At 32.8% G+C, this 60,948-nt stretch overlaps 6 long non-coding RNA genes across 9 annotated transcripts; 4 read left to right on the top strand and 2 right to left on the bottom strand.

Annotated features, from left to right (window-relative positions):
- The first annotated feature begins 1,028 nt into the window (after positions 1 to 1,028).
- LOC146897885 (uncharacterized) lies at positions 1,029 to 2,247 on the top strand. The gene is made up of 3 exons (XR_015022091.1): positions 1,029 to 1,143; positions 1,648 to 1,759; positions 2,108 to 2,247. It is a non-coding gene; the product is annotated as an uncharacterized LOC146897885 (long non-coding RNA).
- A 121-nt stretch (positions 2,248 to 2,368) lies between these two features.
- On the top strand, positions 2,369 to 3,055 carry LOC146897884 (uncharacterized). Its single transcript, XR_015022090.1, has 3 exons — positions 2,369 to 2,557; positions 2,640 to 2,746; positions 2,868 to 3,055. It is a non-coding gene; the product is annotated as an uncharacterized LOC146897884 (long non-coding RNA).
- A 10,646-nt stretch (positions 3,056 to 13,701) lies between these two features.
- On the bottom strand, positions 13,702 to 14,306 carry LOC146897883 (uncharacterized). The gene is made up of 2 exons (XR_015023615.1): positions 14,177 to 14,306; positions 13,702 to 14,064 (listed from the first exon to the last, which is right to left on the bottom strand). It is a non-coding gene; the product is annotated as an uncharacterized LOC146897883 (long non-coding RNA).
- A 2,953-nt stretch (positions 14,307 to 17,259) lies between these two features.
- Positions 17,260 to 19,598, bottom strand: LOC146897882 (uncharacterized). Of its 2 annotated transcripts, XR_015022089.1 has the most exons (4): positions 19,083 to 19,598; positions 18,671 to 18,909; positions 18,400 to 18,506; positions 17,260 to 17,947 (listed from the first exon to the last, which is right to left on the bottom strand). It is a non-coding gene; the product is annotated as an uncharacterized LOC146897882 (long non-coding RNA). The 2 variants fall into 2 exon arrangements; XR_015022088.1 differs by lacking the exon at positions 17,260 to 17,947 and having other exon boundaries at positions 18,292 to 18,506.
- Positions 19,599 to 27,831: 8,233 nt separating this feature from the next.
- LOC146897881 (uncharacterized) lies at positions 27,832 to 40,858 on the top strand. Of its 3 annotated transcripts, XR_015023749.1 has the most exons (5): positions 27,832 to 28,113; positions 28,299 to 28,354; positions 28,624 to 28,687; positions 31,195 to 31,333; positions 40,589 to 40,858. It is a non-coding gene; the product is annotated as an uncharacterized LOC146897881 (long non-coding RNA). The 3 variants fall into 3 exon arrangements; XR_015023751.1 differs by lacking the exon at positions 40,589 to 40,858 and having other exon boundaries at positions 31,195 to 31,401; XR_015023750.1 differs by lacking the exons at positions 27,832 to 28,113; positions 28,299 to 28,354 and having other exon boundaries at positions 28,528 to 28,687.
- A 14,487-nt stretch (positions 40,859 to 55,345) lies between these two features.
- LOC146897880 (uncharacterized) lies at positions 55,346 to 57,180 on the top strand. Its single transcript, XR_015022772.1, has 4 exons — positions 55,346 to 55,484; positions 55,590 to 55,801; positions 56,238 to 56,602; positions 56,822 to 57,180. It is a non-coding gene; the product is annotated as an uncharacterized LOC146897880 (long non-coding RNA).
- The last annotated feature ends 3,768 nt before the right edge of the window (positions 57,181 to 60,948 follow it).

Below are 60,948 nucleotides of genomic sequence, written 5' to 3'. Positions count from 1 at the left end.
TATAAGATATTGGACTTATTCGTTATTCAGTATATTTCAGAATCAAGGAATATAAATATTGATCTATACAAGGGTGACACTATCTATGCCTTGGGATCAATAAAGATATCGAGACAAAGGAGTAAGTGTACACATGAGTATTATCATGGAAATGTTTCGTTAGATCACTTGACATTCTTGTCACTTGGGTAGCAATGATGTGTTGCTAGATACCGCTCATTGTTTATAATATTAAATATTAGATTTAATATTATTGCCAACGTGACTAGAACCTATAGGGTCACACACAAAGAACAGTCAAAAGAGAAATATATAAGTATGACTTATATAAGGGGTGCGTTTAGTAAATAACGCTAATTAGTTAGCAAAATTACTAAACTCGTTGTTGGGCTTACTGAAGCCCAATAGTGACTTATGACTTGCAGAGCACACTAGAAGTTCTATAAATAGAAATCTGGTGCTGAAGTTTTTCGTTACACGTTTTGAAGCAACCCCTTTCTTCTCTGCACTTCCAATTCATTGGCTAGCACCGAGTTTTGGAGGAGCACTGTTCGTGTGGACTTGCTAGAGGTTTTGCTGCTTGCTGCTTGCTTGGCTGTGATCGAGATTCCAGTTTCCAGTTCCAGCTTTCAGATTCCACAGTTCAAGGTAACAATCAAATCACTGATTCATGTTTGAATTTCGTAATGATCCAAGGAATGAAAATCAAAAATTTTCCGCTGCTTCTACTCCATTCTTCTATTCAATTTTCCTTCAATTTATTCATTTGATTCTATGCTTATTTGGTACTTTACATTTTAACTGTTTGAGAAAAGGATCACTATAACTTAGTTGAGACAAGTCTCATTCTCATTTATTAAATTTAATTGAAATTCTAATTGTTGTTTTGTTTCATTGTTCTTGAGAATGTAATTTTCCCATTTTCACATTGGTTGTTGATTTGAAACTTTGATTGGAATCCATCTACACTATACGATACAACAAAGATTTCATTGTGACTTCAACTTTCATATTGCTATTCTAAGATATACAATAATGAATAGGTTTGGCCATTCACATAGGTTGAATGAGGAAGAGATAAAGGAGTTGTGGGTCCAAGCCGACATAGATGGAAATGGTGTTCTTGACTATAAAGAATTTCTGGTAAAGTATTTCACTCGAAATTATATAATCAACAATAAATCATACAAGAAAAGACTATGAATTTTGAATTATATTTTTCCTCAGATAAACTATATCTATGCAACCAATGACTAGAGGCTTAGTGTCAACCAATGACTATAAACTATATCTGTTATGTGTCTTAACTCCAATATTCATGGCTCTGAACTGTGTTGAGATGCTTAATTACTTAGTATCATTAAATTTACTTAGAAACTTTACCGAGGTAGCTTATTTCATGCCTGAAACATGTGCTTTGAAAAAAAATCATGAGAAGTTGGCTAATTCTAAATCCTACAAATTACTGAAATATGGAGTTAAGATTTATCTAAATAAACTCAGAAATCATGTATGAGATGTGATTCTAAAATGGACCGTGTTTCTTGTACAAAGGTTCTTACATTTTGCAACGAGTATATATGTTAATCCTACTTCTTTACGGGGTGTTCTTCATGTTTAATTAAGGGACTGTAATTTTTCCTGCAGGAAGGCATACGGAGGACAATCGAATCATATCCACATTTGAGGGCCGAAAATCAACTTAAGTTTTAAAGAGAAGGTCCCTCCAAAGCTTCTGTATATCTTGGAAGTGGAAGAGGTATGAATAATCGACTATACTCATCTAACTTCTTTGTTTGTGATATTTGGAATTTCCTTTTTGTTATTATTGTTTTGGTTTTGTTGTTGTAACATAAAGTTTAACTTCTAAAAGCCATTTAAAAGTTGGCGCATTCACATAATTGTAGCAGGACATATGAAAGACATATTCTGATATTCCAAAAAAAATAATACGTTGGTCAAAATTGCAAAGATAATGCAGGAAGTTGTAGTAATTTAGGATCCCAATTTGTTCATGTCATATCCTTTCTATTCCATATATCTCATCTTGATATGAAGCAATGCATTTTAAAATTTTAATATGCTTGTTTATTGTTGACATCCGCAGATTTTGATGTATGACCTTGCTGCAATGTGTTGAGTACAACTTCAACAAGCGTTGAAATACATTACCAAACATATCCCAACAACGGCTATGGAGATTTGTTGATAATTGGTTACATGCTTTAAGGCCGCCATCCTATATTGGTAAGTTATATCAATCATTGTCCTTTCAAATCTATGGCTGATAAATCTTCAGGTTCGTTACATACCTGCTACAACAATTAAAATCCTTTCCAACCATATATTATTTTGATTGTTGGCAAGTGTAGACTCATTACCTGTTACAACGTTGTTGAAGACAATTCCAACTATTAAAGCCACTATTAGCTGATTACAAATACTTTGAAGATGATTTCATGAGGTGGAAACAGAAGTAGGATATGATGCCCCTTCATGGTTGTGCATGTATATTGTTTTGTCATCTGTTAAGACTCACCTATATTGAGGTTCTATGGTTAGTCATTGTTGGCGTAGATTATTTATCTTTTTACAATGACCATTTTTATAACACCCAAACTGTTGGTTGGTGTGTCCAGGCATTTTGAATTTGATCCAGAAAACACTACATGTTAGGCGTATTTCAAAACCACTGCGTAAGAACTATGCTGCTGATACTGTTGGAAGGAATTTCAAGGAAATTGAGGTTATTGGTTTGTTAAGTTTTGGCAGGCACAATCCTTATTTAAAGATGCTAAATATTAGTTTAACATTATGCTATATGTACTGTAATGTCTCATGCTATTTATATTTTAATCGAAATGCAGGTCATATGGAAACTTATTAACAACATTTGGAGGCATTTGTTGTTACATGACAGATAAACATAGTATATGAACTACCTTTCTATTTTAGTGTGTGGAGAATGTATTATGATCGATTTAAGTGTGAATGTTGGATGCATTATTTGTCACTATGAGGTCCAGTTATCGTACTTTTAACAATATTTAGTTTATATCGTGTTGTCATAGATATTGCGTGAATTATTAATCTCTTCAAATACCGCTGTTAAATATATATGACCCGTGCGGTAGCACGGGTGGAAGATCTAGTTATAAAATAGTCTATGACTTTATTAATATTAGTTTATAGAAAAGAAATTAATTAAGTGTTAGTCATATGATAAAAACATAAAAATAATTATCTAATTGAATTTTTTTTGATTAAGATTGAAATTAGTTTGAAATATTGATGAAGATATGAATTAATTTGAAAATGACTTATAAAGACAAAGACTGACCAATTTGATACTCGTAATTTTTTATTTGTCTAGTGGCTAGAGCTCACACAATTAAATGTAGAGAAGTAGGGTATTCGGGGTTCGAACCCCAGCTCTGCATAAATTATCCAATATCCGTACCAACTAAGCTAAGCTCACGGGGACAACTTACCACTAATTTTAATTATTTTAATTTCACTTAACATTTTTTTTATATCTCAAAATAAATAGCACTTTTAAATATTAATACAATATTTATTATTTGAAAATTCCTTTAAAAATCAAGCTTCTTTTCTCCATGTCACCGGAGAGAATACCCCCCAAGCAATTGATTTAGTCACTTATAGACATTAATGTTACATTTGAAAATTGAAATTAAGATTTATTTTAGAACAATTTTCTCTCCAATTGTGTCCTTATTGTGAGATGGATGAATTATTAAGTTGGGGTAAACAAACACTTTGATTCATAAATGTGTGAGACGTCGTCGCAATAATTCTGAAACATATCAAAATCACAAAAAATATATTTAAATATGCCTGTTATTAGTTATTTTGGTCATTAAACATGTCTTTAATTGATTAATTTACTCCTAAGGTGTTTTTTTTTTGTTACAAAGCAAAATAGACAACAAAAAGAGACTAAGGCCTAGAGAAAAAGGTTCCTGACACGTCGATCTTAAGCTGGGAGAGGAGGTCGACTGGAGGAGAAGAGTGAATGATTAAATCAGCATCTGAAGTAACTACTAACTTTACCAAGAAATCAGCACACTGGTTACCTTCTCTAATAGTATGGTAGAGAGAAAAATTGTGGTTTGCCACAAGGTCCTTTATATCCTGAATAAGGACAACATATATGTGGAACTGCGGGGTGTCTCCCGAGATGAAATTGATGGAGAGGAGAGAGTCTGAATAGCATACCAGGTCAGCAATACCCTTGTCAATAGCCAATTGCAAACCCTGGCGAATTGTTGTGAGCTCGGCCAGAAGGATGTCATCTATGTTAGGGATGTAGTCTGCAAATTCTGAGAGATAAAAACATGCGTTGTTGAGAAGGACACCACCAATACTGGCACGGATAGGAGTTCCATGCAGCTCCCATCAACGTTCAGAAAAGAACATGAATGTTTGTGTTGTTCCATTTAACAAAAAGGTGTTTTTTTTTTGTCAATTTAGTCTATAAATTAGTAACAAAAAAGATATATGTAAATGTGTTTGCAATTTTGAATGAGTAGAAGTTAATGAAAGAATGTTATGACGCTGAGATTAACGAATGAATGTTAAGACACTTGGATTTGCTGTGTACACTAGTAGTTTGTTATGTGCAATTTTTTGTCAAGTAATATTGTAAGATATTCGAAGTTCGAACCCCGTCTTTTGCATATATTATGCAAAGTCCCAACGAGCTAAGCTCACAGTGTAATTTTATTTTATGCTCTCTGTAGTTGTTTGATCTTTGTCTTTTTACTAAAGTGTGCTTAAACTAAGTAATAATCAATATTATATTATATTATATCAGAAAATGAAGTTAGTGATAAGTGAAGGTTTTACGTTTTTTGAACCATCGCTTCCGCTAACAACACAAATATTGCAACTGAAAATTTCATCCAAACTACGCTAACAAGATCAATGTAGAAAGAAATTGGTTGTTCACATGAATAAATAATAATTCTTAAAAAGGTGACTTAAAAATTATTAATATTTTTCGAATGTTTAGTTAGAACACTAAATAGGGCCGAGAAACAAGCAGAAATGATTAAACTAAAGAACTCACATGATGTACTTGAGTCTTGAATGGTACCAATATCTGAAAATCGAAAAATAAAAGTATTTCAATGCTAAGGAGGAGATACCGACTAGTAGTGCATTGGATTAACAATTTTCCAAAAAATAGTATTTTGTTACAATTTAAGACTCTTGTATCATTGATTAGTTTCTATCAAATCCTTCACCATCAATTACAATAACATTATCACATATAACTTGAAGCTCAGTACATATTGAAAACTCGAATCAAGTGTTGTAAATGATAATCCATGTAAGGCTTAAATAATAGGCCTAATACAATTACTTGAAAAAATCTAGCAAGTCTAATTCTAGGTGGCATCTCAACCCAGATGCAAGAGAAAAAGACACAAATGTGAAACAATTAGAATAAGTGTTGCAGTTTATCTAGTCTAAAACCTTGTTCTCTCATAGGCTCTCGTTCACTTTTGACTTGTTGGATAGTGTTCGGGATAGAAGTAATAATCCTATTTGAATTCACATGATTAATCAAGGAAATTACACAGTCGAAAACAACAAGACGATATTATCCTTACAAAGACAATCTTGTCACCGTTTACGCAAAAGGCCAACAAAGTGACTATGATTGAAGCTGAACTAATGATGGCCGATGGCTTTAGTAACAACTGGAATTGGTGCTGAAAGGGACAGCGGATCGGTGCATATTGAAGTGAGTTTGATGGGTTTGCTGTTGAGGGATTGTGTGTGAAAATCCATGAGATTTGATATTGCTCCGGTTGACTTTAAGTCCCCACATGGTAGCAACAACGATAGTTGGACTTCCGATGATGTCAAGTATACATAAATTTTTAAACTCACAACATTAATCAGAGAAATCACACTCGATAGAATGAAAAGAATATCATCAGCGACGAATGGCGAAACAATGCACATCATAGTAGATGGTGAAGAAATATAAACCATCTTCAACTAGACCGCATCTAAGGTGTTCCCTGGTGGTGGAGATAGATTGAGCAAAGATTAGAAATATATAAAAAAATGAAATTAAATGTAATCAGGTCTAATATTGAAGAACGAAAGATGAATACATACCTGTGATTAAACAAAACCACTCATAGCAGCGGCGGTAGCTAGGGTTTTAGCAGGAACATTTCATCTGCTCACAAGCATCTCATGAAAAAAAAACATAATTTATAACGAAACGTAATTTATTATATTATTACTATTATTAAAAAAATTACATTTTTATACATAAAATAATGAAACATAATCTGAAAATTTAATTGAGTTTATCTAGAACTAAACTAAATTGAAATGCGGGGTTAGCTCCGGTGAGTGAATGTATTCAATTGAGATTTTATGGGATTTTAAAAGACTTTCGAAAAATAAAAAAGTCTTGTGGTATTAAATCAAGATTTTTATGGAATATAAATAAATCTTGTGGTATTCAATTAAGACAATCAAGATTGTTTTTAAAATGCAACGAAATCCGATGGTATTCAAATGAGATTTTCCCTAACTTATAAAATGTTTCTTGTTATTCAAAATTATGTAGATTTTAATAGATTCTTTTGTATAATGGATTTTGTGAAACTTTTTAGTTGAAAATACACATAATATGCTCAATCAACAATCTCATAGAAAACCTTGAGACTTTTTGAGACTTCCATAATTTTTTTTCCCACAATCATAACATTTCTTGTCTGATACCCCACACACTCATACCCTCTTCTTATTATCATTCATAAGGACCTCTTTGGCATTTTTTCCTTTTTATTTTTATTTTTACAAAAACCAGTGATATTATTCCTTGTTTTCTCGTTGTTGTTTTCCAACGGAAGTTGCTTCTCGACGTTGTTTTTCACGATCCAGTCAAAAATTATTGTTCCTGTAAAAAAAAAGTTTTTTTCAAGTCATTTTTTTCTTTTAATTTATTATCATGATTATTTGTTTTATTTTAGCATATCGTTTTGTTGTTATACGATTGTTGTGCTCTGTTGTGTTATTTCATTGTTGTTTTTTTTTGTTAAGTGACCATTATTTTTTTTAAGGCATCATTATTATTCATCATTTTGAATAAATTATTATAATTATTATTAATCAATTTCATATTATGAGTTTATAATCTTTTTCATAGACTGGTCAATTTGATTTGTTCTTAAAAATTATTATACAATCATTTCAAATCTTTAAAATCTCAATAAAATCTCATGAAGTCTGTTGAAATCTGTATTATGAATCCATTAAAATCTTGTGTTCAAAATCCTGATTGTAAAAAGTCATTAAAAAAAGTCTTTTAAAATACAACAAAATCAACATAATCTCACAAAATCTTTTAAAATCTTCAGGATTTTGTTTGCCAAAATAGTCTTTTAAAATCTCAATCCAATACACCCCCCTTACTTTTTATGTTGAATAATAATTAATAATCAACTTTTTTTTTTACAAAATTATTATTATTTTTTTATCAATAAATAAAATCTCCCTTTGCTTACATACCCTATAAGTAATCTCTTTACTCTTAATAATGTTTATTTTTGTAGTATTGTTTGTTTTTCCCTGCTTCTTATTCACCTTCTTACTCTCTCATTATGGTAATCATCTTCTTCTCTTCAGCTCTGTTATTGACGAAAAAATTTGAAAAAGGTCAAAATTTTGTGGAAGAAAAGAAGTATTTGAAACAGAGAACAAATCAAAAAAAAAATATTATCTACTATATACATTTTAATTTTGCTTGAAATATCTTTTATATTTCTCATGTGTTTCCTTTTTCATGTTTTTGAAGAGAGAAAGAAAGACCGACCATGTTATTATTTTCTTTAATATGTGATTTTCATCATAATGTTTCCATGAATTCCCGTCAAAAAATGAAAAGAACTTAGTAACTAAATAAAAAGTAGAACACGAAATACATATATCATTTCTTATCATATGTCTTTCTTCATACTATCATATTTCATTCTACAACAATCACAAAATTGAGGTTAACGGTACAAGCATATTTTCAAGTAATTCAAACTGAAATTAAAACATCATTTCAAACAATGTCGAAAGAACTTACAAAATCAGTCATCTTATAAGTCAAATAACACGAAACATAAAGCTTCGTTCAAGTCATTAGCAAAAGACTTGAGCTGATGCCTGATTGCATCATTAACCAAATATATCTATCTGCTCTAAGAAAATAATTCCGCTAATATACATTGCAGAATTTTACACTTATGTTTCCAGTAATTTTTTCCCTACATCCGTGCAATCTTAATCCCACTCACACAGCATTGAACATTCATCTTCAGGAACAGTTTCTAACATCACATAGACCAGCAAAAACATCCATAAAAGCTTCATCCCTAATCTGTTCTCCCTATAAATAAATAAAACATGCTAATAAAAATAATTAGTTGATATTACTACAAGTTAAAAAAAAATAAATAAATAATAAACCAAATTATGAATGTATTTAAGCTTCTTTTTTCTTTCAATATCATACATGCAAATTTTTGTCTTAGCAGATATGAAAATAGAGAGATAACTCAGGATCCTATCATGACACTAATACTTAGTTTTCTTTATTAAAAATGAACAATTAGAGGGAAATTTTGCCATCATATAAAGAACTGTGGTTTTTAGCAATGAAACTGCAGCTACCTAATTTACCCTACATTCTACTATGTATATTTCATAATCATCAAAAAAACCTAAATGAACCGTTGATGCAATAGAGATGGTTAATTTTCAATTTTATTTGAAAAAGGTCAATCGGGAATTTCATTTGAAATGGCATCCTCAACTTTTGTGAGTGATTATTGTGTTGGATTAGTATAGAAATAAGAAGAGTGTTGCACATTGAGGTTGATAAATCTATGGCTGATAAATCTCATTTTATCAGCCATAGATTTGAAAGAGTGATGCCAATAATCTACAAAAGGTTCAAATCTCATTTGATCCTCTTTTCACATAAGTTATAGACCAGCTTATCAAGATCATGGAACTCAATTCCATTACTTGATTAACACACTTGTATAGAAAACATTATTTGGATAATAGGACAACATTTGTCTTTTTATTCAACTACACAATCATTCTCTTGTCAATGGAAGATATATGATTTGATGCTTCTATTTTATATGGAATTTAATAACAATTATTTGGTTCCATATCAAGTTAAATTTAAGTCCAAGCATTAGCTCCTATGTCAATAAAACAATTTGTTTCATTCTAGACGTAAGTGGACTTCACTTATAGTTAATCTCCCGCTTCTTTAGAACTCTCTATATTTCAACAAATATGAGACTAATCATCAAATATCATATACTTATGATGCAGAAGTAGAAATTTAACTTTCTATAACTATATGGGTAGATAAGAAGTCTTACTTCTATTTTGACTCTTTCAAAACATTAACGGTTTTTCTCATTCTTAAGAATAATTCTTAATTTTGTACCAATTCAGAAACTCCTTTCTGAAGATTTTGTTCTTCATAAGAACATTTAACAGTATAATAAAATTATATATGCCGAAGAAATTCTAAATACAGAAAATAAAATAAAAATGTATCATGATATAAAAACATAATTAATTAGGTCTTTAATTAAATATGCTCCCACTATTTTACTCAAAACCAATGACCTTCAACATTTGAATCGGAAAATCTCATTGAAAGATTTTCTAGTGGGTTGAAATCCATATTTCTCCTTGCTTTAAGTCAACGGGGGCTGTACTCAAAACTCAGTTATTTAGGTAGGAACTCCTTCCAATTGTATCTCATACAACTTTCAAATCATTTGAGTGAATAACTCCTTACTCTAATCTATCATATAGATGTTCCCAAATATTGCTTCTAAATTTATTTTAATCTTATTAAAATTAATTTAGTTAAGCTAAACCCAAAAGAATAACACTTGGGTAAATTGGATTACCGCACAACAACTTACTAGTATAGAAAGTGCACCTCGCGGAGGCGAAACCTACACATTTCGATATTAGTCTTGAAGGGTGTTAAACTTTTGGAAAGCATTAAACTTAATATTTTGAATTGAAGGATTTTTATTAAGTTTGATCTCACCTCACCGCGGCTTATATATCATATATATTCGCACTCCAATCATAACATGCATAACGATTATACAATAATAAAAGTGACATGATTATGGCCATCCTAACGCTATGACTCTCTCAAGCCAATGAGAGAATCTAAACTAATCCTAGAAACGACCTTGCTTCTCCAAGCTTGACCTCCAGGACTATCCTAACGTCATGAGCCCTATTACTTCTTTGCATTCTATTTACATTACATATGAAAGAAACTCGTTTTACATACGAGGGAGTGGATGAGAAGAGAATGTACAATAGAGATATAAGAGAGAGGCACGACACGCAGACCGTATTTTAATATTCAAAAGAAATAAAATAAAAGGACTAAGGCCATAATCATTCACATGATAATAATAACAAACACACTTTTATTATTATTAATTATACCTTATAATTAAATAAATTAAATTAAAATTCCACATATGAATGATTCACTTTGAATTAGCACTGTATTTTGCATCAACACTTGACGCGTTTCTGGTTACCCTAACCGTTTTGGCAAACCCTAATTCTGTCATAACAATCTGATCTTATTAAACAAGTACTCTGATTGTTTATTCACATATCATGATCGAGTCTAGGATGCTTCACCAGAGTACACAGAATCGGTTACGAAGCTCCATACATCAGACCAATTAATATGAACAAATATCATCTGACTTATTTAAAATACAATCAAATCCAGTATATCACATATATCGTTGTTATACAGAATTTACCAATCATGCTTCTGTCGATATGTATAATCGAAAGGTTTGACGTTTCACCAGAAACGGTTTCTGAAACATCAAAGCAAATCGAAAAACCATGCACATAAACATGATTGATATTATTATTAACTGCGTTTTATGATTGATTACCATATAATAAATAATAATAACTATTTATTATTATTTTAAACAATTTTAGAATCAATCAAGATTTGGAAATAATATTCTTGACCGAGATATATGTCATATAAAATTGATTCATATATATATATATGTATATATTCCTTTTGAAACTAATTTCAAAATCAAACGGGTCATAAATAAAATTAAAATATGCAAATTTTAGGACCAAATCTAAAAGATCATATCTGATTTTGAAACCTTTTCAAAATCAAGATACTTTTAAATTAGAAACAAATTATATTAATATTATGCAAATCTTTTAAATAAATTCAAAATATCATATATGACATTGAAACTATTCCAAATCATGATCTTTTAAATTTACTATCAAATTTAGGATCGTTCATTACCTTTTCAAACAACTTTTGAAAAACAATCCAAAAGGTAGAATTTCCTTTTTTTTTATTTATTTACTTAATTATAGTAATATTGACACTCAATAATTATTATAATTAAATATGCATTATTTAGGCGATCAATTTGTTTCCAAAACAAATTATGGTGCTAAAATTTAGCAAATATTTTATTACCAAATTCAAAGAATCATATTTGATATTGAAACTCTTTCAAAATCATATATTTTAAATTTACTACCTTTCTCAAATTGAATAAATTAATTAAACATAAATATTTTCAAGGATTGTTTGTATAGCTTGAACAACTGGATCTTTGATGCTTCACCAGATTCGGATATCGAAACTCAATCTCACGAATTGTTCAAAGTCACAACAATCTTCTTGAAAGCAATTGATCAACCATAATAATACAACTTTTGTATAGTTAGGTACCCTAATACGACAATCAAACATCAATAGTTTTAACAATTGTTTGTTCAGTATGAACAACCGGATCTTTGATTCTTCACCAGAATCGGATATTTGGATATCGAAGCTCAATCTCACGAATTGACTACAAATTCACAATCAATTTCATAAAACCTATTGAACGATTGACATCATCAATATATCACATATAATGATGTTGTGGTAGAATCATATATCACATATATGATATCAAATTTAATTAATTCTTATTATTTAAATAATAAAATATTAACACTTAATATTGTTATCATTAAGATTTGCATTCCACGAATATGCTAGTTAAATGGATTTCTCTTATTTGAAAGAATAAAACCATATCCACTTAAATATTTGATGAATAAATCACGGTTTCTTATTTGTCCCACAAACATGACCTTTTGATTTGCTACAAATATTATTATTTTGATTTGAATCAAATTCAAACCATTCAAATATATGCATATGGCTACCCGTGATGTCAACACTTTGACAGCTACTAGATTTTGAATCAAATTCACACGCTAGTAACAAATTTTTGAATAAATCACAATTAATTTTAATTACATTCAATATGTTTAATCAAATTAAAACATAAAGCAGTAACAAAGCAATCTGATTCAAGGTTTCGTAATTGGCTCTGATACCACTGAAGGAAAATCGAATAGAAGAATGGAGTAGAAGCAGCGGAAAATTTTCGATTTTCATTCCTTGGATCATTACGAAATTCAAACATGAATCAGTGATTTGATTGTTACCTTGAACTGTGGAATCTGAAAGCTGGAACTGGAAACTGGAATCTCGATTACAACCAAGCAAGCAGCAAGCAACAAAGCCTCTAGCAAGTCCACACGAACAGTGCTCCTCCAAAACTCGGTGCTAGCCAATGAATTGGAAGTGCAGAGAAGAAAGGGGTTGCTTCAAAACGTGTAACCAAAAACTTCAGCACCAGAGTTCTATTTATAGAACTTCTAGTGTGCTCTGCAAGTCATAAGTCATTATTGGGCTTCAGTAAGCCCAACAACGAGTTTAGTAATTTTGCTAACTAATTAGCGTTATTTACTAAACGCACCCCTTATATAAGTCATACTTATATATTTCTCTTTTGACTGTTCTTTGTGTGTGACCCTATAGGTTCTAGTCACGTTGGCAATAATATTAAATCTAATATTTAATATTATAAACAATGAGCGGTATCTAGCAACACATCATTGCTACCCAAGTGACAAGAATGTCAAGTGATCTAACGAAACCTTTCCAAGATCATACTCATGTGTACACTTATTCCTTTGTCTCGATATCTTTATTGATCCCAAGGCATAGATATTGTCACCCTTGTATAGATCAATATTTATATTCCTTGATTCTGAAATATACTGAATAACGAATAAGTCCAATATCTTATATTGACTTAGTTCGGCATGGCCATGCAGTTTTACAGTCATATTTCATCAAGAGGCCTAAAGATATATCTCCCGTTTATGAGGAGGGACAAATCCCATCTAGGACACTCATGTCCCTCAGCATGCTTTATCAAGTACCCATCAACCAACGTTATGGTTATCCTTTTACAGACAACGTTAGAATGGCAACAAAGCACTGGAGTTCACATCTAGGGATCATAGTGGTTTCAGGTCTAAGAGCGATATACACTATTATCATTGTGAGTATATCTTATGACAATTGCATAACTTACTATGTAGTATTCTCACGGTGGGTCAATCCAATATAAATATTACTCCTAATATTTATATCTATGTGAAGACTTGATAACTCTTTTATCCATGATATGTGAGATGTGATCATCAGTCTACCCACATAATAGTCTCTATGCTTTAATGATATCCCACTTCTCAATAAAGTTCGACTACGGATACTTTAAGAATAGTTTCCTTATGTTTAACGGGGTCTCACAATTAAGTTATACTTAATGTTCCATCAAACGGACTAACTATTCTAGGGACTTTATTATTTTGAAACAAAAGAAAATCAATAAAGAAATGCCTTATTATTATATATTCACAATATATACTTATATCAATATCATGATACAAAGCCAAACCCAATCAACATAGATTGGCTATTAGGGCTTACTCCAACATAAATATTATTACATAATCAATTGAACAAAATTCTCCTCTTTCAAATGAATAAACAAAACTCACCGTGATCTTCACAACTCAATCTTCTACTATCTATCTACCATCGTTTTCCTGTATAAGATGTAACAGAAGCCAAATTACTACCTCAATAATAATAATTTAATAATCTTAAAAAGGGTAAGAAATTAATTAAGAAATTAGAAAGAGAATGGTTGGAACGTACTTGGGCTCTTGGGTTGTTAACAGATTAACGAAAAGCTTCACGAGAATCAGAACCATTACCGGAACCAGAAAACAGGTATTTAAGCGATTTCTTAATTTATTTTTTTAGAAAAGCCTTTTCTTAATTTCTTTGATTTCTTTCTTCAGATTTTAAATAATCGATGTATTTTTTTTAAAGAAAAATCAATGTATTTGTTTACATGATAATTTTGTCATTAATATAATATATATTTAATCTTATCACTATCAAGTGGTCCACCAAACACATAATATGATAAAATAATGTTATCATGTTTCTTATCTTGTGTGCCCCAAACACATGATAGCATAAGTGACTATCCTATCACTATCATATCATATCATTATCCAACTTCTTATCATATCATGTGTTTATCCTATCAGGTGCACCAAACGGACCCTTAACCTCCTACTGCTAATAGTTATATGCAGAAAATATATAGAAAATAGCCAAGCCACAAATACTACAAAATAATATATTCAAAATTGACCTCATGATCTTCTTAAAAAATTTGACCTCATGATGGCATTCAAAACTGTCACAACCTACAAATTGTCAAAACTAACAACAGTACTATAAAGTCATGACACAATAGAGATCACATTTACCTTAGATAGATGTTTAGTAGTCGTCTTCATAATGTGAGCTTATACAAAATGAAGAATTGATTACAAAATGCATAAAAACTCCAATGCCCTACAATTGAAAATTTCGCGGTAAGAAAACCTCTTATGCTTAACATTGTTATTAGTATTAGAGTTCATAAGAGCCTGTGTAGTCCTTGCCACAATCAATTGATACCAGAGACAGTACAATTTCCTACATAATATGATTTTATGAGAACTATCACATTCTTCATGTATACCATTAAATTGCTTATAGATAGGTCAAAATCTAGTAAAATAGACAATAGTTTTATAATTTGAAAAATCATATTCTAATTTAATGGTGTCCATAAAAAACATAGATTAGAGTCATTGAGTAATTACATTTGTAACACAATTTAGGTAATCAGAACTACAATTGGAGTTGTGACGATCTTACTAAAAGTTAAGTCAAAAAGTACCTACCGTTCTGAATTTTGCCAAAGTTGCAACAACAGATTCATAGTGCTCTTTTGCTTCTATTATATCCTCCATACATTTATTCAAAATTGCTTCATAAAATTCCTTCTTAGCCGCGGCAACTGCTTCATCAGCTGCTTGCTCCTGAAAGAAATATAAAGTTGAGTGAGATCAAGTGCACATTAACTCCAACAAATTACTAATAATGAAATAGCAATACTAATAATAATTAGAAAACCAGCGGAACATAAGTATCTAAAAGCACCCGGTTTAAGTTTCTGAACAATCATGATAGAATGTGGAATAACTAACAGACTACTTTATCCAACACTACTATCATTTAAAAGGAGAGATGTTTAAAGGTTTAAAGAAGATTCAAAAGAAAGGAGAGATGTTGAAACTTTGCGGCCTTTGTTGCAACATAACATCAGTTTCCTAAAATCACAACACAAATCACATTTCTCCCATAAAACAATTAAAAAAAACAATCTAATTTAATTAATCATCAGCATTTGGTTAATAGCAAAAAGGAAATTTTTATACGATGAATAAAAAACTGACATTAATTATTAAAGAGGGTAAAAAGAGATACCGGAGATAATTGATCAAAGAGATGCACCGGATAAGCAAAGCCCGCAAATCACACCACCGCCACTACCACAACCTCACTCACAGATTTGAACAACATTAACGTCGTCTATTACCATCTCATCTCACCGTCACCACCATCGTCGCCGCCGTCTTCACCTACTCCCGCCTCCGTATTTGTTCTCTCTGCCTCACACTCTTCTCCAAAACACAACATCAAAAACCTTTTTAAACAAAAACCCAAAACAACAATATTTTCACAGATGTCAGAATGATGCGACGGTGAAAATAGAGAAAGCGGCGAGGGAGAGAAGGCGGAGAGAAGAAAGAGCCAGCTGAAGCAAGTTAGAAGGCGAAAACAGAGAAGGCGGCGATGGAGAGAAGGAGAGAAGGCGGAAACTATTGATTGTGAGAAAAATGGCTTTGAAAGGAAACGATGCATACAACGTATTTTCTAGAGCCCATCGTTTACCTACTGCCCCATTCATTGGAAACTTGAATTAATTAAACGTGTGTATGTTACCAATGCAATTGTGATTTAAAATTGAAAGACAACTTTTATTGAAAACAGATGGATTGTGTGAAGATCAACACAGATGCATCTAACGGTCATAACAGTTTGGAGCCAAAACTATCAGGATTAGGGTTGGCACAATTTGTTAGCAACTAGATTGGTGACCCGTGCGTCGCACGGGTCTTTTTAGCTGAAATATATTTGGTAATAGTAAAATCAAATGAATACTCGAAGCAAAATACAAAAGAAATTTAACATCAATGTATAGTGATTTGAAGTAATGTATCATTTGTACAATTGGCCATGCAAAAATACAGGCGTTGGTAGCTAATTTAAAATGCTTATGTTTACAATGCAAAATGAAGGCAGTGGTAAAGACACGGTTGTATATTTGGGTATATTTAGCTGATTTTATTTAACTGTGGGTTATATCCAATTTAATTAGGGGCTAGAATTTGTATAGACATACAGTTAACAAAGTGAAACATGTTATTTTACTTTTATGAGACAATGAAAAACAAAACAAAACAATAGTTCCTGCTACATTAAGCAATTATTAAGAATATTATTTATATATAGATGAGCATACCATCACTTGTCCACATAAATCGTATTATTCTGAAGTAGAGTCTACGGTATCTAAATAAAATAATAACTAACACAAATATAATCTGAATCTTAGGCATATTTTGTTAAAATTCACCAAGTGAATGACTATTTTTAAAGCATATAAAGGACACCAAGTTATCAACAATACACTTGTTTTCTTAGTGCACTTATGAAAAGGGCAATTCCCAGCTATCATACCATTATTAATCCATGGTGGTCCTCATTAAAAAAATAAATAATAGTTGAAATATGTTAGTTTAAAATTCATGGGAAAAGATTGACGTGTAGTGTTTGATAACAGCAAAGCCATCTCTTAAATTTGAACCATCAAATTTTATACACAGCGAACGTGTTTTGCGCAAAACACAACTCGCGGGCAGTAGAAAACAATTACAAAGGGCACTGATAAACCAGAAACCCCCAAACAGCTAAGCCCCACAACCGGCCACCTAAAACAGAAAAAAAGCAGCAACATAACATAGGAGAAACTACAGGAGATAACAGGAACGAAGCCCAAAAACAGAAACAGCAGGAGCGCTGAACTGGACAACTGCAAAAACAGAAAAATGAGTCTGGCTTATACAGACTTTTGGAAACCATAACCACAAAACACTCCAAACACCGTTACCGCAAAAGACATTTTTTTGGGTTCCAAACACCATTCTTAAAAAAAGGCAACACCGACACCTTAAGCCGAGACAAAGTCCATCTCCATGACAGCACCTTTATGGCCTCCACAATCTCTTCGTCTCAGCGATTGTATTATTGAAAATGCGATCATTTCTCGCGTGCCAAATACTCCAGACAGCAGCATGCCAAATCATCCTGTAACCTTTACGCATCTTATTATTACTCGCGGCAACACTCCAACAGACACAGTGTCTGAACAGGTTCGGTTGAGGCAGAAAATTAAAGCCAAGCCATCTTAGCAGACCATCTCCATATTCCCTTCGCTCAAAACACAGTTTACTGGCTCTCCTGCGGTAGAATTTGCCTATTATTTTAGCTGGAATTCGGGTTGCACTGATCTTTTACTAAACCAATAAAATAGACTAATTTGATTGATTATGGTAGATTTTTAGAACCTCTATTACCTTTCTTAATAGCAATTATTTTCTTAAGTTCACGAAGATGTGTGGCGCAGAGTTTACATCTAACCGGTATATGCAAAAATGCCTTTATTTGAAATGTGAATTTTTACCGTAGATGCGACATTAAGATCTTGTTATGCAAACACTTCGTTAATTGCATCATTTGTGACAGAAATAATAACAACTCATCACAGTCATGGCTGATTATATATGCATAAAAATAGAGGGCAATTTGTTTAAAGGCATAAACATTGTTTCAACATAGAGTTAAAATTTCGATACATAAAGGACTGAAAAAATACTTAAAAATAAAAGTGAAAAAACTTGCAATCTCTGAACCTAACATCAAACCAAAAAACTTGCAAAGTCTGAACCCAACATCATTTTCATCCGCAACTTGTTGACAACTTTATCCAGATCAGAAACAGGATTATTAACCAAATGACCTGCGTTATGAAGACAGCAAAGCAGTATTAGAAACGAAAAAACTCGATATAGATGGCAAAGTCGTAACACCGCAAAACAGAGAGTGAAAGCTTCCTAGTTTCTGCAAACTCGGGATTATTCACCAACCGAAAAAATGAAATATAGAACGGAACAATTCGCAAACCTTCCTAGTTTCTGCAAAAGCTTTTCTCGAAGCATAACAAATTGTCTTCTTGAACCTTCGATTTTTTCTGTGGCTTAAAACCCTACCTTTTCTTTCCACTGCCGTCACTGGCACCACCTCTGTCGCCATAGTTCTGTAACGAAATTATGATATCTCCAACGTCATGTTCCTGTCCGGCTCGAACCTTCATTGACGGCTACAATACGTACTGCCCCAACCTTCATTGACGGCTACAATACCTAAACAACACAAAAAAGAAAAAATAACGTTCAGATTTCAAATTGAAGAGGTAAATTCAAAAATTACCATCGGATGGAACTCACACATTTTAAAGCGACACTCATTCTCGAGTTTTGGGTCAAAGAGAGAGGGCGAGAGAGAGAGACAGAGATGAAATAGATCTTCTTTTTACCTTGCTTCTTGCTTCTGATTATGGTTTGATGCCATCCAAGATAATATTTGGGTTTTGATTTTGGTGTTGAAACTTGTACACTCTTTGGTTTCTGTATAGAGAGAAAGAAAGAAAAGAAGAAGGTTGCCGAGAAAATAGAGAGAGAAAGAGAAAGAGGCAAAACTGATTGGCTAACTGGGTGGTGGAATACTTGAGCAGTATATAGTTCTGTATACTGAATGTATAAGGGATGTGTTGGAAACAGAAACAACATGGAGAATTGGGTAGCTGATTTATTTTGCATGGGATATGGGAAAGGTCTTATTGAATAGCACACAAATGACCACATGATGTTCACGTTTTCTATTTTCAAGCAAGAAAATGAGGGACCACAACAATTCACATTTGAATTTTAAATAAGGCATAATAGTGGAGGGAAAAATTGGAGGGCTAAGTGACTAAAAACAATTAATGCAGGATTATGAGAGGGAAAAATTAGGTTTAGTTGTAGCATCACCTAATAAGCATTTAGAGTAAGGGATGTTATTCATATTAGAAATAAGTATGAAGTATGATATCCACCTAGTACTCAAAGTTGTGATAGGATGATGACATGTTACACGAACCCCTCTCTCTTACAAGTCTGCATCTCACTCTCATCTTTGCTGCTGCTTCAAAACCTAATACACTTTCAGCTTTAAACTCGTAAGACTCAAGTCGATCCATTCAATCCAAATGCCAAAATGAGTTTGATGATATATCACTTCTTATTCATTAGATCTGATGATTCCACTTTCCTTTTCTCTCGTTTCATTGAAGATCACATGATGCCATATTTGAGGGTTATTTTTGTTCCTTCACCGACCGTAATTTCCTTGATTAATCTTCCAGCTAAGGGAAAGCTTTTCGATCCGATGTCACAGAGGTAGTTTTCCACTTCTTATTTACGCGTTTTATTGCTTTTCCTTTTTCTGTTTCTTGTCAATTTTAGCTTCATATATCTTTTTTGTCTCTAAGATGTTGTTGAATTTTACTTATTTCATTCTCTTCTTTGCTGCTAGGTTTTTTGCTGCTAGGGTTTTCAGTCTTCTAAGTTGATCTGCCATTCTATTTCTAATTGAGGTCAACATAAGCAAGTTGATGGTCAAAAACAACAAATTAGAAGATGAGAAGCGAAAGCTAGAGATCTTATTGAGTCTTCGAGCATGAAATTCAGAAAGCCTCGTGAAAGAGTTGCAAGATTGGAGGATAGTGCTAAACTTTTGATGATTGGAGGATAGTGCTAAACTTTTGATGAGTGTAGGTGCTTCTGGAGGTGGAAACAACGAGGGGGAGCCTCCTACTACTAATCTTGTGGTTGCTGGATGTCGGTGACAATGAGCTCAGAAATGACATTGTGGAGGAGGCTGCTCCTTTTGCAAATAAATAAAGATGGGCACCACTCTCATGGTATGTGAATTATATATGCATTTTTTTCCTATAAAGATATGCATTTGTTTTAAGTTAAGTGTGATCGGATTAGTGTTTAAAATTACTAAACAACTATAAAACTTGTTAAACAGAATTTAAAAAATTGTAAGAAGAAACTCACATTTGGTTTCCGATTCCTAGATCGACCAAGTCGTAGTGCAAAGTGAATATTTTAGAATCAAACATCGCAACCATACAACATTAATATGTATAAGTACATTAATGTAGACCGTTGCTGCCATGAGCTTAACTACATTAATATGTATATCCTTGGATTTTCACTTTTTCATTAAATTCGATTCCACTTCCCTCTTCTCTCTCTCTCTCTCTCTCTCTCTCTCTCTCTCTCTCTCTCTCTCATTTTGCATCTATTAGTTTTATTTTTCTATATTCTTCAAATTTTTGCTAATTCTTGGTCTCCTCTTCCAGGTAACAACATGCAGCCTCAATCGCTGATGATGATGTTTATTTTTTCGTCTTCAATCAACTGTGATTTCCTTGATTAATCAGGTGAGTTCACAGCGGTTCTATCTTCCCTTTTGTCTTCATTATTTCCCTTTACCCATACAACAATTTCTTTTAATTATTTGGATTTTGAATTGTCAATAGAAATTTTGTTTCTCTTCCCTATTTGTTTTGACTCATGTTTTATGTGATTGTGTTTAGAATTATGATAATTATTTTGGATATATGCTTGGTCTCTTCATTATGTTTCTTTTACTTCTTTGTGTGGTTCTTGGTTGTCACTGCCCATGTTCTGCTATTTTTTTCTGCATTTTCTAGTCAAGATTGACCCTGCATGTTTCTAGTCATGTTCTGCTTCTTTGTGTCACACCATTTTTTTCTTCATGTAAAAATTTCCTTGTTCAAATCGTTTTTTTAACTTTGAATGTTATGTGTATTTTCTGGTTTTTATTTGTAATCCTTTTTCCCTTTGGATGTTTTTTTTTTTTCAAATTGGACTTCATTGGATTTATTTCACGGTTTTTTATCCACATTGGAATTGGCATTTAGCACATTGGGTACGGTTTTTAATCGAAGGGTTTTATTCATGTCCATTGATTCAGTTCACAATCTAGTTCTTGATTGTAGAAATTCAAATTAGTTGTACCAAACTTGTTGGAGGATGATTAATGAATTATTATCAATGGATCTACTTAGGTAACAGTTGTAGCAAAATTTTGGTTTTCGGGTTTGTTTCATTTAGGCAAATGTTAACTTCAATTACTAGTGCTTTCAAATATTTTAGGTCAAATGCATCTAAAGGTCCTTTAAGTTTTTCGTTTTTCCCAAAGTGGTCCTTTAAGTTTCAAAAGTCCAAACAAGTCCTTTTAGTTTTTGCATCGTTTCAAACAAGTCCTATTGTAGATAGCATAGTTGGTAATTGCTTCCTTGAACTCATCTTTGGTACCAAATCTGGCTCCTAACACCCACTTAAAATTAGTCATCTTTTTAGGTATGGCAAATGGTGGATAATACTCTTTGTTGCTATCATCTGAATCATCACCATCATCCTCTAAAATGACTTGTTTGAAATGATTCAAATCCTAAAAGGACTTGTTTGGGACTTTTGAAACTTAAAGGACTTGTTTGGGACTTTTGAAATTTAAAGGATATCTTTGGGAAAAACGAAAAACTTAAAGGACCTTTAGATGCATTTGACCAATATTTTATAATGGCTTGTTGGTTGTCTGCCTGTCTTGTCTATTATTGTGTCTTCTTTGTGTGTGTTCTTTAGTGAATCAATATATCTTTAACTTTTCATTGTCAAGGTTCATTCATATATCTGTGTAAGAAGAGTTTTTGATTGGTTGAGAATTGGAAAAGGGCAAGAAGGACACTAGCTATTGTTCACGATTCTCCGCAATTCTTCGTGCTTGCCTCCTTTGCTGTGCCCGCTTCTACCACTTTGCAGCCATTGTTGTACCTCTGAATCTTCATCTCGGCACACTGAACAGGTAACATACCTCACATGTATTTGAATGGACCCCTTTAAATTTTCAAAAAGAAGCAAGAAAGCATTTTAGAAATCTAATAAATTAATATTTCCTTGCTGCTCGACAAGTCCTTGATTTCATTCAAGAATCCATTGCTACTTGGAGAGCCTCTATGCTTTGGGAAGATATTAAATTCTGTGTTTACATTCTTTTCAGCACCTTTAATGATATGTATTGGTTTTTCAAATGGTGGATAGTCACATATAAATGAACCTTTAATTCTGTGTTTACATTTTTTTTAAGCATTTTTTTACACATGGACCAAAGTCTTTTGTATTGTTCTAACTTCTAATTTGGATTGATTAAAAATTCTGATTGTTGAATAAGTCCTAATCTTAATTCTTACAAGTTGCTGCTATGCTATCTGCTTGCTTCTATCATTGAAATAAATTTTCTTGTATGGGTGCTGGGTCAAATTTCGCTTCTAACATTGAAATAAAGTTGCTTCTATTTAATGATGTGTATAATGTGTTTCAAGAAGTTATTTTGCTGTCGTTAAGTTTTGGTAAATGTTAGTTTGATAACTATGCGCCTTGCATAATCGGTATTTTATTTTATAGTTGAATTGTAGCTATACATGACTTGCAGGAGAATTTATTTTTTCTGTCATTGAACGTAATAAATATCTCAAACTTTCAATACATTTGTGCTCATTTATTTTATGCATTGGTTTTCTGGTGAATTCTAGTTTGCAACAAAATGGATTTATGCTATGATTAGTTATTTTTGTGTGGCAGTGTGTATATTAATTTATCATTTCAGTTATTGTTTAACTCTGTTTTATTGTTATTGGCTCTGTTTTACTTTTATAGCTACGACTTGTTTGATTACAATCTTCCTCCATTGGTGCTTATTCTTTCTTCTCTCTTATTGGTTTTGCTGTAATTTACTTTCCTATATGCTTAGTTACATTTTATCATATAAAGAAAAATGTTGACTTCAATACATATGATTTCAAATATTTTATATACTTGTTGGTTGTTTGTATGTCTTGGTTATTATCGTGTCTTTTGTTTGTGTGTGTTTGTTCTTTAGTAAAATAATATATCCCTACAAGAAGAATTTTTGATTGGTTGCTACATAATAGGTTGAAGAATCTAAAAAGAGCATTAAGAACACTAGCTATCGCTCGTAACTCTCTGCGCCTGCATCCACCTCTGATGCGGCTGCTTCTGACGCTACGTTGGCCTATGCTGCACCTCCCAATCTTCATCTCTTCGCGCTGAACAGGTAATGATAACTCACATACATTTGAATGGATCCCCTTTGAGTGTAAAATGTGTCAATGTAGTATTTAATTTATATGAACTGAGTAATAAGCAGAAAAAGTTCAAGTGCAAGTTCATCATACTCTGAATCTATATTGCATATGAAAACCAACCCTATCTCAGTAATTTAATATGGAAGAAATCTAATAAATTTAATATTTCCTTGCTGCTGGACAAGGTCTTGATTTCATACAAAAATCCTTTGCTATTTGGCGATCCTTTATGCTTGGGAAAAATAAGAAATTCCATGTGTGTACAATCATTTTCAACACCGGAATGATATGTCTTGGTTGTCCAAATGGTCTCACATAAAAATGAAAGGTTAATTGGTTTTTCAATACACATTGAAGCTGGTTTTGCACGAAATCTACCTACATATCTCATCCAATTACGTGCAACACTCTTTCTTATTTCTATACTAATCCAACACAATAATCACTAACAAAAGTTGAGAATGCCATTTCAAATGAGATTCCTGATTGACCTTTTTCAAATGAAATCGAAAATTAGCCATCTCTATTGCGCATTAATGGTTCATTTAGTTTTTTTTTTATGATTATGTAATATACTTAGTAGAATGTAGGGTAAATTAGGTAGCTGCATGTTCATTGCTAAAAACCAAGGTTCTTTATATGATGGCAACATTTCACTCTAATTGTTCTTCTTTAATAAAGAAAACTAACTATTAGTGTCATGATAGAATCCTGAGTTATCTCTCTATTTTCATATCTGCCAAGACATAAATTTACATGTATGATATTTGAAAGAAAAAAGAAGCTAAAATACATTCTTAATTTGGTTAATTTTTAATATTTTTTTGGGTTAATTATGTTTCTAGTCCCTATAAAATAGCGACCTTGTAAGTTTAGTCCTTACTTAATTTTAATAGCATTTTTAGTCCCTAATTTTGTTTTTTTGCCCTGAGTATTAGTCCCTACTCAATTCAAATTTGTTTAATTTATGCTTAAACTCTTAAATTTTTGAACAATTTTTTGCAGACATGTTTAAAACATTACTAAAAGTTCCTCCGCAAAAAATTATCGCAAAATTTGATTTCTACATCCAGATTTTATTACTTTTTATCTTTAACTTTTGTCGTTTTAAAAAATTCATATTTAATTCATTTCATGTCTGAAAATTCTAAATTTTAGTAAACGAACCATTCATAGTGTTCTAATCTTGTCTCAAAAAAATCGTTCAAAAATTTAAGAGTTTAAGGATAATTAATCAAACTTTGTTTTAGCAGGGACTAAAATTATAAGTAATTTTTTTTTTATAGGGACTAAAAAAGCTATTAAAATTAAGTAAGGACTAAACTTACAAGGTCGCTATTTTATAGGGACTAGAAACATAATTAACCCTATTTTTTTTAACTTGTAGTGATATCAAATAATTATTTATTATCATGTTTTTTTTATAGATAAAGAACAGGTTAGGGCCAAGATTCCTCTAAAGTGGAATCACACGATCTTGCCACATAGGGTGACACAGCTCAGCATGCAGAACTAATCAATCACCCTTCGATGACGATGCCACTGCAGCTCGGATGTGAATTCCCTGCAGTCAGGGGAATCACACATTTACATGCATCCAACCACTCTAATCGTGCATATTTTGTTTTCCAGTTTCAACACCAAAGCGACATGAAGCTTTTAAAGATGCTTTCGCTGGTCTATGTGATGTTGAAAACTGTTCTTGAAGATGAATGTTCAATGCTTTGTGAGAGGGATTAAGATTGGACGGATGTAGGGAAAAAAATGACTGGAAACAAAATATTTACGTTGCAATCAGCTCAAGTTTTACACGTAATCAATCACACTAACAGTAGAGAACAAGAAAACCAGAAGCAAGCAGTTTTATTTATTTATTATATTAATATTATTGATTCTCATGCTTATCATCTTCTCATTTTTAATCATCAGCTACGGCCCAAGACAGCTCATTCTCAAATTCCCAAGCTATAGCTATTTGTCATGTAGATACTACAGTTAAAACTCTATAAATTAATAACGTCAGGACCGGAGAAATTTATTAATTTAGAGAGTTATTAATTTATCGATAAATTAATAACTATTAATTTAAAAAGTTTTTAAGTAATTATACTGTATATACCAAACAAAAAGGCAAATTAGTCTATGCCTCTTAAAATTATATTGCAGCGAACCTTGAGACTCAATGTAAATTAGTATCTACATTGTTCATATGCATTGGAAATCAATAATGAATTTTGAAGTACAGTAAATGCATACAAGAGGAACAAATGTGTTCAATATATTCTTAATATATTTTTTTCAGTTTCTATGAATTATTAATTTATGATTTTTTTGGGACCGAAAATTATAAAGGGATCTCCCGAAAAATTATTATCTTATTATTTTATCGAGTTTTTCAATTTTTTACCTTGGCCCAAGTCGGGACCGGACAAATTTATTATTTTAGAGAGTTTATTAATTTACCGAGTATTAAATTAAAGAGTTTCTACTGTACTTTTTCAAGTAGTGATCATCCGGTTTTTCTAGCTTTTGGTTTCTGACCAGGAGCCAAGAGCCAGAAAGGCCGGATGATCACTACTTGAAGAAGTAGTATCTACATGACAAATGGCTATAGCTTGGGTCTTTGAGAATGAGCTGTCTTGAGCCGTAGCTGATGATTGAGAATGAGAAGATGATATGCATGGGAATCAATAATTTTAATATAATAAATAAATAAAAACTGCTGTTTGCTTCTGGTTTTCTAGTTCTTTGCTATTAGTGTGATTGATCAAGTGTAAATGAAAAAATGTATATTAGTGGAATTATTTTACCCTTAAGTGAAAAACAAATGCTGTGTGAGAAAAATAAGTGTAAAATTCTGCAATGTATAATAGTGGAATTATTTTCTTAGAGCAGATAGATAGATATATTTATGTTGCAATCTGCTCAAGTTTTTTGCTGATGACTTGAACGAAGCTTTATTTTTCATGTTATTTGACTCATAAGATGACTGATGTGTAAGGTCTTTGGACATTGTTTGATCTCCCTCCCTCGCCCCCCTCCTCTGCTTTTGTTTTTGTTTTTGATTCTTTGCTTTTCACTATATATATTTCCATTTCTTCATTATCGTAAGAGTTACTGCAACTATTTTGGTTCAAGTCAAGGTGTCATCATCAATACTGAAATACATCCTTATCTTTAGTGTAGAAATTAACAATTGTGTTAAAAGTGTGATATTTTGAGTCTAAATATTACTTTTTTTTTACTAATTGACGTCATGTAGCTATAGTTCGAGTGTTGTTGACCCAAAAAGTTAAATTTACACTTAAAAAAAGTCACTCAATTCTTTTTTTTTTTTGTCAGGTAGCCTACTGGTTAGAATTCACATTAAATTCACATTATAAATATTACTTTTTTTTTACTAATTGACGTCATGTAGCTATAGTTCGAGTGTTGTTGACCCAAAAAGTTAAATTTACACTTAAAAAAAGTCACTCAATTTTTTTTTTTTGTCAGGTAGCCTACTGGCTAGAATTCACATTAAATTCACTCACATTAAATTCACATTATAAAGTGAATAAGTGGGGTGTCCGGGGTTCGAACCCCGATCCCTGCATATAATAATGCATTGTCCTACCAACTGAGCTATGCTCACGGGACAATGTCACTCAATTCACAACCAACTAACATTAGACATTTTGGTCTAAATTAAGTTATTTTGCTGCATAAAATTTCGGTCCAATTGAAAAACAAATACATCGTTTTAAATTTGGTTCAAATGTATTTTACAGAGAATTGATATTTGTGCAAATATTTTGGTAAAACTTTTGGACAACTTTTCTCTCATATTTACATTATATTCTTATTCACTCTCTCACTTTTTCTCTCTATTGGTTTTAGTCAATAAGAAGTGAGAACAAAAAAGTTGTTCTAAAAATTGTGAAAAATGGTTGTACAAATATCATTTACTCTATTTTAAATTAAACAAACAAACACTACTACTATTGTCTGGGGAAAACTTGTCAAATCAGTAGAAAAATGGGACAAAATCCATTAATTCAAAGTTCAAAATTTTATTATTTTTCTTTATAATTTCAATTTTCTCTCTCATTTTGTTATTCCTCTACTTTTCATGTTTCTTCTATTGTATCCTTCTTCATAATTTTTGCAGATTTTGTACTGTTAACCTCAATTTTGTGATTGTAGAAAGAAAACATATGATAAGAAATGGTATATGTATTTCATGTTCTACTTTTTATTTAGTTACTAATTTCTTTTCATTTTTTGAGAGGAATTCATGGAAATATTATGATGAAAATCACATATTAAAGAAGATAATAACATGGTGGGTCTTTCTTTCCCTCTTCAAACACATGATCAAAAAGGAAAAAGATGAGAAATATAGTAGATATTTCAAGCAATATTACACATATAGTAGATAATTTTTCTTTTGATTCGTTCTATTTGTTTCAAACACTTCTTTTCTTCCACATAATTTTGTCCCTTTTCATTTTTTTTTGTCAATAACAGAGTTGAAGAGAAGAAGATGATTACCATAACGATAGAGTAAAAAGAATACGGATAGGGTATGTAAGCAAACATAGATTTTATTTATTGATAAAAAAATTATATTAATTTTGTCAAAAAAAAAAAAGGAGATTATTATTATTAAACATAAAAAAAGACAAGTGGGCTCTTACTCACCGGACCTAACCCCATATTTCAATTTAGTTTAGTTCTAGATAAACTTAATTAAATTTATAGATTATGTTTTATTATTTTATGTATAAAATACGTGAGTTTTTTTACCTAATAATAATAAATTATGTTTTTTTCATGAGATGCTTATGAGCAGATGTAATGTTCCTGCTAAAATCCTAGCTGCCGCTTCTGCCATGAGTAGTTTTGTTTAATCACAGGTGTGTATTCATCTTCCGTTCTTCAATATTAGACCTGATTCTATTTAATTTCATTTCTTTGTTTTATTTATTTATTTATATTTCTAATCTTTGCTAAATCTATCTCCACCACCAAGGAACACCTTAGATGCGGTCTAGTTGAAGATGGTTTACATTTCTTCACCATCTACTATATGATGTGCATTGTTTTGCCATTCATAACTGATGATATTCTTTTCATTCTATCAACTGTGATTACTTTGATTAATCTTGTGAGCTTAAAAATTTATGTATACTATCATCTGAAGTCCAACTATCGTTGTTGCTACCATGTGGGAACTTAACGTCAACGGGATCAAAATCAAATCTCATGGCTTTTCACACACAATCCCTCAACAACAAACCCAACAAACTCACTTCAATATGCACCGATCCACTGCCCTTTTCAGCACCAATTCCAATTGTTACTAAAGCTATCAGCCATCGTTAGTTCAGCTTCAATTATAGTCACTTTGTTGGCCTCTTGCATAAACGGGGACAAGATTGTCTTTGTAAGGGTAATATCGTCTTGTTGTTTTCAACTGTGTTTTCCTTGATTAATCATGTGAGTTCAAATAGGATGTATATTTCTATCCCGACCACTATCCAACTAGCCAAAAGTGAACGAGAGCCTATAAAGAATAAGGTTTTAGACTAGATAAACTGCAACACTTATTCTACTTGCTTAACAAAATGCATGTATTGGGTGTTGGTATTGTCCACCATCTATAATCGTGAAATCTGGGCAATTAGTGATTTTGATCAATTTTAAATGGGAGTTTGTTAGAAGGAAAATATGAATGAAGCTGCTCCTCGTCAGATATGGGCGTCGTTTCACATTGTGTCTTTTTCTCTTTGGACCGCCAAATATACTTCTAAGGACCAATGTCCCTCCAAAAGGGCCCTGATGCCCTCCAAAAGGGCCCCAACGTCCTCCAGAAAGGCTTAAGTGCCTTGGGGCGCGCCCTCCCATGGGCGCCACCTTTAATGCTTCTATAAACATCTAGAAACCCTTGGAACCGACTTAAGGCCCAAGTTACTTGGGGCCTAAGTCACGAAAACACAAGACCACAAAGGGCTATAAATACCCCTCTTGGGATCATTCTCAAGGCATCACAAAAACAGTCTAAACCCTAGATTCTATTATTGTACTTTTGCATGTACACTCTTGCATCTGGGTTGAGATGCCACCTAGAACTAGACTTGCTAGATTTTTCAAGTAATTGTGTTAGGCCTATTATGTAAGCTTTACATGGCTTATCATTTACAACAACAACAACAACAACGCCTTATCCCACTAAGTGGGGTCGGCTACATGGATCAAATGCCGCCATAATGTTCTATCAAAGACCATATTTGGATCCAACTCATTGACCTCTAAATCTTTTCTAATGGTTTCTCTAATAGTTTTCTTAGGTCTTCCTCTACCTCTTTTAACCTGACTCTCCTCCATTTGATCTACTCTTCTTACCACGGCGTCTACGGGCCTTCTCTCTACATGTCCAAACCATCTAAGCCTATTTTCTACCAACTTTTCTACTATAGGTGCTACCCCCACTCTCTCTCTAATGATGTCATTCCTAATCCTATCATGTCTAGTCTTACCACTCATCCAACGCAACATCCTCATCTCCGCTACGCTTACTTTACTCTCGTGTTGGCTCTTAATCGCCCAACACTCCGTACCATACAACATTGCCGGTCTGACTGCTGTCCGATAGAACTTTCCTTTCAGCTTAAGTGGTACTTTCTTATCGCACAAAACACCTGAGGCTCTTCTCCATTTCAACCACCCAGCTTGAATACGATGATGTACATCAGCTTCTATTTCTCCGTCATTTTGTACTATGGACCCAAGATATCTAAACCGTGTAACTTGGGGTATGATATGATCTCCAACTTTCACCTCTAAGGTAGACCCACTTCTCCTTTTACTGAAGTTACATTCCATATATTCCGTCTTGTTTCTACTCAGGCGGAAACCGTACGCTTCTAAGGCTTGCCTCCAAGTCTCTAGCCTCCCGTTTAACTCCTCCCTCGACTCACCAAGCAAGACTACATCATCTGCAAAAAGCATACATCTCGGTGCTAACTCTTGGATGTGTTCCGTCAGTACATCCAAAACTAAAGTAAAAAGATAAGGACTTAGGGTTGACCCTTGGTGCAGTCCTATTGTTATGGGAAAATCTCCGGTATCCCCATCCTGCGTCCTCACACTAGTCGAAGCCCCCTCATACATATCCTGGATAGCTCTAATACATGGCTTATCATTTACAACACTTTATTTGAGTTTTCAAAATGCATTGAGCTTCAAGTTATATGTGATAATGTTATTGTAATCGATGGTGAAGGATTTGATAGAAACTAATCAATGATACAAGAGACTTAAATTGTAAGAAAAATACTATATTTTGGAAAATTGTTAATCCAAAGTACTACTAGTTGGTATCAAGGTTGGTCTTAATAATTTTGATTCAATGGCTTTGCAGGTCACAACATATATGTAGGCATTAGTTTCTGACCTCCCCTATTCCGGTCTTGAACCTGATCTCTGCCGTTTCCTTGGGGTCGGGGGTATGGACCTTGTTGCATGCTCTTATTCTGCGAGTATGGGTTTCCCTATACAAAGTAAGACTTAGTTATACAACTTCTAACACTTAAACATGAAAGTATTATTCAATTGTTTTATCTTTTACCTGATGTCTTATGGGTCCTCCTGCATAATCTCTATTTGGACGGCTATGCTTAAGGTTCTCAACCTTCTTGCATTTCTCAACCAAGGCTTCATATTGTCGAATTTCATGTGGGGCAACAACTTCCTTGTTGTCATAGTTAAGGCCGCTCTCAAATCGTTCACACTTGTAGTCCTTATCAACGTGGTTGTTGAAGAAGCGAAAATACTTCGCCAATGATTCAAACTTTTTTGCATACTTCGCATCAGTCATGTTACCCTGATACAGACTAAGGAGCTGCGCTTCCCTCTGTGCTATGGCACTCCTAGGGAAATATTTGTCCTCTCCTGTCAGCAAGAAGGAGGCATACTCCAGCTTTGTCTCACCAGTGCAGTGTAGCACTTCAAAAATCTTCTCAATCTCTTGTAGCCACAGATCAACCTTGTCAGGATCGTGGTCTCCCTCGTATCTCGGTGGATTGTGGCCCCGAAAATCTGCTAGTCCTGTAGTTGTTGCCAATTATTCTTATCTTTGTTGCCTTTGTGCATCTTTCTGGGTCTGGGTTTGAGCTTGTAGAGTAGTCGTAGCAGTTTGTTGGGTCATAGCAGCCGCCATGTCGCGCATTGTCTGCATTACTTCTGCCATATCAACTCTATTCTCAGTGGTAGCAACTCGTTCAGGTGCCATTCCTTAATTCCTCTAAGTGCTTTCCGAATCATATGGACAAAGGAAAATTAAACGTGCCTAGAATGTTGGTTTTAGTAATAAGTGGTTTGCTTAATTCTACTTATGTATAAAATATCCCAGCCACCTCATCCAACAACCATGTTTTTGTTTTTATTTTATTTTTCTATATTAAATTTTCCTCTTCCTTACTATTATACAGATACTATTTATTATTAAAACTCTGGGTAGAAACCTAACTAGCACATTATTATATTAAGTAAGATAGATATACCAAATAATAAAAAAATCAATAACATGCTAAGACAAAGACATAGGTAAGGCCAAGAAGTATAGGCATATCTTATTATATCCACACACCAAATAGACCAATTAAGGAAAATAATGGATGTTACACAAGTAGTTTTGTTGGTTGGTTAAATGGTCAATTTTTTTTGATGAAATGTATTGGATTGATATTATTAGTTTGGTCAAAGCAAAAAACTTTGATCAAATTTAAGTTAACTATGCGATTTGATAAGTACATTGTGTTACAAATGAGAAATTATGTGCTGAAGTAGATAAAATAGTCACAAGGAAGGGGGGGGGGGGGGGGGGGGGGGGGGGGGGGGTTGAATTGCGACCTTTTAAGAATTCAACCTGTAACTTAAAAGTGATTCTCAAGTTTTGGACTTCGAATGGTTAAGTTAGTAAACTGACTTCAGAAAGTTATGAAGTAGTTATGCAAAATAGTTTAAATATGTATAAGTGTTTGTGTGTGTTGTGTATACTGAAAATAAAGAGTATAAGGAAGAGAAGAAGAACACACAAAGATTTATAGTGGTTCACCCAATGTGGGCTAGTCCACTCCTCACAATCTTGTGAGAGTTTCCACTATGATGCTTGAGATAACCTCTCAAATCCTACAGCTTACAATCTTGTTCACCTGAACAATTACAACAATTGTATTCTCTAAGCCTCAACATGCTTGCACCTTCTTCCTAAGTTACCCATTTAGACTTTTACAACTTCTGCTCAAACTAACACTTTAGTACCCCTAAAGCTAGATGAGATTTAGTTTACAATTTGTATGGAGTTTTGAATGATTAAAATCAGACAAGAGAAGAATGGAAGGAGAAATTACCTTTAACAAGTTAATAGAGAATTGATTTACACTTCAAGATACAATTTGAAATCGCAGTGATGATCAATTCAGATGCTAAAGATTCACAACAAGGTTCTTGTTGTTTTTCTTGATGATTTATGCAAAATAGTTTAAATATGTATAAGTGTTTGTGTGTGTTGTGTATACTGAAAATAAAGAGTATAAGGAAGAGAAGAAGAACACACAAAGATTTATAGTGGTTCACCCAATGTGGGCTAGTCCACTCCTCACAATCTTGTGAGAGTTTCCACTATGATGCTTGAGATAACCTCTCAAATCCTACAGCTTACAATCTTGTTCACCTGAACAATTACAACAATTGTATTCTCTAAGCCTCAACATGCTTGCACCTTCTTCCTAAGTTACCCATTTAGACTTTTACAACTTCTGCTCAAACTAACACTTTAGTACCCATAAAGCTAGATGAGATTTAGTTTACAATTTGTATGGAGTTTTGAATGATTAAAATCAGACAAGAGAAGAATGGAAGGAGAAATTACCTTTAAGAAGTTAATAGAGAATTGATTTACACTTCAAGATACAATTTGAAATCGCAGTGATGATCAATTCAGATGCTAAAGATTCACAACAAGGTTCTTGTTGTTTTTCTTGATGATTTGCAATGGTGCAAGTAATGTTGAGCCTTTAACTTCTATTTAAAGAGTTCTTGGGCTCTTGTAGCCGTTGGAGGGCGACCAATGGTCTTGTGCCATGTGTCCTAGGCCCCACTGGCTTTTACTTGAAATAATGGGTAAACATTCTGAACTTCAGAATGTTGCTGTGTTCTTGATGATCTTCCTCTGGGTTCATCAAGATCTTCATCTGGGTTCATCATGTATGAATGTCAGATGAATTTCTGGGTTCATCATATGCGTTTCATATGAATTTTTGGGTATTATCCATAAGAAGTGGCTTTTCCACATACATCAGATTGCTGCTGGATAATACCTTCCCAGATTTGTCTTGGAAGCTGTGGATGAGAGATAAAGTGGATTCTGCATCTTCATGCCCATGCTTTGTGGGAAAGTGTGGTCTATGTACAGTGCCACATCTCATACGTGTCTAACTCTGATTGAGTGAGACAAGATTTCCTTTTTGCTTTTGCTTTTTGCTTTTCACCTACTGTATTGTTCATAAAGTGAAGCATGAACTGAGCTGAACATTCTGATCATGAGAATGTTCTTTTTGTTTTACTTAGGATGATTTGTATGACTACCATTTGATGTAATCAAATCCTAATAGTGAAACAACAATGAAGAACAGTGATTGTAACATCTAGGATGATATTCCCTTTTGGAATATATCTAGTACTTCAATGTTCATAGCCTTAAATGAACATTGAGTATCCTTTTTGACATTAACCTTGTAAATGCCTTTATTGCTTGATTGATCCATGCAAATGTATTTTCCTGGACATTTATTCATGTCACGTGTGCGTTGCATGTTCTTGATAATGTTCTTGAGTTTATGGGCTTGTATACGATCAATGAACTGAGCTGAACATTCTGATCATGAGAATGTTCTTTTTGTTTCACTTAGGATGATTTGTATGACTACCATTTGATGTAATCAAATCCTAATAGTGAAACAACAATGAAGAACAGTGATTGTAACATCTAGGATGATATTCCCTTTTGGAATATATCTAGTACTTCATTGTTCATAGCCTTAAATGAACATTGAGTATCCTTTTTGACATTAACTTTGTAAATGCCTTTATTGCTTGATTGATCCATGCAAATGTATTTTCCTGGACATTTATTCATGTCACGTGTGCGTTGCATGTTCTTGATAATGTTCTTGAGTTTATGGGCTTGTATATGAACAACCTTCTGAACTCTGCCTAAACAATATGATCAATGAGCAACATTTTGATCTAACTTTCTGAACTTAGAGTTAGATCATGAATTCAAATGTCCTTTGATTTCTTGTATCTTGGTATGATTTAAACCTCATTCTTGTCTTAGTTAAACACTTAAGACAAAGTTAAATACCAAGAAATTAATCAAAGTCCATTAATTCCTTAATCATCAAGGTTTATCATCTTTAAAATTAATAAGGGATTTTGCCTCAACATGTGCTTCCATATTTTTATATGAAATATTCGAAAACGCAAGAAACCAAACAAGAACAAAATGGGTCCATCGAAGATGAAGAATATCTTACTTTTATCTTTTTTCAAAAAAAGATAAAAACCGATGATCACTTTGAAAGAGTCGTACTAGATCATCAAGTTTTTATAAAAACTTTATCTCTCTAAAAAGGAACCTTACACTGTGAACTCTCTCGACTTCTTCCGCTACTACACTTCCCTGCCAGTCCATTCCTTTCTATTTTCCGATGTAAACTTAAAGGGTGGTGGTGCGACAAGATCCGCCTCCGCACCACCGTTCATAGCCAATCGGCATCGATTTTTTGTGCCTTTCACTCCTTCGGCCATCACTCAACCATGTTAAATCATCCTCCATTGTCGTTTCTTTGGTTCACCTGCGCTGCAAGGGACATGGTGGTGGGTGTTGGAGCTGGATTCGTTTCTGGTTGTTTGTATTTCCTGTTTTATGGTTGCTGCACGTTTCCAAATCCGATTTCGATTGTTTCTTCGGGTTTGAAGTCCTCAGATTGGTTCCTTTCCGTGTTGGTGGTTCTCATGCACGTTTTCAACGTCGGTGGCTCCCTAATTCCACAAATGGAACTGAGTTTTCCAGAGCTGGTTTGAATTTTGTGTATGTGGGTCTAAGTTTTCAGGTTCATACTGGCGTATTTTTGGCGCTATATATGCTCTCCACACCACCTTCCTCATCCCTTTATGGTATGGCTTTGTTCGCGTATGTTTTCTGTTTCCAGTTCCGATGTTCTGTTGTCCCGATCTGCTACAAATCTAGGTGGAGGTAGTGAGGAGGCCCCATTTTTGGTGGTGTTATGTGGTGTGAGGACGTGATGTGGATATGTCACGGCAGTGGATTTATGGGCTATTTCGGTTGTGGTGGTGGTGGTGATTCGATTGTGGTGGTGGTAGTGAGGCAGTGTTGGTGTGAGATGTTTCACTGTTGTGTGGTGGTGATGTATGGTGGGGGTGAGTAGGTTGTGGTGGTGGTTTTGATTCGGTTGAGGTGGTGATGGTGGCTTTGCGTGGGGTACGTGGGGTTGTAATGGTGTGGATTGGATGGGTGGTTGTGGATTATTGTGGACTTGGACTTGGTGTTGGAATGATTTGTGGACGAGAGCTATAAAAAGGGGTGGTTGGTGTTGATTAGGTGAAGAGGTGGGTGGATGGTGTTGATTAGGCGAAGATGTGGGTGTTTTGTGGTGTTTGTTGTGGGTGATTTCTTTTGGAGGCTACCACTGTTACTCGGGTCCATTTTCGTCGTCGCTACTTCTTGTTTGAGTTATTGGGATGTTAAGGTGTTTAGGGTGTTTTGAGGGTCCTTTTGAGCTGAGCCTTTTCCTTTTTGATTTGATTGTTGTTTGCACCACCACATATCATGTCGTTTGGCTTACATATTGTGTGATGGATTCCGCTGGGCTGGTTACTTTTGATTCGAGATCGGGAGTTGGTGTTTAGCTGCAATCTTGTTTCGCTAGATATGGTATTTCTCTGGTGGTCTGGGGGTGAGGGGTGACCTTCTGATTTGGTCATGAAGTCTGGTGGGCCGATTGATTTTGATTCAAGATCGGGAGTCAGTTCTTTAGCTCAAGTTTGGTTTTGGGTTTTTTTTTGGTGTTCCTTCGGTGGATCAGAGGTTGAGAAGTGGTGGAAGCTAAATGATCTTTCGATTAGGAGCTTTCGGAGGTGGCTTAACTTTGGTGATGAGGACTGGGAGTTCTATTTAGAGGGGTGTTTCTTTTGGGGTGAGGAGTGACGATGGGTGGTTATGGATATCGTTTTTCAGTGGTCCTTTTCGTGAATGAGTTTGTTTTAGGTGGTGATGTTTATTTTGGTGGGTGTTGTCCTCATGGGTGTTGAATGTAGGGTTTGGCTAGGTGTTGTATGTAGGGCTGTCTTTTATGGTGTTCGCCTATATACGACGTCTTTAGTTTGTATTCTCTGAATCACTGGTCTCTTTTCGTCTTAAGCAGAGATCTGGTTGTTAATAAAATTTGTTGTTAAAAAAAAAAGAAAGAAAGAGTCGTACTAGATGAAAATTTACAATTTTTTTTTCATATATGTCAAAGTGATGGAAAAGAGTGAATATCTTTCATGTATCCACCTGATTTATCTAGTTTTCTAAAAATCATGTAAAAAAATGGATCTCTTCACAAGAGAAAAGATATTCTATAGATAATGAATTGTCTAGTTATTGGAGCTCCACTAATAAAGAAAAATAAAAGAAACTAAGCAATGTATTTTTTAAAAGGAAAAATGTTCTTGATATGAAATATAAGAAATTTATTCTCGTGGATGTATTTGAAACCAAATTAGATTGTCTAATGATAAGGGGAAAAGAAAATATTTATGGTCTCCTTCTTTCAACTAATAGTAATTATCTTGAATTTGAACAGAAAATAGATTCATGGTCATCAAAAAGAAAAATAACACCATGGTTATCCGACGACCATCATTAATATAGAATCTATAGCCAATGTCATAAATCAACATTTTTCAATGTAAAGTTGCTACTTTTGGTTCTTTTAACATGTGCAATATTGCATATGTTAAAAAAAACCCTTTTTAAATTAATTCAAAAATAACAAAAATATTTGTTTTACAAAGTACAATCTCTAACATTCTTTAAACTTTATGTGAATACACCTAATTTAATTAATTACAAAAAATAAATAAAATTTTAACCTACCTAAGTAATAAAAAAATATTATTTATTTTACAACTTACAAAAAGTAATTGGGCTACTTCAAAAAAAGAAAAAAGAAAAAATACTTACAAAAGTAATTGGGCGAAAATTAAATGTGCATCTACCAAATTAATCGAAAATTTAACAATATATAGTTTTTTGTTTTTTGAACAAACAAAAATGATATATATTAACTATAGTGATCTACCCCGCACAAGGCGTGCAACAGGGAAACCACCAAAACAACGATACAGGTTAAAATGATGACAAGTGAACACCCATGCAGAGAAGCGGTTGCTTCCACCAGTCATGATAGCTGTAAGTAAATGTTGTCTGTTTTAATTTTAGCCATAAAAAAGATGTCAGTTTAACCTTTTCAATGAGGGTGGAAGATGTAGATGCCATGTTGTTGAACACACAATCATTCATTTCCTTCCAAAGAACCCAAACAGAGGTAAACCAAATGATTTTGTAAAACATATATGTGAATCTAGGCAAACCCGCCATAGTAATAAATTGGGTGAAATGTTGATGAAGATCACCAGACGAAACCGAAGAGATACCCAACCAAAACCAAACATGAGACCATAGAGACCCGCAAACATCACAGCCCACAAATAGATATTGTTTCTTGACATTTAACAATATATATTTGGATTAAATACCTCTTTGGCCCCTTAATTTTTTGTGAAAGTTCAATCTGATATAGAAACTTAAATCTAATAAATTTGGTCTTTAACTTTTAAAAGTTAAATTTGGTCCTTCAACTTTAAAAGTCAATTTGGTCTCTGGACTTATACAAGTTAGCGCAACTTGGTCTCTTAACTTATGTAAGTTAATGCAACTTGGTATCGTAATAGGTAAATATGTTAAGGGACCAAATTGCATTAACTTACATAAATTAGTGGACCAAATTAGTCACTTTTAAATTCAAGGGAATAAATTGAACTTTTAAATAAGTTAAAGGATAAAATTGATCAATTTTAAAGTTAAAAGACCAAAATAAATTTTGCAATAAGTTAGAAGGATCAAATTTGTTTTAAGCCTAATGTATTTTAAGAACATTGAAGTTTACAAACAATTTTTATGTAAAATCATGGTGTTGTGTTTTGCTTTATTAAACAAAAGTATGAGTAAATTACCATCCCTTATGTCAAAATATAAGATATGCATAAATTACCATCCCTTATGTAAAATCTAAGATATGCATAAATTACCCCACTCTCTCCTCTTATGTCAAAATATACACTCTTCTACCATGTAAAGTATATTATAAAAAGTTACACTTTACTCATTCGATAGAACCTTGAATTATATTGCCTTACCTCTTATGTTAAAATCAACTCCCTTAGAGCATCTACAGTTTTGAACTATTTAGCACCACATTAAATAGGAACCGTCATTGTGGAGAGAAAATGTTTGGTGCTTATAGATAGAGGTGGTTATGGAAGCTCTCTCTCTCTCTCTCTCTCTCTCTCTCTCTCTCTCTCTCTCTCTCTCTCTCTCTCCAATTTTTGCAAGCCATGCTTATTAAATTGTATTAAAATGAATAAACTTTCTTGAAATACAATGATATTGAGTTATTAATATGACTCATTTACTAGTTTTTTTAACGTATTGCGTTGAAGAGATTTGGTGCTTATTAAGTAATACCATTGAAGATTATAAAATAGATAATGTGTATGTATATTTCCCACACAAACAACTAAAATAGAGTGCTCTATTGTAGATGGTCTTAAATTATCTATATCTATATTATAAATATTTTCCTTGCAAAAGTTTCATAGTACAAGTGACATGTTTATTTGGTAATTAGCATGATATTTTTTTTTTTTGAAAGGAGTAATTAGCATGAGTTGTTTTCAAGGTAATATATCATGTATTTGTGTATGGGTCAAAGCAAAAAAAAAAAAGGAATGATTTGATGGTCTTTAAAATCATAGATTAAGGTCATATTATTTATAGAAGAAAAAAACTAATAATTCTGAAAAGTAGAAGAAGGTCTCTAAAACAAATAATTGTTAAAATAAGGGTAAAAGAAAAACGTTTTTATTCGCAAAATAATGCGATCCTTAGTTAACACTCGTCTAAATGTTTTAATTTACTACTTTACAGATTTCGAATACTTTTGAAAGTCACTATCTGAAAGAGAAACTATATCTTTATTGTATATAATAAAAAAAAATTAAATTTTAAATTAAAATATTAGTTTTTAAATTACATATTTGCCCACCACATTAAAAGAAAAGGTGGGGTGTTTTTGGTCCAAAGTGAAAAGTTGCACAATTATATATATTAGTAGACAGGGTTTGGACAGGAACCCTAGCCACTGGCCGCTGCTACCCACTTTGTTCCTTCCATTGGCCGCTCTTATCTGCCGCTATCCCTAATTCAAACTATTACTGATTCCACCGTCAAATCATCAATTCACACTTCATTCCTTCCACTCAAATGTAGACAAAACGCTCCCCTGGTTTAACGACACACAGGTGTACATTGGATCTGATTCCACATTTTTGCATCTATTCATTATAATTTCTGCCGAATATTTTATTAGTTCTGCGTTCTTATTTTGATTTCCTATCTGTAACAGCTTGACGCAGCCTCATTGTGACTTGATTGAGCTTCATTGTGACTTGATGCTATTCCTTGATCGTGATTTTAATTTCTTGTCGTCAGCTACATGTCTTTTCTTTGGTGGTTTATTATTGACATCATTAATATTTTGTTGTTCTATTTCTACATTAAGTGTGATTTCTTTAATTAAAAAGGCTACAAATTCTGATTGGATGAGTCTCAAGTCAGAAGCTCAAAAGGATAACCCTATACAAATGGTACTAATAAATCTACTTTAGATTTTATGTTTAGGGATAATTCATCGAATTCTAGCAATGACAATTATATAATTGATTTTCATTACTAGGAATCGATGATTTAACCCTAAACATAAAATTTAAAGTAGATTTCTGAGTACCGTTTGTGTAGGGTCATCCTTTTGAACTTCTGACTTGAATCTCATCCATTTGGAATACGTAGCATTTTTAATCAAAGAAATTACACTCGATGTTGAAATAGAACAACAGAATGATGTCACCAATAAACCACCAAAGAAAGGACATCGTAAATGACAACAAGAAATTAAAATCATGATCAAGGAATAACATCAACCATCACGCCACAGTGAAGCTGCAATATACAGGGTTTTTGGTTATGTTATTGGTGTATTGAAATGGTGTCCATATTTTGCTTCTGGTGTATTGAAATGGTATTGGAGGAGGTAATATACAGGGTTTTTGATTATATTGTGCTGAATTTGAATTTCATAGAAAGTTTGTGTGATTTGGTTGCTTGTTATTGGTGATTTCTAAAATATAATGTATGATTGGATAAATATTTCATTATTGATTTCTCAGTCTTCTGGCTATTTCATTTGATGGTGATGCATCATCTTGTTGATAATAACCTTAATCTTAGGACTGATTAACGAAAAGCATTTGACGGTATATTCCCGAATAAACATGTATTTCAAATGTATAACCTAATTCAATATTACCACTCTGTCATACCCCAATTTTTGACCCAAGGATCCCACATTCATACACCGACACGTATCACCTGACCCTGATCAGTCTCCGATTTTCAGTGAAAATTACGGCAGAATGTATTTTAAAATACCTCATATTTGGTTTCGAGTTGGGTCATCTTCTCTCCATTATTTATCTATTTTATTTTTTTAGTCTTTATTTCCATCTTCTAAATTTTGTTTTTATTATTAATTAATTAATTTTAACTTTTTTTTTTAATTTAGTTATTATTTTGTTTTTTTCCATTTACTTTTTTAGTTATAAGATAAAAATCAAAAAAATATATGTACGTGTATCCCTTGTTTGTTTTTTAGTTTTTATTTCATTTTTTATTTTTGAGTATTGAGTCAAAAACAGTCCAAGTTCATCAATCCAAATCCATAGACCAGTTTTCATCCCAATCCAAACACAACATGTCGAACGCTATCTCAATCCCGATTTCAGGAACGGATACCTTTCCCTCTCTGCAAGCCAGGAACAGCTTTCACACACTCTGCTTCATCTTGATCCCTTCCTTTTAGAACAAACCCATAACCTCACACTATAAAACCAAGTCTTCACAGCCAAGAAAAGGACACAAAAAAAATTTCACCGAACACACAACTTTCACGCACAAATATTCCAAAAAACTGCAAACCAAAAACCCTAGCCACCACACAACATTAGAGTTTCAAAAACCTTAGTCTGCCGTATTTTCTAATTTAGATTTTGCAAACTACTTTCAATTTAATTCAAAGTATCAACTGTCCCTTTGTTTTATTTTGCATTCACGCTGCCATTGCTGTTGCTCATTCACGTTTCTAATTTCAATTACATTTTTTATTTCATTCACACTAACTATTTGATATTAGAGAACTTAGAGAACTTATGTTTTACGGTTCTATATTTACAATTCTTGTTAGTTTTCATTGCAGTGTTATTTCCATTCATTTATTTTCTACATTGCTGCATGGCTAGTTAGTCCTTGTACCATAGTTTCATTGGCTGCTGTTTTTATTATTATCGTCGATTTCGAATTCAGCTAGTTTGTTGTGTGCCGTATTCCCTGTTATATGCTTTACTCCAATAGATTTATTTCCCATGCAATTTTTAGATTCTAGTTCCATATCACATATATTCACTTAGAAGTTAGAATTCACTTTCACGGCTGCTTCATTTTCTATTCCATACTTTCCTTTTCACTATTAATGCGTGAATGAATTAATAACATTGCAGCTGATGTGCCTTGCGCCATTACTACTTTATTTCATCACTATTGGCACATAACAGCACTGTTTTGTTCTGTCTGTTTTCTTTGTATATATGTTCCCTGTTATTGTTTGTTTACTTCTTTTGTAGCAGATGTTAACAGGTGTTTGCCGTGGCTGTTCTATTATTCCATCATTCCGATTGCAAGGTCGTGGCTGATCTCCAAACCAAAGACTCCATCATAAAGAGAAGCGGTGACACCCATGCATTCATCTTTATTTTTATCTTGCTTAATTTTCTCATGCATTTTTTTCCTTTTATCGCATTTTAATTTCACCGCATTTGAGGTCATTTTAATCCATTCGTTACATTTCATTTTAATTATCATTATTTATTTTTAGTAATTATTTTGTACATTAGGCTTGAATGTAGATAATTCATGCATGTTTATTTTTTCGCGGATATTAGAATGTATAGTAGGCTTTCATGTAATTTATTTATTTTTTATTGCAGACCCTAGAATGTACCATAGGTTTTATGTAATAGCTTTAGGTGCATTGGGTGCGTGCGTGCGTGTATGCCTTTATTCTTATGTTTCTAGTCTAGGTTAATGGTCTTCGTGGTGATCCAACGTCACCGCAAAGTGCCTACGCTTTTATCTTTCATGCTCCGTTAGTTTCAATTCTAGTTTCATTATCATTCAAAAACAACAAAAACATTCAAATATCAAAAATCACAAAAATGTTTTCATAATAAACCTTGATCCAAAATCAAGTGATCGTACTTTTTATTTCTTAATCAAATTTCAAATCAATTCTAATTCTACTTCAAGTCATTTTTCTTTAATATAAAAAATACAAACAAATTTATTTTGCCACTTTGGCTTTTCTTTCATTTTAAAACCTTTTAAAAAACTAATAAAAAACACTCGACCAATCAAACGTCAATTTCTACCACGAACTACGTGATTTTGATCCCTCACGGGTACGTAGGCAAGGGACTTGTCCTTCCAAATCAATAAAATGTAGATAATTAGGTCTTCCTTCTTTTTTAATCATTTCAAATTCTTTTCTTCAAAAACAAGCAAGTTATAGCACATAAATTAAATAAAAACCAAGAGGTTCCCGTAGAGTATTACGGACATAAAGGGTGCTAATACCTTCCCTTTATGTAACTAACCCCCGAACCCTAAAACTTTTCAAAATAAGGTATTTGAACTTTTCCCCTTTCTTTAAATTAAAAGTTCAGTCGTGAAATAATTAGTGAGTCAAACGCTAATAGCTTTGATCTCTGAAAAATGACGCGACACACTAGAAAGTGTATGGACTGATTATGGTGCCTGATTGGATTAGTTGCGGTCGTCCCCGTTGCTGTTCCTATGCCTCTGGAGAGGTAGTTTGTGTTATGGATTATTTGTTATGTTTTGTTGCTGACATAGATGACAAAAATTCTCAAAAATGCGCTAGAATGTTATTGTACTATTGATTTACTTTGTTAAGTATTTGATGATTGTATACTTGGGGCAACATTTGATGATTAATCAACAATTTTCAATCGATCTCAAATTGATTTAAGTCCTCAAATCTCTGATTGTGAAAAACTCAAATCAGTAATCACGATTCTCTCTCATTACAACTTCGGTTTTCTCGATAGTCTCCGAGGAAACTTCAAGCTTGTCTCTCTCCATTTTCGCTTTTGTTTTCAATTTCTACTTTGAATGCATGCACGTTTTTTGTGGGTTTCGTGATTTTGTTAGTTGTTTTGATTAATTTCAGTCTCTATTGTTTTATGTCTGCATTGTTTCATTGATGAATTGTGAAATTTGTTTCTGAAAATATCGTTTTAACTTGTTACGTTCTGGATAATTACCTATAGGAAAAGATTTAATTTAACGATTCCGTGTTTCAATTCGAATTTCTGAATTTTTTTCCCTGAATTGTTTATATATATATATATATGTGTGTGTGTGTGTGTGTGTGTGTGTGTGTGTGTGTGGAAATTGAATTGTGTGTTGAAAAAAAAAATTGATTAGTGTAGAAAAAGTGATTATTTATTTATTTAATTAGATTTGTTAAGGAGGGTTGGATTTTAGGTTAATTAGTGTAGAAAAATTGAGAGAAGATTGTTAGTGTGGTGGAAATAAATTGAGGTAACTATCCTGAGATGATGGTTTTTGAGAAGAGAATGCATATGGAGGTTTATGTTATTGAGGGAAAATTGTTGTAACTATCCTGAGATGATGGTATTGGGGAATTTATGCCAAAGGTTTATAATATGTATCTTGAATTGAAGAAAGGAACAAAACACCTCACCTAACGGTTTGTTGGTTTTCTAATTTAGATTAGGTAGCTATCTTCATTTATATTTTGAGGAGAATTTCTTTAGTGTTTATCCGGAGTCGAGTGGCTGTCTGAGAGGAGGAAACACTTGTGTACATTCATCCGGGGCTGATTTTATTCAGTGGTGTTGCTGCACTTGGAAGGTAATTATGCAGTTTTGGGGACTACTTAATAAGATTTGGGCTAACATTAGAAGTGGCATTTATCTTGTCTTTTTACTAGTTTTATTTGGTTTTGGTTTAAAAAGCTGAATTCTATGGTTTATACATGGAGCTGAAATTAAAGAATATGAGCACACGATATGATATATCCATGGAGCCTGAATTCTTTAGTTTTTTTTATTTAAATTAGTTGCTGCAGGTTCTTCAAAAGTAAAACCTCGTGGTCAAGTTGCGGTGATGAAAGCTTAAGCGGCTAAAGGATGGCATGCTCGAGGATATTGCTATTGCTGATGCTTGAGGCTTATTACCAATATTCTTTTTACCTTTACATGCTTTGATGTTGTGTTGCATAGTTCGTTTTCATTATGAAATCAAATTTCAAACGTTTGTATGGGAACATATTTGGAGTTGCAAATTTGAATGAATTTCGATGTTAATTCAAATATGAATGAAATCTAAGCAAAAACAAATTTGGTAGATTCACAATTTTTTAGTTTAGACAATTTTGCGACACTTTTTACAACTTCTCAAAAATGATGAATGTAACATTTTTTTTCTTGTTACCGGTGATACAAAAAGTGTTAGAATAATGTACCATTTGCGACACTTTTTCTTCTTCCCCTATTGTAGACACATTTACAAGGGTTCAAGATTTCTTGATACGATAAATATTTAGATTCTCTTTCTAATAGTTATTTTTTAAAAGTATGTGAAATCGTGCAATTAGTAAAATTAAAATGGTAAGACCGAGTATCAAACCCGAGGATTGTGTTATACTCTCGAATAATATTTTTAACTTAACTAAACAAAAAGTTAGTAGATTTGTTGGATAGCAATTATGAAAATTAAGCAAAATAAGATTGATTTGAACTAATTGTTGGGCGATGAGTTTAACTAGATGACTCTCTTAAGTTATCAAATTTACTATGACTATTAAATCACTTTATATAATTACTATCGAATTCTCTAAAATAGTATTGCCCTAATTCCTTAGTGACGGAGTCTTTAATTCTAAAATAACATATGCTTCGATAATGGATTGAAGATTAAAATTACGCATAAAAGTACAAGAGTTCTCAGTTGATTTCAAGGTTTTACCTATATTCCTAGACTGCAGAGGCAAGATTTGTTTATCTCAAAGAGTTCATGAATTTAACTTCCATTTTACAATACGAATCATAAATCAGTTTATGGCATCCAAGCAATAAAAGCATCAAGCATGGAGATAAGAAAAATAGTTTTGATAAGTTTCATCATTTTTGCATCTATTCATTATAATTTCTGCCTAATATTTTATCAGTTCTGCGTTCTTATTTTGATTTCCTATATGTAACAGCTTGATGCAGCCTCATTGTGACTTGATTGAACTTCATTGTGACTTGATGCTATTCCTTGATCGTGATTTTAATTTCTTGTCGTCAGCTACGTCGTCAGCTACATGTCTTTTCTTTGGTGGTTTATTATTGACATCGTTAATATTTTGTTGTTCTATTTCTACATTAAGTGTGATTTCTTTAATTAAAAAGGCTACAAATTCCGATTGGATGAGTCTCAAGTCAGAAGCTGAAAAGGATGACCCTATACAAATGGTACTAATAAATCTACTTTAGATTTTATGTTTAGGGTTAATTCATCGAATTCTAGCAATGACAATTATATAATTTATTTTCATTACTAGGAATCGATGATTTAACCCTAAACATAAAATCTAAAGTAGATTTCTGAGTACCGTTTATGTAGGGTCATCCTTTTGAACTTCTGACTTGAATCTCATCCATTTGAAATATGTAGCATTTTTAATCAAAGAAATCACACTCGATGTTGAAATAGAACAACAGAATGATGTCACCAATAAACCACCAAAGAAAGGACATCGTAAATGACAACAAGAAATTAAAATCATGATCAAGGAATAACATCAACCATCACGCCACAATGAAGCTGCAATATACAAGGTTTTTGGTTATGTTATTGGTGTATTGAAATTGTGCAATATTTTGCTTCTGGTGTATTGAAATGGTATTGGAGGAGGTAATATACAGGGTTTTTGATTATATTGTGCTGAATTTGAATTTCATATAAAGTTTGTGTGATTTGGTTGCTTGTTATTGGTGATTTCTAAAATATAATGTATGATTGGATAAATATTTCATTATTGATTTCTCAGTCTTGTGGCTATTTCATGTGATGGTGATGCATCATCTTGTTGATAATAACCTTAATCTTAGGACTGATTAACAAAAAGCATTTGACGGTATATTCCCTAATAAACATGTACTTCCCCGCTGCTGTTCCTCTGCCTCTGGAGAGGTAGTTTGTGTTATAGTTTATTTGTTATGTTTTGTCGCTGACATAGATGACAAAAATTCTCAAAAGATGCACTAGAATGTTATTGTACTATTGATTTACTTTGTTAAGTATTTGATGATTAATCGACAATTTTCAATCGATCTCAAATTGATTCAAGTCCTCAAATCTCTGATTGTGAAAAACTCAAATCAGTATCACGATTCTCTCTCATTACAACTTCGGTTTTCTCTATAGTCTCCGGGGAAATTTCAAGCTTCTCTCTCTCCATTTTCGCTTTTGTTTTCAATTTCTACTTTGAATGCATGCATGTTTTTTCCGGGTTTTGTGATTTTGTTAGTTGTTTTGATTAATTTCAGTCTCTATTGTTTCTCATTGATGAATTGTGAAATTTGTTCTTGAAAATATGGTTTAACCTTGTTCTGTTCTGGATAATTACCTTTAGCCAAAGATTTAATTTAATGATTCCGTGTTTCAATTTAACAATTCCAGGGCTGATTTCATTCAGTAATGCTGCTGCACTTGGAAGGTAATTATGCAGTTTTGGGACTCCTTAATAAGATTTGGGCTAATATTAGAAGTGGCATTTTCTGGTTATAGGCTTCTTAGGAGGATTTATTTCTGGTTTTTATCTTGTCTCTTTACTAGTTTTATTGGGTTATGGCTTAAAAAAAATATGAGCACACGATATGATATATCCATGGAGCTGAATTCTTTAGTTTTTTTTTATTTTTTTTTAAAAATTTGTTGTTGCAGATTCTTCAAAAGTAAAACCTCGTGGTCAAGTTGTGGTGATGAAAGCTTAAGAGGCTAAACGATGGCATGCTTGAGGATATTGCTATTGCTGATGCTTGAGGCTTATTACCATTTTTCTTTTTACCTTTACATGCTTTGAAGTTGTGTTGCATAGTCCGTTTTCATTATGAATTCTAATTTCAAACGTTTGTATGGGAACATATTTGGAGTTGCAAATTTGAATGAATTTCGATGTTAATTCAAATATGAATGAAATCTAAGCAAAAACAAATTTGGTAGATTCACAATTTTTTAGTTTAGACAATTTTGCGACACTTTTTACAACTTCTCAAAAATGATGAATGCAACATTTTTTTTTTCTTGTTACCGGTGATACAAAAAGTGTAATGAAATTCTGGCACGTTAGACTTAAGATGTTCTATGTGATGTTTCAACATCAATCACAGAAACAGATGTTGTATACAATGTTTAGAACATTAAGCTAACTAACACAAACATAATAAAACAAAATAACAGACAAGCAAGTAAAAGGCACAGAGAGATTGTTAACCCAGTTCGGTGCAACGTCACCTACTCTGGGGGCTACCAAGCCAGGATGGAAATCCACTAGTGTAGTCCTTATTCTCTAGCAAACACCTTGTTAACACTAAAGACCTAGGACCTATCCGTATTGACTTCAACCTTGGAACTCCTAGATCTGAGATCCCATCTCACTCCCTACAACACAATCACAGCACCTGTGATTCTCAGTTTACAGACTCAATCAAATATGAAGTTACCTTCAAAACAAACAACTTAGCACCGTGCTTCACAGCCTTGGTGCAATACACAAACTACCTACCTCTTTGCTTAAAATCTTCAGAGGAGTGAACAAAATACAATTCAAAACACAGTCCTAAACATGCATCAAGGTGATACACGAAAGGCTCACAAACAATAGACTCAAAACCCTAAAAATGATTTAATCTTGTAATAACGGCTTCAATGATAAAAATGGTCTTGTAGTCTTCTAAATATACTGAAGCAATACGGGTCAGAACAACTTGTTGGGCTTCAGAACAAACGGTGATCCGTTTCACATCAATCAGAACCAAATAAGGAAAGTCTTAATAAGTAGGCACATTCTTAGGAACATCTTCGTATACATCCATACTTTCCTAAGTAGATAGCACTCCTTCGAGAAATAATAAAAGTTCTGATTCTGAACATAAAAACACGCGGCTTGACGAACACGGAATAAAGGTGTGAATTCCTTAAATATAAAACGTGTGCGTAAATCAAGGCACAGGTACAGGTCACACTGAACCTTGCTAGAATGTTGGAACATCGTCTCCAACATTACATTTGAATATTTGTTTTAGGCAAAAGTGAAGCCAACACATAAATATCCAACATGTTAGAATAATGTACCATTTGCGACACTTTTTCTTCTTCCCCTATTGTAGACACATTTACAAGGGTTCAAGATTTCTTGATACGATAAATATTTCGATTCTCTTTCTAATAGTTATTTTTTAAAAGTGTGTGAAATCGTGCAATTAGTAAAATTAAAATGGTAAGACCGAGTATCAAACTCAAGGATTGTGTTATACTCTCGAATAATATTTTTAACTTAACTAAACAAAAAGTTAGTAGATTTGTTGGATAGCAATTATGAAAATTAAGCAAAATAAGATTGATTTGAACTAATTGTTGGGCGATGAGTTTAACTAGATGACTCCCTTAAGTTATCAAATTTACTATGACTATTAAATCTCTTTATATACTTACTATCGAATTCTCTAAAATAGTATTGCCCTAATTCCTTTGTGACAGAGTCTTTAATTCTAAAATAACATATGCTTCGATAATGAATTGAAGATTAAAATTACGCATGAAAGTACAAGAGTTCTCAGTTGATTTCAAGGTTTTGCCTATATTCGTAGACTGTAGAGGCAAGATTTGTTTATCTCAAAGAGTTCATGAATTTAACTTCCATTTTACAATACGAATCATAAATCAGTTTATGGCATCCAAGCAATAAAAGCATCAAGCATGGAGATAAGAAAAATAGTTTTGATAAGTTTCATCAATAATTAGAGATGAAATCACATAACAAAAGTTTACATTTAGTTCTACTCATCCCCAACAACGGAGGATACACTCAAAATAAATATACAAGAGATAAAGATTGAATAACAATTACGAGGAAAATCGACGAAAGATTCTTGAGAAAACTCCTTCAATGATGTTAATAAAACCTCCTCTCTGTTTTTATGCTACAACACAAAGTTTCTAAACTCGAATATGATAAAAGATGCCTCCAATATGATTAAAAGAAATTTATTTATAGTGCAACATGCCCAACATGGTTCACTGCCCTGTTTCTGGGGTGCCTAGCAACCAATTACATGGAGCTAGCGCTACAGAGTTGTAGTTATGGCGCCTAGCTCCCAAACATGTGTTTTATCACCGATTTATGTTCTGAAATTGGTCTAAATGTATTTAAGAAAGTTGTAGATATGGATATTAGATTTCATTTGGCGTTGATCTGACTCCATTTGGATATCCAAAATTCGATATATATATATATATATATATATATATATATATATATATATATATATATATATATATATATATATAGGGTTTTGCTAGAAGACACCTTTTACAATGAAACTACTCAACAAGGGTCATGTTCTTTCATTAAAATTCAGCACTGCAATAAACCACATAATAAAAACAAAGGTACATGGGTTTCAAGATTGAGTTTCCATATTTGATTGAAAAAAAAATTCCAACCACTCCATGCCAGATAATTTGATCCATTGAGCTTTAGTGTAACAGAAACGGAATTAGGACGTTTGCTTGGATGAACATAGAAAACTGATTCGAAATCAGGTTGTTGAAGTTGATTCACTTCTGGTTGTTGACGAGGACACATGGTGAATATGATGAGGAAGAAGAAGAATTAGATAGAAAGAGAAACTCTGCAGAAAGTGCAAGAGAAGAAGAAGGAAGAAAAAAATGGTAAAATTACAGATTCAAACAATGAAGAAAAGCAAGGAAAATTGCAGCAAGAAACAAGAATGGAGAAGATGAAGAAATCAGAGGTAGAAGATGAAGATTCTAGCGGAAGAAACCGTAACAGAAAACGGTTAGAAAACAGTTAGGATCGTAACTTCTCACACAAAGAAGAGAAGAGAACTGATACCATATTATGAGTGGAAAGAAATGAATGAATACTCATTGTTTCATTGATTAGAATAGTTCAGTACATCAAGTATATATACTGAATTGTAAGACTATGCTAACTATTATTTACTCACTAGTAGAGAATTACTAGAACACAATTAACTTGCTTTGTAAGCTAAAGACTAAACAAAGAGAAATTCCTATATATTGTAATAGATACATTACATTAATTGATAAGCACAACACACGCTTCAGCATTAGTAAATAAAATGGAGGATATTCAATAAATATAAAATAACATTAATCCAATGGAAGTATAGATTGATAAGCATAACACTTTCCTTCTAACAAACTCCCATAATCCTGTTTACGATTGATAGAGTGAAACTTCATCGACGTGTTCCTTCCAACAAACTCCCATTTAAGATTGATCAAAATCACTAAGTAGCCAGTCCAGATTTCACAACGTTAGATGGTAGACAGTTCCAACACCCCATAAATGTGTCTTGTGATTGTGATAAAAGTATATGTATTGTTTAACATGATCAATCAAGGAAATCACAGCCGAAAACAAAAAAAATAACAACATTACCCTTGCCAAGATGATCATTCCCATCTACGCAAAAGGCAAAAAAAATTGTGACTATGATCAGAGCTGAATTCCTGTGGTATTTCAGGATAGTATTTCTAGGTATGGCTTGTCCCTTTTAACCCTTTCTGCTAGGAGTTTGGTGATAGGATGTCCAAACTGGAGATAAATTTAGCAGATATTAGAACAATTAACACAAAGAAATGAAATTAAATGGAATCGGATCTAATATCGAAAAATGGAAGATACATACATAGATTAAACAAAACTACTCATGGAAGAGGTAGCGGCTCGGGTTTTAGTAGAAAACCTTTCGTTCGCTCACAAGCATATCATAAGCAAAAATTATGTACCCATCAATTTTATTATCTTTTAATTGTTACCATCGACTCAAATTTATGATATTTGTTTGCTAAAAAATAAATAAATTGTTACGATAGACTCTCTTTTTTATGTAATATAACAAATTCTCTCGGCTTTTTGTTTAATTATAAAAATTATGAAGGACAAATAAGATAAGTCTTATATGACCAAGAAAATTATGATGCACAAGTAAGATAAGCCTAAGGGAAAGGAGTGTTTTTGAGGGATCAAATTAGATGAAAAAATAGAAAAATCTTTCAAGTTTTTTGAAAGAGTGGTTTTGTGGAGAATGATAAATAAATAATTATGATTAATGTATTTTTAACTTTGAAAGTATGATAGCAACATAGATTAGATTTGAAAATCTTACCCAAACCTCTCAAAACTCTCCTCCAATACAATTTTTTAGTTCCAGAAATGCTAAAATGTACGAATATATTTGTCGTGAAATTTGCACGAACAATGTTATACTTTTCAGTTAGTTCTTTATCTTAATATTTATTTGACACAAAATGACAAATGTTGCCTCTGCTAGACATATCTTATGAGAAATCACAAGAATACGTGATTGGATGGTGTTTCTTCAAATCAGTTGTTGTCTGTATCTTACCTCACCAATGACATGTAGAAGGTGGATTATGCATGCTCTTTCTCTGGTAACATGGTTTTTTAATATATATTTTATACAAAAGCATTAATAAACTAGCAAGAAATCCATTATTAAAGTCAATTTCATGCTGTTGAATAAGTCATGTGATATTGTGCGCTAACTCCCTCGTGCCGTATAGCAGCTCTCTTTTATTTCTCCCAAATTAGGGGATTTTGTATTGCGAAGAAAACTAACCCCTCCACTCTTATAGCTCTCCATCCTTTCCGCTTCTTCCCTCCTTTTAATACAAGCTATCCCTTCCCCTTCCCTCAAAATTCCCAAACAGAGCCTAAATTTCAGAATACAATTCCTAAATACCTAAAAGGCTAAAAGACCATACTCATCCCCCTTTTTTATGTCCCTGACGAGATATCATTTGCTTGGTTAAAACTGCGGAAATGGTCATCAAAATATATAGGAGAGAAACTGTGGTGGCCAAGAAATGGAATGAAAACATACAGAATCTTTAATCCTTGATTAATGTCTAAGCTTATAAGTCATTATCTGAAATAATGTAAACAGTACCGAAAGCTTATAAGTCATTATTCCTCTAAGCTTATAAGTCTTCTCTAAAAAGACTATTCCGCTAAAATACATTGCAGAATTTTACACTCATTTTCCTGTCATTTATCGATATATTAGTTTTCCAATACCAAAATTGAAAAAACAAGGTAAACAATGTAAACAGTACCGAAAGCTTATAAGTCTGCTCAAAGAAGACTATCGCAGAATTTTACACTCATTTTCTTGTCATTTTTCCCCTACAACCGTCTAATCTTAATTCATCATCAGGAAGATAGTTTCCAACATCACATAAACCAGCCAAAAATCCTCATAGTCTCCATGTCGTTTAGGTTTTGGGAGTCGGAAAAAACAATATGCATGATCTCATCATATATGTCAAGTTTTGGATATCCAAATGGAGTCAAATCAACGTCAAGTAAAATCTAAAATCCATATCTATAACTTTCATAAAAACAGTTAAACCAAATTCATAACATGAATGGGTGATAAAACACATTTTTGGGAGCTAGGCGCCAGGACTACTACCCTTTAGCGCAAGCTCCGTGTAATTGGGTTCTAGGTACCCCAGCAGCAGTGCAACGAACCATGTTGGGCATGTTTCACTATAAATAGTTTTTTTATCGTATTGGAGGCATCTTTTGATCATATTTGAGTTTAGAAACTTGTTTAGTAGCATACAAACAGAGAGGAGGTATTCCAAACATCATTGAAGGAGTTTTCTCAAGAATCATTCGTGGATTTTTCTCGTTATTCTTATTTAATCTTTATCTCTTGTATATTTATCTTGAGTATATCCTCCGCTGTTGGGGATGAGTACAAGTAGATGAAAACTTTTATGTGATTTTGATATTTGATTATTAATGAAAGTTATCAAAATTATTTTTATTATCTCCCCATGCTTGATGCTTTTATTGATTGGATGCCATAAACTAATTTATGATTCATATTGTAAAATGGAAGTTGAATTCATGAACAGTTTGAGATAAACAATTCTTACCTCTGCAGAGTAGGAATAGATGAAAAACCTTTTTTTTTTTTTTTGAAGAATCAAAAATGATATATATAAAATAGATGAAAAACCTTGAAATCAATTGAGAATTTTAATCTTAAATTCATTATCAAAGCATAGGTTATTTTAGAATTAACAACTCTATCACAAAGGAATTAGGGCAATAGTATTTTACAGAATTCGGTAGTAATTATATAAAGGGATTTAATAGTCATAATAAATTTGATAACTTAAGATAGTCTTCTAGTGAAACTCATCCTCCAACAATTAGTTTAAACCAATCTTATTTTGCTTAATTTTCATAATTGATATCCAACAATCTACTAACTTTTTGTTTAGTTAAGTTAAAGATTTTATTCGATAGTATAACACGAGCCTAAATATTTATCGTATCAAAGAAAACTTGAACCCTTATAAATGTATCTACAGTTGGGGAATTGGAAAGAAAAACGAGTTTAATGAGAGTTGCAAAGAGATTGGAAAAGAAAAACCAAATTTACAAAAGGCTAAAAAAAAAACACACACACACACACATGTGAATACAATAAAATAAAATGTCATTTGTCAAAAAAAAATCTAATAAAAATAAATTAAATTTTAAATTACATAATTGCCCATCACTTTAAAAGAAAATATGGGGCTTTTGGTCCAAATAGAAAATTTGCAGAATGCTATATATACATTAGATAGATAGGGCTTGGAAACCCTAGCCGCTGCTCTTCACTACACAATTATCTGCCGCTCCTGCTCAACTTATTATACTGATTCCACCTTCATTCATATATCAACTCAAATCGAACCAATCAAATGTAGACAAAACTCAGCTTTGGTTTAACTATGCACAGGTATGAATTGGATCTGATTCCAATTTTTTGCTTCTGTTCGTTATAATTTCTGTCAAATCATCATATTACTTCCGTATTCTAATTATAATTTATTATCTGTAACAGTTTGTTGCAGGTTCATTTTGACCTATTGCTATTCGTTGATCTTGATTTTAATTTACTGTCATCATCTAAGATGTCCTTTCTTTTGCGGATCATGGGTGATATCTTTCTATTTTTCTATTTTAACGAGTGTGATTTCTTTGATTAAAGAGCGAGGCATTGAACCAGCGTCAACTTCGAAGTCAGAAGTTGAGAAGGATGGCTCCACAAAAATGGTACTCAAAATTCCACTTAAGATTTTATGTTTACTGTTTAGGTCTAATTCATGAAATTCTAGTAATGACATCCACGACTTCGATATTTATTGATTCACCTATACAACTATCTTTTACATGGTTACTGATTCATCCAAACAATTATCATTATTGATATTGATATTTAATTATATTGAAATTGATCATGTATAGAATTATCACGTATAGATCTGCTGAACTTGTTTTCCTTTTCAAATTGGCTTCTAATTAAATGTTGAAAATCTGATCACCTCGTTTCAATTGAAAATACTTAATCCATAACACTAGATACTAATATAACCACATTAAATTTTCTTGATAGTATGATTTACTGATACAATCACCTAGGTGTCACATTGATTTCTTATTTTTTTTTTTTTGGAGTACTAAGATTCTTTGATTTTAATTTCTTTGGCAGGTCTTCATCCACTGTTGATGAAGCTTTGATGCATATCTACAACAAACTGTATATAATCCAGACAAACAGAAACAAGAAAAGCTCAAATCATGTAATGAAGCAGTCATAGCTGGTCACGGATGTTGGAGTAATAACTCACAGATGGTAACTTAAAATGCACTTTCAACACCTGCATTGCCAGTTGCTTTTGATCAGATGTTGTTTTCAACGTTTGCGGAGATGAAGCACAATTTTGCATATACTCAACCAAGAAACCAGGCCTGTTGACCACAATTTTTTATGCAATTGAGAAACATAAGATTGAAGTCATATATGCCCAGCATCTGGTGCAATGATAATGGAACAGCTGCATGATTCAAGCCCATGTAAGATTCAAACTCCATTCCCATTTTATCGTGCATTTTATCTTTGTAATAGCATTTTAACTATTTATCAAAATAAAAAATTATCCTATTGCAGAAATATCATAGCGTAAATTTTCGCAGCAACAATTCTACTTTATATCTCTCAAATAGAGATCACATTAATATGAGTATTCATGTAGAAGAACGAAAGGAAATAAATTTTTGAATTTTCTGTTGCAGAATTATTATCGTCCGAGCCTCATACGCTATTTAGAGTACTCTAAGAAAAACAGGCTTGACACCTATGTACGGTTGAGTTGAATTTCATTTTCCGAGGGAGAAGAAAGTCCACCTAAGGGAGAAGAAGAAAGTCCATTTGATGAGATCTTAATTCAGAAGTTCATAAGGATGGCTCCATAATTCATTTTAGATTGTATGTTTATGTGTAGTGTGAAAATATCGAATTCTTGGAATGACATTCTAGATTTTGATATATGGGATGTTAAGTCAGAAGTTAAAGTTTAATTTAGATTTCATGTTTAGTATGAAATTATGAATTCTAGTAATGACAATCTAGATTTGATATTTATTGATTTTGATCATGTCTCAAATTATCTTTTATATGGTTTTCTACCCACTTGGATTAGTTTGATGGTGTTGACATTAGATTTAGAGTATATGCTCCTCTCAAGGTCTCATTTTGATTCTGCCAATTTTCGTGCTGATTTAACAGCTTCAAAAAAAAAAAAATCTTTTAAATAGTTTCTGGTTCAATTTATTTCATTTTATGAATTCAGATTATGCTGTTGATTTTATTTTGCTTTGCGAATTGGCTAGTACTTATACGTTATGTCTGCAATATAAAAGCTGAAAAGTATGATCACCCCTTAGTTTCAATTCGAAGTACCTAATGAATAAGGATTAGTATGGCCGGACAAAAAATTCCCATTTTGAATTTTTTTGACCCAGATACTTAAAAGGAAATGACCCAATACTACGGTGGAGAAAATTTCCAGCCAGTCTTAGGAAGGACACATCGACATTAATTCTCATAATACAACTCTTAGCAAAATTAACATGAAGACCTAAGGCAAGCTCAAAACACCTGAAGATAGTCTTAATTGCCCAAAGGTTCTCCATTGTTGCCTTTCCTATAAAAAGAGCATCATCATATTGAACGTGCGTCATAGACAACCCGGATCTACAAAGTTTACAACATGTAAGCATACCCAACGCCTATGCCTTTCTTATAGACATACTTAACGCCTTTGCAACTAGAAGAAAAAGGAAAGGTGCTAGAGGATCACCCTACTCCAGAAATCGTTGAATATTAATTTTTTAGGTTGGACGCCCATTGACAAGCATTAAGAGATTACTTGCAAAAACACAAGCTCGCATCCAAGCACATTTATCATCGAAACCAAATCTCTTCAACAGATACTCCAGGAAACTCCAACTCACCGAGACATAAGATCTCTCAAAGTCCACTTTGAAAATGAGGCAATCATGCTTAGCTTTTTTGGCTAGGTCCACAACCTCATTGACCGCCACCACTCCATCCACCAAATGCCTACCTTTAAGGAAAGCTGACTGGTTAGACGAGATGATTTTATCCATCACCGAGGCCATGAAGCGTCCAACTTATACAGGGAACCTAGAAGAAAGATAGGACGAAACTCACCAAAAGATTGAGGGAAATCAACTTTAGGGATTAAAGCCACAAAATAAGAGGCTAAACTTTTAGGGAGCGAGGCGGTAAAGAAAAGTTGCTGGAAAAGAGCACCAACCTCCTCTCTAATGAGCACCAAAAAACTTTTAAAGAAGGAGAAGTTAAAACCATGAGGCCCTGGAATCCTATTTCCATCACTACTGGTCACCGCTTCTGTTATTTCCTCCTTTATGTTCTATGAGTATAACAAGTTAGTCTTAGGCTCTTTTTGTTACAAATTGGTCCATTAATTCATAAAATATATGCCCGAATATTATATTTTCTTCACACTCAGTTAACAAGTTTTTATGTGGACGTTTAATGTTAAGTTGATATGTCAAAATTCACTTCTCTCAAAACTAGGGTTCATATGTGTGTAATTTTGCTTTGATTATTTGTAAAATTAAGATTGATTTCAAAAACAGGAAGAAAATGTGTGTAAGTAATCATGTTTGATGTTATAAGCACACTTTTCGACCTATCACCTCAATGTTAACTAAAAAGGACGGCACAAATGAGTAATGGTAGTTTTTAAATTGCATCCATGATCCAAATACATGTAAACTTGCTTCATTCCGTTTTGGCATAAATATTATATTTTTGGAATCAATGGGCAACGTAATATAAACTTCTTTAATATCTTTGATGTTCTACTCTTAGATGGACATTTCTATATTCATGTTTTGAGAAACTAAATACCTTTGTTGAATTTTAATCAATGTTGGTTTGCTGTTGTTTACTTGTTTTTTTGTTTTTTTTTTTTTTTTTATTTTTGGATGATTTTGGAAATATTTGAAGCATTTGTTGTGTTTTGGTGCAGGCCTATCCTGTAGTTATATGCATTTTCTGCTTGATCAAAAAAAATAAAATATTTGAAGCAGCAAATATTCTTTGAATCACTGACATAGAAACCATATTAATACTAGTAATCCCTTACTCCTTAATGTTATTAGGTCTGCAAACAATTAACCCTAGGAATTTCCCTCTAAAACTGATGCATTAATTGCCGTTATTGTTAACCCTAAAAAATCCCTTCTAAATTCCACTGAATGAATTTGAAAAATCTTAATGTTAGCAATCAGAAAATAATAAAACGTGCCATTTTGTGGAATCATTTGGTACAATGAATCGCATTAAATTTCACATATTGCTATGCCGCATGGAAAACAGAAAGCTCTCCACTCAGCATATTTTTTCGGTTTCCCACAAATGTCCAATGGCCTATATATATAGCCATGTTGTGTTGGTTTTCATATCATCCTGGTTGTTGGAATTCACTGTAAATTACTAGCATCAACAGAAAATGTCAAGAGCCAACGCTGAAACGATGTTGTCCTACCATGCACTGACTGGTATAAACAAGTTTAGTTTTCATTTTTGAATCGTAATCTTTTGTTTTTATTCTAACTCTATCTTTTCGTGATTCTTTAGTAGGACCTTTGGTGAGTAACCCTGGTACCGAGTTGGATAAGGCCGTCAACAAGCTCCGAACGAAATACCGCTCCTATATTGTCGAATATGATGTTGAGGATGTGGGTGTTAAATTTTCGTTTTACATCAGTTTTATAGAGAAATTTCTAGGGTCACTGCTTCTACCAATGTTTTGACTTTTATTTGTGTTATTTTTTTGTCTGTAGGGTGCTGTGAGGTTACCTAACCTCTTTGCAGCTGATTTTGGGGATGAGATTACCCGCTATGTCACTTTGATTAGTACAAAAGAAAACGAGTTCGAAGTCTTAGTTGAGAGAGTAAAATCATGTATTCACATATTAATCTACCCTTTCTCATGGCTATAAATATACATGCAAGATACGATGCCCTGACATTACCCTGGTTTTTTTCTAACTATCCCGTTTGCAGAAGAATAAAAAATCATGAAAATTCGAAGTTCTTCTTCAATGGGTTTATTTTCAGGGTTTTTGTTACTATCGTTGATGCCTTCATCAATGGCGAAATTCGTGGTGGAGAAGACAGCTTGAGGGTGACTTCACCAGATAGTATCAAAGGAACATACGATAGCGTGATTGGCAACTTTGGGATACCTCAATACGGTGGTAGTATGGCTGGGAGCGTTGTGTATCCAAAGGATAATCAAAAGGGTTGTAAAGAGTTTGATGAGTTTGGGATTTCGTTCAAATCTAAGTCTGGTGCTCTTCCAACAATTTTTTTGCTCGTGGAAGTATGAGTCTGAAACCTGATTATAGGTTTTATTTTATTGTGATTTTGTTACTGTGTAATTGTGTTTGTTTATGAGATTTATTTTAGCTGGAGTTAGTTTGTTCTAGAAGATTCTTTTGCTGTTAGTTGAATTGTTGTGATTGTTTTTGAGCTTAAGTTGGTTGCTTTTGTCTGTTTAGTGTTACTGACATGTTGTTTGGTTAGTGAAGATTTGTTATAAACTGTGACGTTTTTAATTTAGCATCTGTTAATGGCAAAGTAACTAAAGCAAATTGCTATTTATACGCTTAATACTATGTTTTACATGAAGACAATTTCAGTTTAATTAAGTATCAAATTTCTTTTCCATTCTAAATTGCGGTGTTTTTTTATTTGGCATCTGTTAATGGCAAAGTCACTAAAGCTCTTGCGAATAAATTCATCCTGATTAATTATAGTAAAAATTATAGTACAAATCAATGAAAGAAGGAATCGTCCAAGC

Source organism: Medicago sativa, chromosome 8 (assembly GCF_051527215.1).
Source record: "Medicago sativa cultivar Bolivia chromosome 8, Bolivia_mono, whole genome shotgun sequence".
Classification (NCBI taxonomy): Eukaryota; Viridiplantae; Streptophyta; class Magnoliopsida; order Fabales; family Fabaceae; genus Medicago; species Medicago sativa.
This window is presented reverse-complemented; position numbering and strand designations above follow the sequence as displayed.